This window comes from Elaeis guineensis, chromosome 15, assembly GCF_000442705.2.
Source record: "Elaeis guineensis isolate ETL-2024a chromosome 15, EG11, whole genome shotgun sequence".
NCBI classification, from domain to species: domain Eukaryota; kingdom Viridiplantae; phylum Streptophyta; class Magnoliopsida; order Arecales; family Arecaceae; genus Elaeis; species Elaeis guineensis.
Window position 1 is genome coordinate 59,265,759 of NC_026007.2, and position 67,969 is coordinate 59,333,727.

Genomic DNA, 67,969 nt, shown 5'->3' on the forward strand with positions numbered 1-67,969 from the left:
GAAATCTTGAAACATTGAAAATCTTTGAGACGTGGATCTTGATAAATAAGAAAATGAATGGTTTCGTTTCAGATAGATATTTGATGTACCGACTTTTTCTTATGAAATGATTTAAGAATGAATTTATATCAAGAATTAGAATATTTGTGGATGAGATTCAAGTAAGAAAGTATGAAGACTCAAGCAAGAAAAATTTCGAGGACGAAATTTCTTTTTAGGGGTGAAGAATGTGATAGCCCAACCAAGCCTAGCCCAGCCAGTCGATCAAAGCCCAAAAAAAAAAAAAAAACAGAAAAAAAAACAGAGCAACCGGGAAGAAGACACCCGGTAGGAGTCTTCTTCTCCGACGATTCCCGGGCAAATTAGGACTCCTAGGACCCCTCGGAGTCCTAGGGTCCTCTATAAGAAGATCCTCTCCCTCTTGAGACCGATCATTGGCTTCCTCCCTCTCTCTTTCTCTCCGATTTCCTCGAATTAGAGCCGCGGACACCGTTCGATTCTCGCCGTAATTTCTCGCCGGCGAGGTCTCCGGAGGCTGAGGTAAGTCTCCTTCTTCTTCCCTTCCTTCTTCCCCTTCCTCCCATGCTTCTGTGCGCGGCTGCCGGCGATGAGAGTCGCCGATTTCCGAACGGAAAAGAGATCCTGTTTTTGAGTTTTTTTTTCTTTGGATTTTCCGGCGCCGGCGATCGGAATTGATCGCCGGCCACGCCCCTCCGTAACCGGGGGAGTGGCCCCCGTCGGCCGCCGGCCTCCGCCGTGGCGGCCGTGGCCTGAACGGCCCGGCAAAACATGGGCCACGTCGGTCCTCTGTTCCGGCGTGGGAAGAACCAGGAAAAAAAAAAGAAGAAAAGAAGAAAAAGAAGAAAAAGAAAAAGAAGAAAAAGAAAAGAGAAAGAAGGAAAAAGAAAAGAAAAAAAGAAAAGGGAAAAAGAAAAAAAATTAAATTGATGAGAGAGAGAGTTTCTCTCTCTTCTCTCTCTTCACTTCAGTCTGAACCCTGACTTTCTCTCTCTAGAATTAGACTTTCTCTCTCTACTTTCTCTCTCTAGAATTCTCTCTCTAGATTTTTTCTCTCTCCTAAGATTTTTAGAATTTTGAGAAGAATGACGATGAATTTAAATGATCCTCGTGATGGATTTTTGATCCGTGATCGTCGGACGGTACACCGACATCCACTTTGATCAGATCAAGTATTTTTAGATTTTATTTCTCATGATCTTATTGAATTATCCACATGATAATCTTAGCATGATTTGATCTGATCGATCGAATTTGTTGAATCATATTGTCTGAAGAATTCAAGATGAGTTATCTCTCTCTAGAATTTTCTCTCTCTAAAATATTCTCTCTCTTGATTGATTCTCTCTCTAAAAAAAAGATTAGTGAATGAAAAATTTCTTTTAATAAGTCTGATCTGATTCTAATGAAGAATCCTGATCCATGATTGTCAGACAACGTACTGGCACCCACTCTAATCAGACCATGAATCTTTAGATTTGATCATCCATAATTCCGATCTAGCCATAACTTGATTTGATCACATTGATTTCACCAATCGAGATATTGGACCCATCGTAATGTTGGATTGTGTCACCTGATCAATTCGAATTGTACCTCATGAATTCTCTCTCCTCTGATTTTCTCTCTCCACTTGATTTTATGAAATCGATGAAGAAACCTTGGTCCTATCACTTCGAATCCGATTTGATCTGATAGTCAAACTTTGGATCATTTAGGTCCTAATTAGATTTTGATTAGATGAAATTAGATGATCGGACCCAATCTAAACTGTTGAAATATGGTATTCGTATTCTTTCTAATTATTGAAATTGATTCTGTATAGGATTGTGGATGTTTGATCATGGGATATCGCGATATGATCTACGAATAGAATTTTTGGAAGAAAATTTATAGAATTATGTGGATTTATTGGAATGCGTTCGAGGTAAGTAGTGTTTACTTTTACTGAATTTATCTGGTATATTATGAATTAAATAAATTTATGCATGCTTGTGATTGAAATTATTTATTGAAATAATTGTTGAAAAGTATTTATGACGAAAGTTGATTGTAGAAAAATTATTTATGATTGAAGTTATTTGTTGAGCAATTATTATGATGATATATGATCTCAAAGAATGTTATAATTGATTTGACTCGAATATCAATTAATTTTATTATTCTTGAAAATAATATATGAATTTAGAAGACAATATGAAATTGACAACCTGACTGTGTTGAGGACCCCGCCAATGGGGGCATATACGTTGGCAATTGACTGTCCTGAGAGTTTACATCGCCGGTAAGACCAGCGACATGTCGCCAGATAGACCAGCGACAAAATCGCCAGTTGGACCAGCGGTTCCAAAGGACTTGGCTGCCAGATGATTCGCAGCCCACCGCAAGCAGATACGCGGTATTATGACCCTGCCACAGGGATAATGTGGTCATAGTCATGGTTGGTAAGAAGAATTTAAGAAATTGATGAATTTAAGAAGAAAAGTATAATTAGAAATTATGATGAATTGACTTTTATATATGATTGACAGTATGATTATGAATTCATGAAATTATATATTGATTTGTTATGCATAGCATTATTTACCTGATTATTCAGTTAAAGGTATACACTGCTTACTGGGCTATTTAGCTCATGATAAATTTTATGTTTTTCTTACAGATCCAGAAAATTAGCATGATGCAGGATTTCGGTTGGGAGAGCGATTAGAGATGGAGTTAACTCATTGATTTAGGATTTTTCTCAGAATTGATTCAAGACCTTTAGTTTTGTTTTTAGTATTGACTTTGTCAGACAGTTACTTTCTTTTGAACACTTAGTTTTGATTTGTTATTTGAACCAAGGTTTGATTATTGAATAAAGAAAAATTTATTTAACTGTTTGTGAAGATATCATGATGAGATGCCTTGCATGCTTATGGGAAAAGTATTCTATAAGTATGCGGCGGTTGCCATGACCCTCGATTCAAATCTCGGTATTATGACCCTGCCATATTAATTGTCATGCCCCCGACCCGAGATTTGAATCGAGGGTCATGGCAACCGCCGCATACTTATAGAATACTTTTCCCATAAGCATGCAAGGCATCTCATCATGATATCTTCACAAACAGTTAAATAAATTTTTTTTTATTCAATAATCAAACCTTGGTTCAAATAACAAATCAAAACTAAGTGTTCAAAAGAAAGTAACTGTCTGACAAAGTCAATACTAAAAACAAAACTAAAGGTCTTGAATCAATTCTGAGAAAAATCCTAAATCAATGAGTTGACTCCATCTCTAATCGCTCTCCCAACCGAAATCCCGCATCATGCTAATTTTCTGGATCTGTAAGAAAAACTTAAAACTTATCATGAGCTAAATAGCCCAGTAAGCAGTGTATACCTTTAACTGAATAATCAGGCAAATAATGATATGCATAACAAATCAATATGTAATTTCATGAATTCATAATCATACTGTCAATCATATATAAAAGTCAATTCATCATAATTTCTAATTATATTTTTCTTCTTAAATTCATCAATTTCTTAAATTCTTCTTACCAACCATGACTATGACCACATTATCCCTGTGGCAGGGTCATAATACCGCGTATCTGCTTGCGGTGGGCTGCGAATCATCTGGCAGCCAAGTCCTTTGGAACCGCTGGTCTAACTGGCGGTTTTGTCGCTGGTCTATCTGGCGACATGTCGCTGGTCTTACTGGCGACGTAAACCCTCAGGACAGTCAATTGCCAACGTATATGCCCCCATTGGCGGGGTCCTCAACACAGTCAGGTTGTCAATTTCATATTGTCTTCCAAATTCATATATTATTTTCAAGAATAATAAAATTAATTGATATTCGAGTCAAATCAATTATAACATTCTTTGAGATCATATATCATCATAATAATTGCTCAACAAATAACTTCAATCATAAATAATTTTTCTACAATCAACTTTCATCATAAATACTTTTCAACAATTATTTCAATAAATAATTTCAATCACAAGCATGCATAAATTTATTTAATTCATAATATACCAGATAAATTCAGTAAAAGTAAACACTACTTACCTCGAACGCATTCCAATAAATCCACATAATTCTATAAATTTTCTTCCAAAAATTCTGTTCGTAGATCATATCGCGATATCCCATGATCAAATATCCACAATCCTATACAGAATCAATTTCAATAATTAGAAAGAATACTAATACCATATTTCAACAGTTTAGATTGGGTCCGATCATCTAATTTCATCTAATCAAAATCTAATTAGGACCTAAACGATCCAAAGTTTGACTATCAGATCAAATCGGATTCGAAGTGATAGGACCAAGGTTTCTTCATCGATTTCATAAAATCAAGTGGAGAGAGAAAATCAGAGGAGAGAGAATTCATGAGGTACAATTCGAATTGATCAGGTGACATAATCCAACATTACGATGGGTCCAATATCTCGATTGGTGAAATCAATGTGATCAAATCAAGTTATGGCTAGATCGAAATCATGGATGATCAAATCTAAAGATTCATGGTCTGATTAGAGTGGGTGCCAGTCGTTGTCTGACAATCATGGATCAGGGTTCTTCATTAGAATCAGATCAGACTTATTAAAAGAAATTTCTTCATTCACTAACTTTTTTTTTAAAAGAGAGAATCAATCAAGAGAGAGAATATTTTAGAGAGAGAAAATTTTAGAGAGAGAAAACTCATCTTGAATTCTTCAGACAATATGATTCAACAAATTCGATCGATCAGATCAAATCATGCTAAGATTATCATGTGGACAATTCAATAAGATCATGAGAAATAAAATCTAAAAATACTTGATCTGACAAAGTGGATGTCGGTGTACCATCCGACGATCACGGATCAAAAATCCATCACGAGGATCATTTAAATTCATCGTCATTCTTCTCAAAATTCTAGAAATCTTAAGAGAGAGAAATAATCTAGAGAGAGAATTTTAGAGAGAGAAAGTAGAGAGAGAAAGTCTAATTCTAGAGAGAGAAAGTCAGGGTTCAGATTGAAGTGAAAAGAGAGAAGAGAGAGAAACTCTCTCTCTCATCAATTTCAATTTTTTTTTCCTTTTCTTTTTCTTTTCTTTTTCCTTCTTTCTCTTTTCTTTTTCTTCTTTTTCTTTTTCTTCTTTTTCTTCTTTTCTTCTTTTTTTTTTTTTCCTGGTTCTTCCCACGCCGGAACAGAGGACCGGCGTGGCCCATGTTTTGCCGGGCCGTTCAGGCCACGGCCGCCGCGATGGAGGCCGGCGGCCGACGGGGGCCACTCCCCCGGTTACGGAGGGGCGTGGCCGGCGATCAATTCCAATCGCCGGCGCCGGAAAATCCAAAGAAAAAAAACTCAAAAACAGGGTCTCTTTCCCGTTCGGAAATCGGCGACTCTCGTCGCCGGCAGCCGCGCACAGAAGCATGGGGGGAAGGGGAAGAAGAAGGAGACTTACCTCAGCCTCCGGAGACCTCGCCGGCGAGCAATTACGGCGAGAATCGAACGGTGTCCGCGGCTCTAATTCGAGGAAATCGGAGAGAAAGAGAGAGGGAGGAAGCCAATGATCGGTCTCAAGAGGGAGAGGATCTTCTTATAGAGGACCCTAGGACTCCGAGGGGTCCTAGGAGTCCTAATTTGCCCGGGAATCGCTGGAGAAGAAGACTCCTACCGGGAGTCTTCTTCCTGGTTGCTCTGTTTTTTTTTCTGTTTTTTTTTTTTTTTGGACTTTGATCGACTGGCTGGGCTGAGCTTGGTTGGGCTATCACATTCTTCACCCCTAAAAAGAAATTTCGTCCTCGAAATTTTTCTTGCTTGAGTCTTCATAGTTTCTTATTTGAATCTCATCCACAAATATTTTAATTCTTGATATAAATTCATTCTTAAATCATTTCATAAGAAAAAAGTCAGTACATCAAATATCGATCTGAACGGAACCATCCATTTTCTTATTTATCAAGATCCACATCTCAAAGATTTTCAATGTTTCAAGATTTCAAAATTATGATCTTATTTCCTGTAAAAATTAATATTCAATATCTCATGACTCAAATAAAAATCAAATCTATCTCTTGTGAATAGAAAAATGTCAATGTCTCTATTCTTGCATAAGAGCTTCATTCATCATCATTCATTCATTTATTTATTTATTTCAAAATATTAGCCACCCTTAATTTTAACCCATCATAAGATAGGAAAAACATACTTCTTATGAATCATATGATGACATCCTAATCAATCAAAATTCAAAAATATTTTCTCTTATTCGTACTTTCAAAGGTTAAATATTTATTATTTCAATCTCATTCTCGAACTTTTGATATTTTATTTCTCGATGCAACTTCATCATTAAGTCATTTCATAAAGATTGAATCAATATCACCATTGTTGATTGAATCAATATCACTATTTCTAGTCATCGAAATTTTCTTACTCAAACCCTCAAACTCTTAATTAATCAATTTATTATCAAATTAAATTATAAATAACTCCAATCCATCTTTTATAGAATAATCATCAATATCAATAGATAACCTCAATCTTTTTCATTCAGTCTGAGAAATAATAATAATCAAAAGAGTTCTAACTTCAAATTTCATTATACCCTGGAGATAATTATTTGAGTATACTAATCTAAGATCAAAATCATCATTCGATAAATAATCTCAAATTCTTTCTAATAAATAGAGAATTATAAAATTTAATTCTAAGATAGAAAAAAATTATCTCTAAATATTCTAAATCTAAAATCAAAAATCAAAGGTCCACTCATCCTAGAATTAGGATGCTAATTATTTTTGTAGCATAGTAGGTGGAAGCTCTACTTTTGAAAATCATATTAGGGATATCCAAAAATAATTCAAAATTTTAAAATATTATTTTTTCTAATATCAATAATTTTTTTGTATTAAGCCATATCATCTATCATAATTCTTTAACTCAAAGGGTCAACATTCCTGACTTACTCAAAGTAGTTCAGATTACCATACTTCCGCTGCGCACTCTGATCTAACAATCAAAATTTCTTAGGTTCACCAAAAAAAAAGTTGGATCAAATTATTTTTTTATCCTCAAATTTTAAATTTCAATTGAAATCAAAGATTAACTTTTGATTCTCATTCATACCTTTACTGGTGTACAATAATCTTGATTAACCCTTGAGTCCAATATCATATTTAAACCATCATATAGATTTACTATAATCAATATGAATCAAATCTCAATTCTCAAATCAATTCAATTCGATAATTTTCAAACCAAAAATCTTTATAAGTCAAATTAATGAAAAAAAAATCCTTCGATGCTCCACCAAATTTGGACATAATCAAAATATATAACAATTTCAAATCATTATTTTTTTCTAAAATTTCTATCATCAGGATCTTCAATATCTATCAAATATCCTTTCATAACAATCATACAAGCTTCAAAAAAATCAAATCTCCATTTAATAGTAGATTCAATTAGGGACCTTGTTAACAAAAGCAAAGGAACTCCATATCAATTTCTAAATCCAAAATTTTTAAATTGTAAATTCACATGGATCCCTTAATCTGAAATAAATATAAATCAGATCTTTTATCTTAATCTGAAGATATCAATTTTTTATTAATAACCTCAACAATAATATCAGAAAATCTCTTGATCAACTTAGATACGAAGTCTTTAAATTAAAATTTCATACACATCATGTAGTCTCTAAGAGACATAATAAGATCCATTATTTAGATCTAAGGATGATGATTAAAGATTCCAGTACGATGAATATTCTACAACCTCATAATCGATTTCATCAATAAGAAATAGGTTTCTTTACAATATCCTCAAATATACATTCATCCTAATATGCCACTTTATATATAATCCACATATCAAATTCAATTTCGATAAATATTCCAATCAAGCATCATAAAAAAAAACTTACTTAGCCCATTCTGGAATAACATTTTATCGTCAAGTCTTTATCTTGCTAATAATAGTCAACTTCTCAACTAGAAGTAATATCATAGTATTATTCTCACATCGAATTTGAACTTACGATTCACTTGAATAATCAATGATCAAATTAATAACCATAATGCACAATAAAACTTTATGTCAATCCTTTTGTAATTACTTTCAATCAGAATCTAACTAATCATATAATGATCAATAGATCATCCATCATATTTCAAATTCTATATGTTATAATCTATTGTGATCCTTTCGTACATAATCTCAATGTTTAATCAAAATTTATAAATATTTCTCCCACTATAATTATCAAAGATCTACACTATAATGTCTCTGGTGTCTATCCACTTACACCCATTCTATATCTGATTCTATATTTCATAATTTATCCACTTATGCTCTGATACCATATTAATTGTCACGCCCCCGACCCGAGATTGTGAATCGAGGGTCATGGCAACCGCCGCATACTTATAGAATACTTTCCCCATAAACATGCAAGGCATCTCATCATGATATCTTCACAAATAGTTAAATAAATTTTTCTTTATTCAATAATCAAACCTTGGTTCAAATAACAAATCAAAACTAAGTGTTCAAAAGAAAGTAACTGTCTGACAAAGTCAATACTAAAAACAAAACTAAAGGTCTTGAATCAATTCTGAGAGAATCCTAAATCAATGAGTTAACTCCATCTCTAATCGCTCTCCCAACCGAAAACCCGCATCTTGCTAATTTTTCGGATCTGTAAGAAAAATATAAAACTTATCATGAGCTAAATAGCCCAGTAAGCAGTGTATACCTTTAACTGAATAATCAGGCAAATAATACTATGCATAACAAATCAATATGTAATTTCATGAAATCATATTCATACTGTCAATCATATATAAAAGTCAATTCATCATAATTTCCAATTATGCTTTTCTTCTTAAATTCATTAATTTCTTAAATTCTTCTTACCAACCATGACTATGACCACATTATCCCTGTGGCAGGGTCATAATACCGTGTATCTGCTTGCGGTGGGCTGCGAATCATCTGGCAGCCAAGTCCTTTGGAATCGCTGGTCTAACTGGCGGTTTTGTCGCTGGTCTATCTGGCGACATGTCGCTGGTCTTACTGGCGACGTAAACCCTCAGGACAGTCAATTGCCAACGTATATGCCCCCATTGGCGGGGTCCTCAACACAGTCAGGTTGTCAATTTCATATTGTCTTCCAAATTCATATATTATTTTCAAGAATAATAAAATTAATTGATATTCGAGTCAAATCAATTATAACATTCTTTGAGATCATATATCATCATAATAATTGCTCAACAAATAACTTCAATCATAAATAATTTTTCTACAATCAACTTTCATCATAAATACTTTTCAACAATTATTTCAATAAATAATTTCAATCACAAGCATGCATAAATTTATTTAATTCATAATATACCAGATAAATTCAGTAAAAGTAAACACTACTTACCTCGAACGCATTCCAATAAATCCACATAATTCTATAAATTTTCTTCCAAAAATTCTATTCGTAGATCATATCGCGATATCCCATGATCAAACATCCACAATCCTATACAGAATCAATTTCAATAATTAGAAAGAATACGAATACCATATTTCAACAGTTTAGATTGGATCCGATCATCTAATTTCATCTAATCAAAATCAAATTAGGACCTAAACGATCCAAAGTTTGACTATCAGATCAAATCGGATTCAAAGTGATAGGACCAAGGTTTCTTCATCGATTTCATAAAATCAAGTGGAGAGAGAAAATCAGAGGAGAGAGAATTCATGAGGTACAATTCGAATTGATCAGGTGACACAATCCAACATTACGATGGGTCCAATATCTCGATTGGTGAAATCAATGTGATCAAATCAAGTTATGGCTAGATCGGAATCATGGATGATCAAATCTAAAGATTCATGGTCTGATTAGAGTGGGTGCCAGTACGTTGTCTGACAATCATGGATCAGGGTTCTTCATTAGAATCAGATCAGACTTATTAAAAGAAATTTCTTCATTCACTAACCTTTTTTTTTAGAGAGAGAATCAATCAAGAGAGAGAATATTTTAGAGAGAGAAAATTCTAGAGAGAGAAAACTCATCTTGAATTCTTCAGACAATATGATTCAACAAATTCGATCGATCAGATCAAATCATGCTAAGATTATCATGTGGACAATTCAATAAGATCATGAGAAATAAAATCTAAAAATACTTGATCTGATCAAAGTGGATGTCGGTGTACCGTCCGACGATCACGGATCAAAAATCCATCACGAGGATCATTTAAATTCATCGTCATTCTTCTCAAAATTCTAGAAATCTTAGGAGAGAGAAAAAATCTAGAGAGAGAATTCTAGAGAGAGAAAGTAGAGAGAGAAAGTCTAATTCTAGAGAGAGAAAGTCAGGGTTCAGACTGAAGTGAAGAGAGAGAAGAGAGAGAAACTCTCTCTCTCATCAATTTAATTTTTTTTTTCTTTTTCCCTTTTCTTTTTTTCTTTTGTTTTTCCTTCTTTCTCTTTTCTTTTTCTTCTTTTTCTTCTTTTCTTCTTTTTTTTTTTTCCTGGTTCTTCCCACGCCGGAACAGAGGACCGGCGTGGCCCATGTTTTGCCGGGCCGTTCAGGCCACGGCCGCCGCGGCGGAGGCCTGCGGCCGACGGGGGCCACTCCCCCGGTTACGGAGGGGCGTGGCCGGCGATCAATTCCGATCGCCGGCGCCGGAAAATCCATTGAAAAATAAACTCAAAAACAGGGTCTCTTTCCCGTTCGGAAATCGGCGACTCTCGTCGCCGGCAGCCGCGCACAGAAGCATGGGAGGAAGGGGAAGAAGGAAGGGAAGAAGAAGGAGACTTACCTCAGCCTCCAGAGACCTCGCCGGCGAGCAATTACGGCGAGAATCGAACGGTGTCCGCGGCTCTAATTCGAGGAAATCGGAGAGAAAGAGAGAGGGAGGAAGCCAATGATCGGTCTCAAGAGGGAGAGGATCTTCTTATAGAGGACCCTAGGACTCCGAGGGGTCCTAGGAGTCCTAATTTGCCCGGGAATCGCCGGAGAAGAAGACTCCTACCGGGAGTCTTCTTCCCGGTTGCTCTGTTTTTTTTTCTGTTTTTTTTTTTTTTTTGGGCTTTGATCGACTGGCTGGGCTGGGCTTGGTTGGGCTATCACATAATATATCTCTCGGTGCAGTCATCTTTTTGAAGGATTTTGTGGTAAAGAGCGGTACGAAGATGAGTGCCTTGGAAGAGAGTGCATCGCAGTCGCGGCTCATGACAGGTCATGAGAATCAAACCGTCTCCAACAGACCAAATGTGCCTCTGATTGATAACAACGATGCTGGACAGATTATTGTTCCCGACGTATAATTTTTTAATGCCAGGAATTTCTACTACTCATTTTGTTTCTATAAAATTTCTGAAGAAAAATTCAGATATAGAACTATAGCTTCAGCAAAGTAGATTTTTTTTTTTTTTTTGAACTTATTACCTTGAAATATCTAGGTTAATCTAAGTATTTTTAATGCATACTTCTAGCGAACCAAACATGTATTGGCATCACAAGTTTCTTTCTCATTTCTGAACTCCTTTGAATTACTTCAGTACTATTAATCATGTATATCTTGGTAAATCTAAAGCATGAACATGTCTTTGACAAGCTTGTTATGTTCTAAATTAAGAAAGAAGCATGTTGCTTGTCCTAGCCAAGAAAGTCTAATTCCTTGGAATAAACTTTGTGAATTATGAACCTAAATCTAGGACTAAGAGTATCAACCATTTGGGTAATTATGTACTTTTCTCAGTAATCATGTTTTTTTGTTGGCTATATGTTTTTGGATTAATAACTATCATCACATTTTGCTAAGCTTGGGGTGGATAAATTTTCAATAGATTCATTTTCTACAAATTTTATTCATTGTAGCCATAGAGGGTTGACATTTACAGTCTTAGGGGTCATATTGCTTTCCCTACTGCAAATTTGGGTAATCATGAACTTTTCTTTCTAATCATCTTTTTCAATCATATGTGCTTTTGGATTAATAGCTATCATCACATTTCATTAAGATTGAGGTACGTGAATTTTTCATTAGATCATTTTCTACTAATTTACTAGTTTCTAGCCATAGAGAGTTGACATCTAGTCTTGGGTTTCTACCTAAGGTGAAAGTTCCACCTGGTTTGGATCAGTTCTAACTGGTTGCAACCCTATTTTGCTTTGGGTGGCATATGATCATGGTTCTTGGTCGATTACTCGATTTCAATATAGGAAAAGGGTTGACTTTGGATTTTGAGATTACAGACACCACTGAGTGCGGATTAAGAAAATTAATGAGGGAAATTATTAGATCTTCCTTTACAAGGTGATGTGATCTAAAATATTTATAAGTGAGGTACAACCCCAAGAAAATTGTTACATTTTCTTATCTATTTATATCATATCTGAATAGGATGTTAAAATTACTTTCTTGTACTTCTATTACCAGCACCTGTCTTTACCTTAGGGTGTAGGGTTAGATTTCCAGGATTCATGTCAAATAACTATATTAAAAGACTCATCCATTGTGTTTAGAACATGCTATTTTGATTATTAACTGGATAATTTGTGATGATATTGCAGAGAAAGAGTTGGCAGAACTTGTTTGTGTATTTTGGCCCAGGATTTCTTGTTTCCATTGCATAAATAGATCTTGGAAACTGTGAGATATGTCACTATTTTCCTTTTCTTTTTTATTCCAAATAATGAGTTAGCAATGCTGAGTTTGGTAGTTAGTTGACATTGATTATACATTTCATTTACAGTTGAGACGGATTTACAGTCAGGAGCACAATATAAGTATGAGGTGCATCACCTAATTTATCTTGCTGATATATCAACCATTCTGTTATTTTTTAATTGGTAACATTTTGCATAAAAGTCTCATTTTATATGTTAGAACAACATTTCTTTTTATATATGCTGAATTCTAAAGTTTATCTGCATAACTGGTGCAATAACTCTATTGTCATTTTTCATTTCCGGTTAGCTACTCTGGATCATGCTGGTGGCTTCCTGTGCTGCCCTTATTATTCAATCCCTTGCAACCAAGCTAAGGGTTGTCACAGGTCTGCATGTCCATCTACATAGGTGTTTCTCATGATCAACTGTCATTGCTTATTTGGTCTGTTACTAGCTCTTTTAATGATAATTATATGATCTGGATCAGGCACAACCTTTTTCTCCATTCAGCATTGGTTCTGTCTAGGAAAGTACCATGCTCAATTCAAGGAAATCAAAGTAAAATTTCTTTAGCCTCCTTTTATCATTTCACATTCTATTAAAAAGGAAACCATTGTCCTGCATGGTTCTAAACTTGGTATTCTGGACCTAAAATTTTGAGTCAACTTGCTTCCTCTTACCTCAAAATTTTTTTACAGTAAAATTTATGTGGTTCTTGCCAGACAATTTTTTTCCTGAGGAGATTGTAGCATTGATGTGTTCAACACAATATGATTGTTTTTATTTGTATGTCCACTTATGGAGTTCTAAACCATGCTATTTACCCTTTTTCTTAGGAGGCATGCAGGTTTATAATATTGAAAGTGCGTTTGCTCTTTCCATGGCTTTTCTTACCAATATATCTATTATTTCTGTAAGTGGTGCTGTTTGTAGCTCAGACAATCTGAGTCCTGAAGATCAGATCAGCTGCGAGGATCTAGATCTTAACAGAGCTTCATTTCTACTAAGAATACATTACAGACTATCACTAAATTGTGAATTGGTGTTGTTAGATTCCTGACTATCAATTGTTTGTCTTCAATAAATCACTTATTTATTATACACTTCAATCTTTATTATGTCAGAATCTGATTGTATCTGACATTGTTTAACTTAAATATGCATACTTGGCCACAGTAATGGATTTTATGGCTTCTTTGTTTTGATGTTTTCGAGATCATGTTTCTTGGAAAGATAAGAAAGTAATGGCTTTTGCCAGATTTAAGCTATCTGATACATATGAACCCTGAATTTCTATGGTACTTAGATCAAAGAGTTCCTTGACAAACCTGTTTTTGATCCTTCACAAAAACAAGAGCTACTTGTTTGATAAATGGGTCAAGATTTCCTATATGTTAAAATTTACAGTTCTTTGCTAACTCACAGGATGAACAGTTTTAACAGAATTTCTTGTGTGACCTACAAGAATATCTATGGCAATAAAGAGCTGTTCGGTGCTTATTTCTGTAGTTTGCATTTATTAACATCAATGCCTAGCTTTTATATATATATATATATATATATATAAAGCTGATTTCATATTTTTCTTTCAGAATGTCCTTGGAAAGTGGAGTTCAAAGCTATTTGCGATTGCTTCACTGGCTTCTGGCCAAAGTTCTACAATTACAGGAACCTATGCTGGACAGTATTTGATGCAGGTTTGTACCATCTTATAAATTTTCTAGTCTCCAGCATGTAATATTTTCCTTCAAATACTTTGATCTTAGTTGAATCAGAAGATATTCTCGAATTTCACTGATGGTAGATTTCAGATCTCTAAGAGTATTAGATGAATATTCAGTCATTTATGGCATGAGATTTTCTTTCTTTATGCATATGGGCAATATGATACATCGTGAAGTTAGTTTTCTAAATTATTATTATGATTTTCTTTCTTCTGCAATTTTATTTATCCTCAATAGCACTTCCAATGGTACTGTTTGGAGACATCCAAACAGTGTGAACTTTCTGATGTCGGTGGGGAGATAGTGAGTGGTCTTTTCCTTCTTTGTTTATTGGATAGGTAGGTATCCACAGAGTAATGCAATGTGGAAATTGTGATATAGGCATATGCAAGCGTTCAACTGAAATGCTAATTGTTAAATTCCAAATGAATTAGGGATCAGACCGGTGGCTTGGGGGTGTGGGGAGTGGAGGGGTTTTTCGTTGGGGGGGGGGGGGTGGTCTGGTTTGTGCGGGTCTGGGCTCAATGCAGGGAAGACATTTTCTTTTCTGTTCAATGAGAGAATCCGAGACATGTGAAATATTAAATCATCAATTTTCCTTGACTTTCCTGAATAATTGAGTCTCTGGTATAAAAATTTACAGTTTAGTTTGGTTTTATGATAGTTTAGGATGAATTTATGCTGTTTAAGATATGTTTCTTCCTGGATCAAAGATGCATAATAGTATTAGTTTTTTCCAGTGATTATGATAATGAGAATTTTATTTACAGGGATCAGACTATCCCATGAAAAGACTAATTGAATTTTAATGAAATTCACTGTTCTTTCTGAGAATTCTTTACTTGTGATGACTCCAGTCATTATTTATTGGTTGTAATATCCCACTAACTCTTGCTCAAGAGTTATTTGGTAAATCTGGATCCTCGCTCAAGCAGAGAGGTGACTTGCCTTTAGTTATCCATATACTTCATTCCCTCCTTCATCCTTTGTAGCTGATATTGGATGAAATTCTAGCGTTGACTTTTATCCTGCTATAATTTGATGTTCTACAAATTAAGTCAATTCATATAGTTTGCTTTCTTTTTAATTAACCTATATCATAATGATATATGAATTAAAATCTTGGAGCCGTTAATTTATTTGTTCTGTATCATATTCTCATTCTGGTTTTTGAAGTTTGTACAGCCAGTTCACCACACTGTGAAATATGAATATTAGAAACCTCAAGAAGGATTTTTTGGATTAGACCATTTACTTTCATAAGAGATTATTCTCCGCATCTCCATGATATCTTAGCTCTTTCTCCAAGCAACAAGTAGGCCTCTTATGATGCTTCATTTATATTGAACTCATAGAGGATACATCTTTTGTCACTTCTTGTTATAGCCCAAGCCCGATTTAAAAGACCCAAGCCCATTCAAAAAAAAAAAAAAAACAGTGAGAAACAGGGGATTGGGAAGAAGACTCCCGGTAGGAGTCTTCTTCTCCGATCAAATCTCGGAGATCGGAATCCTAGGACCTCTTGGAGTCCTAGGGTTCTCTATAAAAGGACCTTTCCCTTCCTTAGGAGCCGATCATCGGCCCTATTCCCCTCTCTTTCTCCCTGTTTTTCTCGATTGGAGCCGCGGACACTCATCTTGTTCTCGCCGTAATTGCTCACCGGTGGGGTCACCGAAGGCCGAGGTGAGTTTTCCTTTTCTTCCTCTCTTCTTTCCCCTTCCTCCCGTGCCTTTGTGCGTGGCTGCCGGTGACGGGAGTCGCCGATTCTTGGTCGGAAAAGAGACCCCTGTTTTGACCTCTTTTTCCTTGGATTTTTCGGCGCCGGCGATCGCAAATCGACCGCCGGCCATGCCTCTCCGTAACCGGGGGAGTGGCCCCCCTCTGTCGCCGGCCTCCGCCGTGGCGGCCGCGGCCTGAATGGCCCGGCAAAGGAGGGGACTGCCGGTCCCCTGTTCTGGCCTAGAAGGAGCCCGAGAAGAAAAAAAAATAGAAGAAAAAGAAGAAAAGAAAAGAAAAAGAAGAAAAAAAAGAAGAAAAAGAGAAAAGAAAAGAAAAGAAAAAGAAAAAAATATATATAAATAAATAAATAAATAAATAAATAAATAATAAAAAATGAGAGAGAGAGAGTTTCTCTCTCTTCTCTCTCTTCTTTCAGTCTGAATCCTTACTTTCTCTCTCTAGGAATTGAACTTTCTCTCTCTACTTTTTCTCTCTAGAATTTTCTCTCTCTAGATTATTTCTCTCTCTTGATGGATTTCTCTCTCCAAAGTTATTCTTCGAGGATTAGCATAGTGAAAGACTTCATTTTGATGATTTGATCGAGTTTAGGGAAGAGCCTGATTTTAAGTGAGGTTTTGATTTGAGATTTGTTTAGTTTTAATTTTGAATTAAAATTAATGTAAAAATATAATTTGGATAATAGGCATTGAAGAATCTCCTAAAAGTTAGTCGATCTATTCATTCAGTGCTCCGTGAAAAGTAAGTAATGAACCATCTTCTCGAGATATTTCATATTTATTCTGAAAATAAATAATTATTCTCTGAAATTATGCATGATTTATGAAATTATGTTTTGAAAGAAAAGTGCTTTTGAAATATTATGGTACGTCGATTATACACACGTTTAGTGAGAAATTATGATATATTATGATACAAAGTATTTTGATACAGACCGAATTTATGCTCTCAGCCTAACTATGTTTCAGTAGGCCCCGCCAATGGGGATTATATGTTGGTACTCAGTGGACCCTACCAGTGGGGGTTGTGCGCTGGTGTTTGTGGCCCTGCCAGTGGGGATTGTACGCTGGTATTCTGTGGACCCCGCCAATGGGGGTTAAACGTTGGTCATAGTTGAGGCTGTTGAGTTACGAGTATTTTGAATCGAACCGGATTTATGATTATATTATATGTGAATATTTGAAAATATTGAATTTGTATTAAATTAGCATGAAATATATTTTTATGTTTATTTACAATATTGTTCTTGAAAATTATATAATATCTGAAATATCTAGTTGAGATATTTGTTACTTACTGGGCTGTCTAGCTCATTACCTTTCTTTCTATTTTTCAGATTCAAATAATTAACTTTGAGCGTGGGAAGAAATATTGGGACAGAGCTTTTAGAGGTAAATTTAGCATTGTCAACTTTATTGAACTTAGATCTATTATTTTATTTTTAGTAAAATTTTATTGGATATAAGATATTTATTTTAATTACTTGAATTAAAGTTGAATAATAATTATTTGAATTTATTCCGCTTTGATGCATTGATATCGTGATGAGATGCCTTGCATGCTTATGGAGAGAGTTCTTCATAAGTATGCGGCGGTTGCCGTGACCTCCTGCTCGCGATCTCGGACCGGGGGCGTGACAATTAATATGGTATCAGAGCATAAGTGGATAAATTATGACACATAGAATTAGACATAGTATGAGTGTAAGTGGGTAAACATTAGAAATATTGGAACGTTAAAGTATGAGCATCATAATAAACCCATCCTAACAAATAGATAAATGAATCTAATAAAGTTTTACTACTACAAGGTTATCATGCCTCCCCGTAGAATGACAAGAACTACTCAAGGAATTGCAAGAGAGACATCACAACCACGGGATGGTAGCACTCCCCATCTGACCAGTGGCACCCCTCAGGAAGAGGGAGTCGTAGATCCTAATGGGAGTACTTCGAGAGCACGTCAGGAACCAGATATTGCTCAGTTAATGCAGACCCTAATCAGGATGGTACAAGCGCAACAACAAATACAGCAGCAAATGCTTGAACAACAGCAGGTACAACGAGATACACAACAACATCAGCATCCACCATCACAACATGGAGAGCAACCAGTACAATGGAACAATATTTTAGAATTTAAAAAGCTTGCTCCTCCAGCTTTCAAGGGGACTACTGAACCTTTGGAGGCTGATAACTGGATAATGAAGATGGAGAAGGCCTTCGCTGTCCAAGAGTGTCTTGATGAAGAAAAGATTCGATATGCAGCTTATTTACTACAAGGAGAAGCATACAACTGGTATCAGCGACTACAGCGCAAGTATGAACAAGACGGTGAAATACTTACCTGGGAAAGATTTCGGATTGCATTCTACGATCAGTATTTTCTTCGGAGTATAAGCATCCAGAAAGAGCAAAAGTTTATTTATTTGAAGCAAAAGGGTATGAGTGTGACTGAATATGAAGCAAAATTTACAGAGTTAGCAAAATTTGCTCCGAGATTAGTGGATGGTGAGCAAAAACGTGTTCACAAGTTTGAGATGAGACTGAGAACTGAGATTCGAAAATAAGTGGTTCCATATGAATTGACAACTTATGTAGATGTGGTAAACAAAGCACTGATAATTGAAAGAGAAGTCAATGAAGAACGCATGGAAAGGAAAAGAAAGCAAAGAAAGAGAGCAAAATCAAATGATACACAAGGGCAGAATAATAAAAACATCAAAAGTTCAGCTAAGGGAGCAATAGATAATAAGACTCAACGGATTGATGGTGAGCAGTGCTCCAGATGTGGCAAAAATTATGCAGACAAAGATTGCTATTGGAATACAGGTGCTTGTTTCAAATGTAGTCAGATGGATCATAAAATTGCTAGCTGCCCGCTAAATACAGAAAATCAAGTTGGCCAAAGAACTTATGAAGGACAACATAGGGGTGGTGGACAGATTCCTAAAAACCAGGGAAGAATTTATGCGCTTACTCAACAGAATGCACAGGCTTCCAATACAATGGTGACAGGTATGAAAAATTTCGAGAACGAAATTTTTTTTAGGGGTGAAGAATGTTATAGCCCAAGCCCAAGCCCGATTTAAAAGACCCAAGCCCATTCAAAAAAAAAAAATAGTGAGAAACAGGGGATCGGGAAGAAGACTCCCGGTAGGAGTCTTCTTCTCCAATCAAATCTCGAAGATCGGAATCCTAGGACCTCTCGGAGTCCTAGGGTTCTCTATAAAAGGACCTTTCCCTTCCTTAGGAGCCGATCATCGGCCCTCTTTCCCTCTCTTTCTCCCTGTTTTTCTCGATTGGAGCCGCGGACACTCATCTTGTTCTCGCCGTGATTGCTCACCGGTGGGGTCACTGGAGGCCGAGGTGAGTTTTCCTTTTCTTCCTCTCTTCTTTCCCCTTCCTCCCGTGCCTTTGTGCGCGGCTGCCGGCGATGGGAGTCGCCGATTCTTGGTCGGAAAAGAGACCCCTATTTTGGCCTCTTTTCCCTTGGATTTTCCGACGCCGGCGATCGCAAATCGACCGCCGACCATGCTTCTCCGTAATCGGGGGAGTGGCCCCCCTCTGCCGCCGGCCTCCGTCGTGGCGGCCGTGGCCTGAATGGCCCGGCAAAGGAGGGGACTGCCGGTCCCCTGTTCCGGCCTGGAAGGAGCCCGAGAAGAAAAAAAATGGAAGAAAAAGAAGAAAAGAAAAGAAAAAGAAGAAAAAAAAGAAGAAAAAGAGAAAAGAAAAGAAAAGAAAAAGAAGAAAAAGAGAAAAGAAAAGAAAAAGAAGAAAAAGAGAAAAGAAAAGAAAAGAAAAAGAAGAAAAAATAAATAAATAAATAAATAAATAAATAATAAAAAAAATGAGAGAGAGAGTTTCTCTCTCTTCTTTTAGTCTGAACCCTTACTTTCTCTCTCTAAAAATTGGACTTTCTCTCTCTAGAATTTTTTTCTCTGGATTGTTTCTCTCTCTTGATGGATTTCTCTCTCCAAAGTTATTCTTCGAGGATTAGCATAGTGAAAGGCTTCATTTTGATGATTTGATCGAGTTTAGGGAAGAGCCTGATTTTAAGTGAGGTTTTGATTTGAGATTTGTTTAGTTTTAATTTTGAATTAAAATTAATGTAAAAATATAATTTGGATAATAGGCATTGAAGAATCTCCTAGAAGTTAGTTGATCTATTCATTCAGTGCTCCGTGAAAAGTAAGTAATGAACCATCTTCTCGAGATATTTCATATTTATTCTGAAAATAAATAATTATTCTCTGAAATTATACATGATTTATGAAATTATGTTTTGAAAGAAAAGTACTTTTGAAATATTATGGTACGTCGATTATACACACGTTTAGTGAGAAATTATGATATATTATGATACAAAGTGTTTTGATACAGACCGGATTTATGCTCTCAGCCTAACTATGTTTCAGTGGGCCCCGCCAATGGAGATTATACGTTGGTACTCAGTGGACCCTGCCAGTGGGGGTTGTGCGCTGGTGTTTGTGGACCCTGCCAGTGGGGGTTGTACGCTGGTATTTTGTGGATCCTGCCAATGGGGGTTAAACGTTGGTCATAGTCGAGGCTGTTGAGTTACGAGTGTTTTGAATCGAATCGGATTTATGATTATATTATATGTGAATATTTAAAAATATTGGATTTGCAACATTGTTCTTGGAAATTATATAATATCTGAAATATCTAGTTGAGATATTTGTTACTTACTGGGCTGTCTAGCTCATTACCTTTCTTTCTATTTTTCAGATTCAGATAATTAACTTTGAGCGTGGGAAGAAATATTGGGACAGAACTTTTAGAGGCAAGATTTAGCATTGTCAACTTCATTGAACTTAGACCTATTGTTTTATTTTTAGTAAAATTTTATTGAATGTAAGATATTTATTTTAATTACTTGAATTAAAGTTGAATAATAATTATTTGAATTTATTCCGCTGTGATGCATTGATATCGTGATGAGATGCCTTGCATGCTTATGGAGAAAGTTCTTCATAAGTATGCGGCGGTTGCCGCGACTTCCTGCTCGCGATCTCGGGCCGGGGGCGTGACACTTCTTTTTCAATTTCTGAAGATCTATTACAGCACAGAAAGAAGAGGATATAGAACTTATTCATATTGGAAATTACTAGGAATTAATAAAACAGGCAAAATTACAATTCCTGAGATACAATGTTTTGACAACAAAAGATGGTGCAGTAAAGAGATATTTCATAATGATGCACTTTGATATCAAATTGTAACAAAACATTGGCCACAATGATGATCTTTTCTCATGCTTGGCTAGAAAAGACATGTTGCATGCACTACCTAGTTATAGAAGCCCTTTTCTAAGATCACTTGCAAACTGGTCCTCCCAAAACTCCTCGAATTTTCATAGGGTGACTGGAGCAATCTAATGGTGATACATTCCATATGATGGGAAGCTTTGTAAAGGCTTCTAACTAATATCAGATATTAGAATTTTTTTTCAGTTGTTTATCTCGAGGGTTGGATTTATATTCACTGCCATAAGTGAATTTATGCTTCAACTAAAGCAACAAAGCTTTAAGTTCTAACTTTATAAGCATTATAGTAGATTTGATAGGTTGCTCTTTGTTTTTCCCCCTAAAACTGATTGATTTTTATGTTTTTTCACATTTAATTTTCTTTCTTGATTGATTGCTAGATTAATCTTTCCTTGCAGGCCTTTCTTGATTTGTGGATCACACCATGGATATGGAATATGTTAACCCGGTCATTAGCAATTGTCCCAAGTCTAATTGTTGCGATAATTGGTGGCTCTTCTGCTGCTGGAAAGCTGATAATTATTGCCTCGGTATGTAGACCCCCAACATTTTTCATGATATGCTCCTACCTAATAGTCACTATGTTTTGATAAAAGAAAGATTTTAATGTTTTGAAACTTGTAAGATATATTCAATCATTGGTTTTTGTATGTATTGATCTTGGATTCAAGCATTCTGGCAACTTCAGTTATCAATCTAGTAAATCATTTATATTGGCTTTACTAAGAATAGATATTAAAAAAAAGGCATCCCAGTGCACAAGGCTTCTGCCACTGCAGGGTTTGGGGAAGGCCAGGTATATGCAGGTTTGACCCCAGTGCTGAAAAGCTGTTTCCATGTTTCAAACTTGTGACACCCAGGTCAGAGTAGAGCAACCTCACTGTCGCACCAAGACTTGCTCTCTTTTGCTGAGAAAAGGCATGACCTAGTATGTTTAATGAGTATGATGTATATAAAGAGCATATTTTAGTATTAGCAAGCTCTCAAGTGGTGATATCTGAAAATATTTTAAATTCCTAACAGATTTTCTCTTAATATGTGTTCCCTCATTGAGTGTTAATTTGTCTACTGTCTGTTTTATGTTCATGATCTCAATCCCTACTCCCTTTTGAATCTGCCTCATCACTTCATCACCAATCTAGCCTAATGATGTGATATCAAATATTTTTAGCAAAAGGATCTTCTAACTCACATTTTGTTGTTTATGCAAAATCCACATAGGTATTCAGATTTTGGGTATATGCAAAATTGGACCAGGCTTAGGTTAAACTAGAGAACTAGGATGTTGACTAAATGCTAATCATTATTTGCTTAATGCCTATTACTTTTCTTTTGGAAATATTCTGCTTCAGACTCAGATATTGTGTTTTACATTTAACTAGTCGACCAAGTTCATCCTTTATAATCATTTTGTCATGCCCTCCATTTGGAGGATAATTTTTTGAGTGGATTTTATGTAGACATGTCTTATTTGGGGTTAAAAACTATATAATGTGAGTGACTAAGGAGATGAATCTTATTAAAGCTGGAATACCTGAAACATGGAATGGGTTCGTCTAGTGGTGGCTTACTGCTTTAATTATCCTGCTGATATTGCTTATACATGCAGATGATTTTATCATTTGAACTTCCTTTTGCTCTTGTTCCACTCCTTAGGTTTACTAGCAGCAAGACCAAGATGGGCTCATATGGCAATTCAATTATAGTAAGTTCTTTATGACACAATTCTACAATATACATTTCTATTAATAATGCAAAAGCAAAAGAAACCTTGTGTGGAGAAATCGGCAACCCTTATTGCTTCTTATCTCAGTGTTCAGTGTTTAAGATGTACTCCTCAGAGGCCTTAACTTTGAATTTCCTGGATGCAAAACAACTACTGATTGTTTATTTAAAAATACTTCATCAATCCATAATGTGTTATTGACAGCGTTCTTGTATTGCTCTTTCATATTACTGCAGATCTCATATATCACTCGGATAATAAGCTCATTGATCATGGCCATTAATACCTACTATCTCAAGACTTGAGGGTTGAAAACTGTATCCATTGTGTTTGCTGGAACAGTTGGTTTTTCATGAATGCTGTTGTACATGGTCGCAATCCTTGGTCTTTCGGAAAAATAGGAATTCTACCCAACCATTGCTGCTTGGTGATGTTGAACTTGGACAAAGTCGCAACAACTCTGGCACTGAAATTAACAATTTAATGTCTGATTTACCTTGAGAGGACATTACAAGCATGCAACTCCCCCAAAGAAGATCTGCATTAGATCTTGACTAAGTAATCTCTCTCTCTCTCTCTCCCCCTCTCTGAGGCAGAGTGGTTTCCTAACCATAGTGGTACCCAAACAGAACAAGTTATAATGATATTACAATAAATTTCATATATTATTTACTTGGGTCAAGGAGTCCATTGCATTCTTTCTGATTTCATGTTTCATTCATAGTTGTGCTATTTTTCCCTCCCAACAGGTGAAACGTACTTGATCAATAAACGAGTTACAATGCTATCATGACAAATTTTATTTGCTTTGGCTGAATGAGTCCTCCATAGTATTCTTTCAGGCTTCGGATTATGTTCTACAGTTGTGCTAATTTTCCCTTGCGAGAGCTTGAAAATATGCATGACCTGGACAATAAACGTCCATAATCATCTCCAATAGAACTCTCTTAGTGGAAGTCAGGGAACTCTTGTAATCTCCATGAGATGGCCTGAATTTTTGTTTATATTTCCAGTTAATTTAGGAAGGTTGGAGATCTACTTCCCAGCCTCCTCCGGTACCTTGCATATTATTCTGTGTTTGGTTGTAAGGAAATCCACGGATATGTTAAAAAAAAAAAAGAATTATTCTACGAAAAAGAAAAGCTTCTCAGAAAATTAATCATAGATTATTAATTTTCCAAATTTTTTGACTTTCTAATGAAAGAGAAATTAGATTTTTCATGAAAAATAAGCTTTCCCAGCAACATGTACCTTATCTTCTTTTATTAGTTTATGAACAAGCACCCGCGCACGCAATGTGCATATTAGAAAAAAAAATAATATTCAAATTTAAGTTATTTTAATATAAATAATAAAACTAATATTAAAGTTATTGAATTTTTCAATTTAGAATCAAGTCACTAAGAATTGGAAGACGAATTTTTTATTTGAAATTCCTTTTTATTAAAATCTACTTCAACATTTTAAATTTTGATTGTCGTTCACATTAGTTTCTATATATATATATATATATATATATATATATATATATATATATATATATATATATATATATATATATATATATATATATAATCAATTTCTAGAATTTAATCCAATAAATCTCTTATTTGACTTATTTGTGGGATATTTTAAAATAATTTTAATTTTTATTTAAAAATAATTTTAATTTTAATTTTGACTTAATTTTCTAATTCCTTATTTGAATTCCTTATTGTGGAAATATACTTGCCAATAATTTCAAATAAGTTAGTAGAATTGATGGGAGAGATTTCCACAAAACACACAAGTTGCTAAATGTCCTTCTAACTTTCATAAGAACGGTAATTAAACTAGTGCAATTGTATATTCAATGACATAAGGTGAATTAGAAAGTTGCCCATGTTTCTCTTTCTACCTATAAATTTAACCTTAATTAGAAAAATTGACCCTAACTAAATGGAAAGGACTTCATAGGTCTAAATTCTCTTATACTTAAGAAAGTTGTAAAACTAACTCTCAACCAAACACCTATCACAACAATTTTTTGCTGAATTACCTGCCATAACAATTTTGGATATAGCTTGGCCTACCATGAGCAAGGACAATTACATTAAGTTGTCAAACTTAAGCTCATGCAAGTGGAAGTAACCCTCTTATCCATAATTGATAAAGGTTTGAACAAAAATGGCACCAGGCAAGGTTCAATGGAAGGAACCACATCCATCTTTGAGATACAAATTACAAACGAATGAGCCAAAACAAAACTCACTGCCTATCATCGAGGTGTGGACGAATTCATGATATTTTTTAGGCCTAGTTTGGCATTGCTTTTGGAGGGCTACAAAGCATTTCTTAGAAGGCCAAAAGCTCTTTTAGGTGATTTTGATGTTTTTAGTAAAAACTTTGAAACAACTTCTTGGCTTCTCCAAAAGTTAAAAAAAAATCTATGAAAGAATTTATAACCGATGTGAAAACTAATTATATCCTTCTTTCTGCATTACAACATAGTCTGCCACTCAAAAGAGAGTCTGTGTAGGGACAGGAGGTAGGTAGTCTCCTTTCTAGCGTGTCATTATTACGGCTAAAGACTTATGACTCGGCATGTGAGGTATTATTCACTCTGATTCATGGGCTTCACGATTTTATCCTTCAAAAAATACCTCACGTGGGAAAGATGGTCCCTTCCTATATAAGCCAAATTTTTTTTTTGACTCACAATCGATGTGGAAACTAATAATATCTTTCCTTCTACACCACAGTAATATATTTTCTAAAAAATAATTTATAAAACCGGCCCGGATGAATGCCATCCCGAGACCTCGATCTATGTGATGTCTTCTTCTTCACCCACTCACTCCCTTGAAAGAAACTCCATCATCTTTGCCTCCAAATCCCCATAGGTCTACCTTAAGATTGAGGCAACATCGCTGTCATCCACCTCTTGTCATTGCTGCACCAACTATCGCCATTGCATCCTCTTCTCTGCCATCCATGCTTCCTCTCCATTCATGGCCATAATTGTCGGATTATGAAAATGAGGGCCGGATCCTCGACTCCATCCGCCACACCACATTCGAAGGGGAAGGTGGGAAGGAGGGAGAGAGAGGGGAGAGAGAATAGGTGAGAAATTGGGGCAAAAGCCTCCCAACAAACTACCATCATTAACTTATGCTGAGTTTTTCTCGTACTTTACCTTCTTTCTTCTCGATACTAAGGGATGTATAGTTGGGAGGAGTGGGGGTCTAGAATCGAAATGAGAATGGATGACATCCATTCCAACCGTTTGATTGGAAGGAGTCCCATTTCGATTCCAATTTTGATTTCGATTCTGGGATGGAATAGCAATGGCCCAATTTATATAGAACTTAATCCCTACTCTCCTCTATGGATTCAAATTTTCATTCCAGTTTTAATTTCGATTCTGATTTCTATTAAGAATCAAGTACTTTGGGGGATTTGACCGTTCCAATTTTGATTCCAAGTCATTTTGATTTCTATTTCAATTCTGATTTCCATTACGAATCAAGAACTTCCTAAGTCGAATGTCTTCCTTAGTTCCTCAAGCCCAATCCAATCATATTCCAAATGCATTTCAATGTGGGGCGGTGAATGAATTGGTGGTAACAATTGTTTTGAGCATGAGCTTATATATTTTGCAATGGAAATTACCATTGCTTCAAATTGTCTTTGAACCAAAAATAGAGTTTTGGGGGTTCGGGTTGTATCTTTAGCACTAAAGAAGGATTCACCTCACTTCAACATTTGTGTATGCAGATGCATGAGATCTGGAGTGCTTTAACATCTGCATAGGGTACAATCCAACGGTTAACATTTGAAAGAAGACCAATCATTATCTCATACCAAGGATACAACCTGAGCCCAATATTTGAAGCATATAAATAGTAAATATTAATAAATTTATGTCCAATCATTCATCTACATTATACATCTCCATATCATTATACCTATACTCTTTCTAAGATTGATGATAGGAATTCAAGGTTCATACTTCTTAATGTACATCCACAGGAGCTCTGCACTGCTCTTTATCACAAGATCCCTTCTCTTTCTCCCAAACAAGGCTATGAAATAATACTATGCTCCATCAATTAAGAAATCATTTTTTTTTTCATTTTTCGATGCAAAATCTGGTATTTGACAAGAGGCCTGTGTTAGTAATTCGAATACTTTCTTTCCTCAAATGAAATTTTAATCTGCAGAGGGTGCAATCCAACAAACATCGTGAAAGAAAATGAATCATTATTCCGTGCCAAAGATATAACCTGAGCCCAATATTTGATGCATTATAAAAAGTAAATACTAATAATTTATCTCCAATCACTCAACTATGTTACATATCTCCATATCATTATATCTATGCTCTTTCTGAGATTGATGGTGGGCATTCAAAGTTTATACTTCTCAATGTGCATTTACAGGAGCCCTGCAGTATTCTTTATAACAAGATCCCTTCTCTTCCTCTCAAATAACGCCTAGCGGACAAAAGTATGGAATAACACTATGCTCGATCAACTAAGAATTTTTTTGTCATTTTTCAATGCAAAATCTAGTAGACGTAGGATTCTTTTCTTCTGAAAATAGTACATGTGAGCTTGGAAAGTGGTTGCTTTACTCTTTTAGGACTAGGAATAGCTTTGGTTGGGGATAAGATATTTCAATTTGATGTAAAGATGGCAATCATTGAACTAGATACCAGCCGAATCGAGTATAATTATCTATCAATTCGAATGCAACCTGCTTATTAAATAAATCAAAAATCTATATCCGAATATGACCATTTTATTAAGGGCCTATTTGGATTTATGATTTAGACCTATATAATTGAGAAAAATGAGCTGGGCTAGTATTCGGCAATACCCAAGAGCCTGCAGAGTGGGTCAACCCGAATCTCATAGGATAAAAAAAAATAAATTTGAGTTATGCCTATATTTAAAAATACCTCAGTGGATTATTTTTTTATCCTATAGAATTCAGACCAACCCACTACGCAGACTCTTGGATATTTCTGAATACAAACCTCACTCAAACTCATTTTTTCCAATTATACAGAGCTAAACCATGAATCGTATGGGGCCTTGGGCCCATAAATCCAAACATGCCCTAAATAGTTAATTTAACCCAACGTACCTTTGATTGAATCAACTTAAATAGCTTAAAAGGTTAAGTATTGCTACCCCTAATTTGATGGGTTGTGGACCAGAATTGGGACTGATCTGGTCCATAAAGTCTTCATTGCAAAAAATATACTTCAGTCAAACATAAAACATAATAGAATATTTTTAGTATTAAACTACATTTCCATTGATTACAATCGTTTTCCAACTGACGACAGATTATTTGAAGCATAAAACAGTAAATACTAATAAATTTATGTCCACTCATTCCACTATATTACACATCTTCACATCAATTACATCTAAACTCTTCATATCAATTTATGTCTATACCTCTAGATGTTCATTTATAAGAACCCTGCACTACTTTTTATTGCGAGATCCCTTCCGTTTCTCCCGAGCAACACCTAAAAGTGCTCCTTGGACTAGACTATGGAGTAACACTATGCTCTATGAACCAAGAAATCCTTCTTTCCCTGGAAGCTCGGGTACATTTTTTTGGGGGGCAATAGAGCTTGCGAGGCTTGTGGTTTTTGTGCTCTTTTTGTACTAGAAAGGCTTTATGGGGGAGAGGGTCTTGCATTTTGTTGGGCCATGGAGCAGAATCATGACTGATCTGCTAAAGTCTTCATTTCAATCGACGAACTTCATTCGGAAAGTATGGGTTCCAGAGTACGGAGCTGTCATTCTGAGCCAGGGACCCATTGATCTGGTCCACCTGGCCATATCCATGGGGATGCAATACTGGAGTTTTGGCCAAATTGTGGAGCATCGCCCAAATCAATCTATTTGCTGAACAAGCAAAATGATTCATCAGTGTAACTTTTTTGATAAATAGATTGATTTTAAGATGACATGATTAATTAGTTTGCCTGAATCCCCAACCTACTGTTGCCCACAAGGCAAAAAATAATAAAATCCAATCTAGATGCAATTTTTAGTTGATTAAGGATTTTAATAATAGTTGTTGCATGCCTGGTTTGGCATTGTGGTAGCTTTTATATGAGAACAAAATAATGATTATTAAAAAGACTGTTCTTTGGACCTTTAATGTGGGTTAAGCACAAATAAAACGTCTGATAATATTGTTATTTCATTTTGTCATTGTCCATGTAATGATATATTATTTTATGAACAACCAAAATATCATTGCAAAGAAGCCTATATAAAAATTTTTCAAGTTCAAGAGGTCATACCAATTTTATGCAGTCCATTAATTCACTTGGTTTAGTTCTTGACTTGTATATATATATATAATTTTTTTTGGGAAATAATCATGTTCTCCTTTGAGGTAGACCATGATAAAATTAGTATTATTTACTCTAATTTTTCCATAATACCTTTGGTACTCCACAATCTCTCCATTTTACCTATCAAGATAGAGGAGATGGTACGCAACCTTTAATAGCTTTTGTGTCATAGATTTACTTTCATAAATCTTTAGAGAAAAAGCAATGGATATATTGATAGCCAGTCGATTTCCTCATGAGCATGCCAAAGGAGACAACTTTTGAATTATAACCTAAACTTTCTTCGTGGGAAAAAGAAAAATTCTTTTGCTTGATTACTAGGATGGGATAGAATACAACAGAATGATTAAAAAAAAAAAAAAAGGATAAGGGCAAGATTGAATCCTGCTTACTGATACCCAAATCCTAATGGTTTTGCCAACTCTACAAAACAAATACTCTCTCACAATTTTTCTTTTTTTTCATATTAACTTGACAACACAGATTATTTTATTTCCTAATATAGAATTTTGATAGATAGATTGTAAAAATATCGAATTATGCTTGATAAGAAGATTAGAATCTTTTGATTTATAGTCAGAATCAGAATCAAAATCTGATCGAATAGATTAAAATAGAAATTAGAATGGTCATATCTTCTGGTTCGTGATCAGAAACGGATCCGAAATCGATATGAAATTTAAAAATTTAGAAAAAAATAAGGATTAATTTTGAATGAATCGAGATATCTATCTATTCCTCTTCCATCCAAAAATCATCATAAAAATAGAACTACAACTACGTTCGATCAAGCAGCTACTCCACATTCCTCTTGAAATCGGAATGAGAATAAAAAATCTCGACTAGGAGGTTGGAATGGAAAATATTTATTTTTATTTTTATTTTAGAGTCCACAGTCCTCCAACTAAACATGCTTTAAAGTGGACATGATGGCATTCCGGATTTAACTTTGGATCTCACTGATTGGCCCTCAGTTGTCATTGGTTTAGGTTTCGAAATCACATCCCTAGAGCAATCATATGATTAAGAATAGAATCTAGGTCAGGCTTGGCCCGAATGCACCCTCAATTGGCATGTCATTCTCGTCAAAGTTTACACGCACGCACACGATCATCAGTAAGGTGATTGGTCGCAACACTTCCAACGGTCAACAAAAGCATGATTCCATATTAGTAAATTGGTGGTGGGAAAAAATCTCTCCACCTTTTTCTTTTTTGAGTAAAAAAAAAAAAAAAAACTCTCCACCTAATGTTTGTGGAGATGACAATTTTCATAAGTGGGGGTTGTCATGTCTTTGCCAAAAAAAAAAAAAAAAAAAAAAAAGAAAAAGATGTCCAAATTGTACCAATGGCATATTGCAGTAGCACAACACTCCATCCAGTGGCTTGAAATTTTTCAAGAAAACAATTGATTTATTCTTTTAGCCTCCCTCTGTCGCTGTGCATCGAGGTGAATCAAACATAGCTACCATGGACTTGATGGACATGGCCTTACAAATGGGGGGACCCTCAGATCAGAAGCATGATTGCTGATAACAGTCAGAGCACAGCTTATTTTCTTATTTTAACAAGCATTTAGTGCTCATCTCATCTTTGCTTGGATTTAAACTAGCCTCATCAAGGTTCAAATGCTGATGATATTTTCAAACAATAACACCCCTCTAATATAAACAGTTGCGAAAAATTAAAAGGTTCAAGGAGATGGTCATAATGCTTATATCATGCTTAAATGGTCATCATGGTTATCTCATGCTCAAACAATTACCATTATATAAATCCCATCTTACCAATACCTATCTTCTTTTTGTCTTTTTTATGTTAACAGAGGCAAAGTCTAGATTGTTTTATTAATTAAACTAGTCAAAGATCCACGCGTTACAGGAGGTCAGATATATAAAAATAATTTTTTTCTACATCTGATCAGATTGAAAAAAAAAATTATATATAATAATAAATAATATTCATTCAAATTCTTAAGATTATTTCATATTCTCAACTACTTATATAAATAGATTTTAATTGTAAGAATATAATAATATTATATATTAATAACATAATTTAATATGAAGAGATATTTTTTTTCATATGGCACAACAAAATTCATTTGAAAAATTGAGTTGGCAACACTCTAATACTTCTTTACAATATATATATATATATATATATATATATATATATATATATATATATATATATATATATATATATATATATATATATATATATATGATAAATAAAAAAATAGAGCTTTCTCAGGTCTAGAAAGTTTGACGATACAATTGAAAACTAAGAGGCTCAAATTTTAGATTTAGTTCCTCTCAAAAAATAAATTAAACTTAACATGAAAGGATTTATTCGAAAGCTAATCTCCCACTTGATTTCCCATCTCAATATAATGCAAATATTCAGAATTAGACCATCCCAGACCCAACGGCAAAGCTTGGTGATGCAGGGGCTGCTATTTCTCCTGATTTGTGAGTATACATGTTCTTTCTCGGTGGTCTTACAACTTTTGTATTTAGACAATCTGTGCGTTGACAGTGTCTCTGTCTCTCGTGGTTGTATCTTTGCCTTTTTGGAGAGAAGTCATATTATGTTTTGTTTTTCTCCCTTGTTATCATTAGAGTTACTGACTTTTGTCCAATAGATCATTGATGAGTCCCAAGAAAAGGAAAATAAATACGGTAACATCTTTACCACCTCAGGATAACCTCACTTACAAGTATATTTTTAAATGCAAACATTCAAAAAATTGATAAAATTTTAGTTGCGAACATTAGACTTGCAAGTAGTAATAATTTTGATGAATGCGAACACATAGTGTTCGCACTCGATGTCTTGCTTGTGCAACGCCAAGACCTACATCAAAGTTAGGAGATGTTTTCCGAGTCATGTTTAGAAAAATTTGCATGCATGCATGTTGGTTAAAACATATCTTTCAATCATTTGTAAATAAGAAGGGCCCAATAAGCTCATTAAATATTGTTGCAAAGTTAGAACATGCGATACCATGCACATGGGACTCCTCTAGGTAATATGGAATGTCATGCTTGGGCACCTCTTAGACTTTGAAAAATATCAATCTTTAGACAAATATTGAGAGCATGTTAGGAGGATAATCTTTTCCTCACATAGATCAAACAAAAAGTAAAGAATAATCAAGGAAACAGATGGGGCCATGTCAAATAATTGAACACATAAAAAGTGTGCAGTCCAAACGAGGCCAGCACCAAAATCCAATGGTGGAGGACCATCGGACCACTGTTTGGCTCATGGTGGCGGTACATCACGAGGAAAAGGTCACAGAGCCAAGCAGGGCCCATCCCACACCAACCATAAAAAAGGGTTGGTTAAACCCTCTCTATCCTAGACAAACCCCACTCATGGGTTTAGGACCGTTTGCAAAAGGCCCCAAAACCAACAGGCTCACCTCCTAAAGACGCACCTAAGGCAGGAACATGATACACCATAGGGCCTTAAAAAATTATTAAAGTAGAAGAGGCAAAAGCAGATACAGACAACCACCACTCCCCATGCACATCTCCATCAGTAGCTCCCTTTTATTATCAATAGACTCCCAACCCAATCAAGGCTCCTCTCACTTGCTCCCACCTCATCCTCTGTCTGATATCATCTCAAAACTTCTTCCATCAAAAAATCTCTCTCAAAGCTTCTCTTCTTACTGCTTTTCTGCCCCTTTTTTTTTTCTTCCTTTTCTCTCTCTTCAGGCTCTAGCCATGGCTGCTCTAGTTCTCCTTGTGCTTCTGTTGGCCATCAGTGGTGGTTCAGGTAAGCTTTAGGCCTTTGGCATATGTTCTTTTCTTCCTTTTTTTTTTTTTTAATCTTCTGGTATAAAACCTTATAAATATGCTTAGGAGATGGTTAATTTCCTCTTTTCTATTGCCTGTTTCTATATATGTTTTTATGGGTTATGATTTACTGGATAGGCTAAGATTGTTGGCTTTAATCATGTCCAAGGCTCAAAGGCCGTCACCTTTCCCTCTTTTTCAACACCCTGTTTTCCTTTTCTTTTCTTGTGGTTCTGGTGCTTTTTCTAATCAGGAATCATGGTAAAGCTTAGCTTCATGCATCTATAATACATGTCCTCAGCCCCATGTATGCTTGGGAGTGGACTTGTTCCCCTCTTCCAAATTTTCCGTTCTCTTTGTTTTTATGTTTGATTGCCGGACTTAGAACCGAAGTGTCACTAATTATTTATAATAAATTGGTAAGTTCTTTTTAACCTTTTCCCCTTTTCCTACCCAAAAAAAAAAAAAAACTTTTTCCCTTTATCTTGGATTTTTTCCCCTTATTGGTTCCTCTTGCGTTCATTAATAATGATTTGACTGATGGAGTGAAAGCTTTTCTTCATTAAACATGATTTGTTATATGGTGTGAAAGTTTTTTTTTCCCCCTTTCTTGCTCTCTCTTTTACATGAATGGAAAGTGCTCTAATGATGCTCTAGCAGTCAAAAAAATGACTTAAAACTACAAAATCACCATTTCTTAGCCTTGTACCTTTTCTTTTTCCTTCTATTTTTTTTTTGTGGAGATGAGCTGGTTTCTCTGATGATCATTGACATCTGGTATGATAGATGAACTGAAAAGCTGTTGTCTCTTGTTTTTTCTTTCATTTGTTTGGAAGATGCTGCTTGGTGTGTTTGCAAGTCTGATCAGAGCAGCACTGATTTACAAAAGACCTTAGACTATGCTTGTGGAGCTGGGGCAGACTGCAACCCTATACTACAGAATGGGGCATGCTACAATCCCAACACAGTGCTGGCCCATTGCTCTTATGCTGCCAATAGCTACTACCAGAGAAAGGGCCAGGCTGATGGGACCTGTGACTTCTCTGGCACTGCCACTCTCACCAATTCAGACCCTGGTAAGCCTGTTTCCAAAAAAAAAAAAAAAAAAGAAAAAAGAAAAAGAAAATCTCAACTTCATCCCTTGGGACTAAGGGAAAAATTTTAGTACAGAGCAACTCACTTGTTCTCTCTTTTTTTTAACTTCTTTTGCAGGAGGAAATGGGTGCACCTATCCTGCAACTCCCAGGTTTTTCCCCCCACTTTGTTTGTTCTAACATCAAAATCTGACATCTTTTTATTTTATTTTTTTCCCCACCCCAAATAAGTCCTTTTAATTAGCATGTTTTCTTCCTGTGAGGATTATCTGGAAAGCCTCAAGCATATTCCTTTCTAATCACAAGGGAATAAAGTCAATTTTTCTTTCCCTCCCTCCCCTCTTCTGCATCTTATTTTTGCATGATGTTTTGAAGCCTTCAATTAAGGCTGAGGTAATCTCATTCTCCATTATTATGAAATAAATAATAGCCCAATTGTTAAACGGCCAAGTTATTACCTTGCATTCTGTGGGTACTTATCTATAACCAGTCTCATTTGTTTGCAAGTATTTAGATCTAAACCTAGTTCTCTTCCACTCCTTTTGTTTGCTCCAGTGCTGCAGGAACCTCAAGTACCTCAAACAGCACAAACACCTCAAGCTCACCAACCTCATCTGGTACCACCTCAACAGGTACTGGAGGAGTGCTGGGACTTGGTCCCACTGGCACAACCAGTGTAGATGGCACTAATGGTGGCTTGCTTCCAAAGGCTAAAATGGATTCACTCCTCTCAACCATCCTCCTCTCTTTTCTTGCTCTCTTGAGGATCTGATTCAAGTTTATACTGATGCTGTTTTTGTTGGGTGGTGGATTGGGGGATCCATCCAGAGACATTCCCCCACTAGGTTTGTTGTTTAGTGGCATGAAAGGTGATGATTCCTTTTGGTGTAGATTGGTAGGATGGAAGTCTCTTTCTTTCAAGGACCTTTGTCCCTTTTTTTTTTTTTTGACCTTTTTGTAAATCCAGGGAGGTAGTAATTTTATTAATTGAATGAGGATATGGGTACCCTCCCATTTCAGGCTGCTGTTGTTGGCATTGGTTTCATTTAATTTTCAGACATACCTGTTTCTGAGTTGCTATGCATTATGCATTATGAAGCTATGCTTCACAATGAAGCCCAAGGATATTATTATGTTCTGAACCAAGAATAAGAATATTTTAGGCATCTCAGGTCACTTTTAGGCGTGGCCACAAGAAAGAGAATCAAAAGTGGACAATATTATTATAAATTAAAGAACTAATAGGCATAGGTAGTGCTAAGCAGCCAACATATTTAAAAAGCTAAATTATCAAAGCCTTTTATCTATGGAGTGGCCAGAAAGAAAGAGAAGCGCAAGATAAAGGAACCCATCAAAAGGATCAATAAACAAGTTATAATTTCCATACCTTGCACAAGACTTTTGGTAGATCATTTTAAATGTCTCACCTTAAAGTTTGGTACAAAGACAAATCTTTAGAAGTATCCTCAAATTTTGGCTTGTTTGGTAGGGAATTGAAATCATTGTTTGGTAGGCCATGAGAAAAATATTCTTTGGGTAGTTGGATGGGTCAAAGAAAAACGCTTGGGAAAGAGGATTTAATATGTAATAAGTAGTCAGTGAGATGTTGATGTAGATCTTCTCTTGTGGATTAAACTTCCTCCACCTTTTTCTATATGCTTAACTTGTAAGATTTGATAAAGGCGAGATTGGTGGATGCATATACTTATTGATTCATCAACCAATTAGGTAACTTTTGGGACTATACTTTGCTATTATATCTTTTTATTTATGCTAATTGATTAATAGAAATCCTGCCTCTTTGTTACATTTGTTTCTCTATTAAAATTTCAGACATAATTAGGCTTTTTTTTTTTTTTTGATGAAGAGTTTGATTTAGAGGGGTGAGGCATAGTGTGACAAGATGACACCATCACTCAGGAAGTAATGCATAGATAGCAGTCAACATGTTGTGATGCACATGACTTGTTAAAAAAAAGTAGTACACGATCAATGGTTGTAATTCCATCAAAATATTTTCTTGGATTTGATATATATATATATATATATATATATATATATATATATCCTTCTAAATATTAAAATTTATATGAATACTCTTTGCAAATTAAGATTATATGTATACCCCCATAAAACACATTTGATATGTATAACCCTCTTTTCTTCTTTTTTTTAAATATATATACCAACAACATCTAACACTATTGAGATATTGGTAATTTAAAATTAAAATAACTATAATACCATTAATGAATAAACATGTAAAAAAAAAATATTTATAAGAATATATATACAAATAACAAATTTTCAAAAATATTCATCTAATTTTATATATTTAGGAGGATATATATAAAAAAAATTCTTGAATTTTTTGCTTGAATACCATTCTAAATATTAGGATTTGCACGAATAATCTTTCAAAATTGATATTTGTATGTAAATATTAATTTTAAAAAAATATTCACGTAATTTTTAATTATTTAGAAAGATATGTATGCAAAAAAAATAAATCCTAATTTTTATTGTGATACATCATATTTAAGTATAACACTAAGTCTACTCCTGTTCAAATTACATATATAAAGTTCTCTATAATTATCATTGTAATTTGTAAGGGTGTTCTCTCTATTTTTTTTTTTTTAAAGTGCATTGTGATAATTGAATGTCCAAGGCTCCACATGCAGATATCCGGCCATTCTGCACCCTTATGTTTATATACAGTAGATATATACCAGAAATAGGTCTGGTGGCTTCACCTTTGTTCAACTGACTCCAGATACTTCACTTTGACTTGAATTTGATGCGAATCCTTCAAAGCAAAAGGGTTTGGACAAGGGCTCAAGGGCCAACTCCGAGGGTTCAAGTCCTTCAGTTCCAATCAGAGTCATTTGCGTCACTTGACAGTAGAAATCAATCAATGAGGTTTCGAATTAGCTTCCTGGTGCCCAGAATAGCAGCGACCACTTCAATCCACATACCTAATATGACATGCTGTGCCAATCAAATAAGACTACTTTTTAAGTTTCTTAACCCATGAAAGGTGAGATCTCAGGGGACCACTTTCACTCTTGTGATGAAGGCTAAACCTTCGTGCAAAGACAGTGGAACCATTCCGAACCGTCTGATTTGGGGTACACCGAGCCATACCTGTGGTGGATTGGGATAATTCTTGCCTTTAAAACTTGAGAAATGGAGATTTAAAGGTCATTGCGTTGCCAAGTAAAGGCTTTCGAAGCCCATTCAAATCAGTTCTGTACCCATTAGATGCTTGAGAATATGATATTAAAGTTACTTCCCTTGCCAACTAAAATAGGCCTGAAATGGCCTCAATATGAACTGGCACATGAGAACTAGAGAATGGATCGGCAGATCGTTGTTGCTTGGGGATTCTGTTGCTGAGTTTCAGAAAGACAATAAGCCAGCTTTTCGGCTAGGCTGTTAGATGAGAAAACAATCTTACTGAATTAGACTTGTAAGGAATGATGTATCTACCAGAAGAAATGAAACTGATAATATCTTTTACCAAAATGAATAAGATTCCATTTTTGCTCATAGTGACAAGATTCAAGACAGAGACTAAAAGATTATTTCCAGAATCTACAATGCTTTTTAGAAAACTATAATGGGGAAAAAAAGGGCTCTTTTCAAGGTATAAAATGGACAGGGGAAGATAATTGTGCTGACTTTGATATCATTGGCAAGTGGTAATCAGTAGGACGTAAACATTAATTAAGGAAACAGAAAATTCATGCAAACTACCAATGACATAAGATGGTATAGCTCAAACCAAGTTAATGAAACCTTTGGAGTTTGAGTTCAATATTAGATCCTGCTCAGAAAAATAACTCGACATTGTTGTCAACAGATGGGTGTGGACAAAGAGGAAAGGCATCAGCTTAACATGGAATCATTAAAGCAAAGGTGTGGTGCAAGCTTTCATCTCATCTGAATGTAGCAGGAGCCTTCGAGGTATCCTATGTGTTGGTAGGAGATGTTTGCTCAAGTCATCATGGCAGTGTTGATATGTTAGAATGCTATTTTATAGCTAAAAGGGAGAAATCCCAATGGCTTTCAGAAGATGGGGATGGATTTCAAGTATGTAATATCACAGAATTAGTAATGCAGGTCTGGACAGGCATAAATTCAGAGAACATTTGGCATCAACCGACACAAAGGCAGGACACAAAAATAGTTTGGTAGATTTAGGTACAGTTCATGATTGCATCACAACATGATAGATCAGATGATATAGATCATATGTACTAGAAGCCTGTTTCTTACAGGGACTTGATAATGGGTGTTGAAGGAATCTCATGGATGGTGCGATTGTAACCACCGGCAGAAACAACCAAAAGTTTAGGTCATAGAGACTCCATTAAAAATGGTAGTGTACAATGTCTTTTCCAGGAAATATGCAAGCAATATAACCAATTCACGATATCATAATGGTATGTGACAAATTCTTCAAGCATGGTAAAATATTAATGACTAGTCCACATCATGGGTGAGAGCAAACATTTTCACAACATGAAGCCAAAGTTTTTCTAACTGTGATCACCTTGAAGAAACTCCAGAATGGACTCAGCCACGGACTTGGGCTTCTCCACATGAGGAATATGACCACATTCTGGAATCTGATGTAAGACTGAATTCTGTAGATCTTTTTGCAATCTCTGCATGTATAAGTCATCAAAACACGGACATATCAGCATAATGTCTTCAAATACATAAAAATCCTACGTGGATGACTCAGCATCTCAACAAACTGATGCACAACAGACATAAAAACATATATAGCAGTGCCCAACAGGCAGGTCATAAAATCTTCATGGACAATCACTAACACGTTCAGAATTTATGCAGAGTCATGATTAATAGCTCTATTTTAAATGCACGTCAGAGTTGAACAAAACCATGGATATTGATGCAATGCTGCCAAAATATGGACATGTTTCTTTCATGGCTTATTATTTTTGATCGGGAAGCGTCTGCTGATACTAATAAAGAAATAAAAAAAATTTATATTTCTGCATGATGGTGTAAGCTTGAGGAATTTTGAATTAAGACAACTCCGTGTGATATTGTGACTTCAAGGAATAATTGCAAATCAATCTTTTAAATGACTCAAGTAGTAACACTACCACAAGATATAACTTGTTTGTAACAGCATTTACATTGGAGACTGAATGATTTTCAATTGCAAGCCCACTTCTGGGGAAAGAGAAATGGTGGGATGGAAAACTAGCAGTAACTTCCAACCATAAAAACCACCATTTCAAATTTTAGACCTTCACAGAAGCAAACCAGCTACCAAGAATACAAAAGATTGAAGCCCAGCTAGATGAACATACCAGTGCATTTGTGCTTCTAATAATTCGATCATCCTCACCCCATATAATTAGACTCTTTTGTTTTATCTGTAAAAAGCAACAATCAATGGTCTGGACTATGGAGAGTACATACATACATACATAAATATATATGAAATGAACATACATATATATATATATATGCAGTGACCGGACTTTTCCACCAACAAATATATTACTCTCTCAAGCAAATCTGCCATTCTCATGCATTGCACATACATTTTCATCTTCTCCAATATATCAGACACCTATAGGCTTTAACTAAGCGTAATGCTGCATAGACCACAAGCCTGATTAGTCATTATTAAGAATGACCAAGGCTTCTACTACTTCTCAACTTGACAGTGTTCAAATGAATCTGGCCTTAAATATCAATTTTCTTCTCCAAGGGTTCAGTATGTGAAGAGTATATGATGGTAGATAGTTCTTATTGAGAATGTAGTGGTGATATTTTGAAACAATTGCATTCTGTACAATGATAAAGGATGAAATAGAAGATCTGACAAAAGCATAGAACCAAGTTTTGAACTTCAACCTCCCTCCCATGTTCGATTAGCAATGTTGAACAAATATCAAACATAAAGAGAAATATAAGCTGGTTGCTTTTCATTAGCAAGTCTACGCACATGTTCAAAGGCATGCATATAGTTCTTACTAAAGGAGAAGTCTTCTTTTTTTGTGCAAATTTTTCTCATTAATCATAATGGTTCTGTCTATTTTCCATTATTTTGCAGTTGTAACCTGTAAATATTGCACTTTTTTATGTATTCCTCGTTCAATGAATGATGCAACATTATGAACATTGGAAGTTCATCAATAGCACAACCAAGCACCTTAACTCACTCATGGAAGTTTGCTAAAAAAATAGCGAACTAAGGCAAACATCATTAATAGTTTTCTTAATGTACTAGCACTAGCACCACTTTGAAGTTGGAACTGAAAAGGTGCTAGAAAATTTTCTGTAAAGTTCAGCATAAGATATTACTTAAATCAGCATACCTGTTTTATTTGACTACTGACATTGTAGCCGCCGCTAACCATAAAATCAACTGTTGTATCTTCCCACCAGGGTAATAAGCAGTGTAAGCGGCCCACCTGTAACTTAAAAAGTTAGTGTTCATGTTACATTTTGTATCATAACCTTACTAGACATGGACCAACAGTTTCCAGATGCACTAGCACATTTTGCACAGCGTAGCTTACTATTAACTGAGACGCTTTAATGCAGGAAAAAGGCAATGCACTAGCACAGTTTGCACAGAGTAAGCAGGTATTAACTGAGACGTTGATTATGTTGACACTTGAAAGAATGTACAGCCAACATACGATTTTGCATTGCCTTTTTATGAAACTCTAAGTTTTGGAAAAAAATATTTTATAATTTCCTAGCTTTATACTTATTCTAGATTTTTTTACAACTGAAAAATTTTCCGGGAGCAAACAAAAACTACCATAATAGGCTAGACCAGACACAGATTGGATATATCTATATCCATATCCAAAATTATTCGGCTGATATGAATGTGGATATGGACATTAAATGAGTACTAAAATTCTATCCATATTTGTTCTAAAAGGACACAGAGACAAACTGGATATTAACCAATTATATTTTGAATGGGTACGGATATAAACCAGATATTATTTTGATACATATTGAATTCTTGAGCAAGTTCAATCATGGCAACTAACATTAATCACGAAAGATGAAAAATATAAAAAAATTGCAATTTAATTATTTCACTACAATTTCAGCAAGTACATACATAAGAACATTAATTAGATTAGAAAAATCTAGACATGAAAATCCTTTCAAAGAAGGGGAATAAGATAAAGATTTTTTTTTTCTTTTTCAATACTGAATTATCTGGCTATAGAATCCAAATATGGGGAAAAAACTAAATAACCAGAATCCATAAACGAATTTGAAAAAAAAAAATAAATCACTCTTGATATCTGAATGCATATCTAAATCTGGTCAGATAAACCAATTTTTATATCCAAATCTGACCCAGTCCAGATGAATTTGGATTGGGTGGGGTTTTATCCAACCCACTTTCAGCCTATACCATAACCAATGCTATAAACATAAGCAATAAATCACTGTCATCCGTATTTTAAAGTAGTCATATATATCTTTTAGTCATGGTTTCCAATTTAAAAGTCACATCCACCTTCATAGCAAGCCTCACTTTAAGTTTTTCTACATTCTTCTGAGTTTTTGAGCATGTTACACGGGCATTGGTGCACATTTAATCATTGGACAACATAATTAGATGTTTGATGTCATATCTTCATAGAGGTAGCGCTCACATATAAAATACATCACTGCACCACAAAATGATTTAGGCCGGTCAGAGACATAGAGAGATAGTAGATGTAATAAACATCCTTGTGCTGAAGTTTTCTGCAATAGGCTCTCTGCCATTAATTCCTCCATAGACTGGAGATTAGTCCCTTCAATGGAGCTGTCTGCTTTGGAACTTCTCAATAAATATGCCTATTGAGATCAATATCAAGACTAACTTTTTTCATGGTAAGACCCATCAGATATACTTGCATTGTTTTCTTGAAATGCAAAGGCTTATTGGAAGCTTGATTCCAAGTGGTGCTGAAACAAGACTAAACTTATAGAAAGACAAAGCATAGAAACATAAAAAACATTCACAATGGGTCAGATGCAGATGCAAGCATTATTTGCATGTATGCATTCTATACAAGGTAAACAACTGCATAATGCTTACATTAGTCCAGTCGAGTGCCGAGCCCAATGAAACCTTATTAAAGGCCAATGTATTTGCATAAAACCTTAACGGAATGCTCTTTAACACGAACACCTGCAAGGCAAAAAGGGTCACTACATGTAATTTATCTGTAAAATTCCATATTTTATGGGATGTCTTTTGAGAAAATTTTATTGGAACTTGACCCACAATAACATAGATCCTGAACCCAGATGACAGAAAATATGCAAATCAGCTGGCTTTAAACATGGCACATTAAACAAACAATAAATACTGATTATTTTCATAACCTCGCAAAGCCATCAATTGAGCACCACAGATCTAAAATCACATGGATCTACAGAAATACTGCCTACAACATCTCACCCCAGCATATGCAAGCGCTCTAGGTAACTTAGTCATGGTTCCTGTGCCTTCAGCATATATGCTTGCATCAATTAAAACTAGCTTAGAAACCTGTAAAAGATAGAGGAACAAAAAAATTGAGGAAGTGACATAATGGTTAGAATGAAAATTTTTCAATACCTGCTTGCTTTAAAATTTTGAAGCAGCAAATCAAAAGATATATAACACAGTCAACAACAACAACAACAAAAAAAAATACAGATTTGCAATACAGAGGCTTCCATTAACACAATATTTTGGTGCAAACTAGCAAACAGTCTTTACTAGTTTTTTCTTTGGAAAAAAGAAGGATGCTGCAAGGCCAATGTCAGAATCTATACTTCTTCTGGATGGTTGGCTGCAAAGTCAATGGCAACAGCAGCACCAAGACTTGGTCCGACTAATACCATGGGCCTCTGAATATACAATCTCCAAAGCTACAATACAAAATATAGAGCTAGATCAGTATCTTCATTTTATGAAAGATGTAATTTACATAAAAAAGAAAAAAAGAAGCCATGACGATAAATTAACATATCAAGTCTGTGATGTATATGAAAAGCCATATTTGATCATTTTCCATGACTCTGAATACTGTTGAAAATCCAAAGTATTTGTCGGTCATAACAGATAACAGAAGCATGGCTTTCATCTCAGTTGAGATTTCAGTTTCTATCGCATTGATCGCCTCTTGAAACAACATATAGACTACCTTGGCCCTTATCATCTGGGCCAATATAATTGATATATTCCAGCATACCAACCAATACAAATATAAACATGTCAGTTAGTACTCTTCAAACATCTTTTTTCAGCTTCTGCAAAAAATAAGTTCTTTTTCTAACTAATAAATCTTAAAGTCAATGTCAAAAAATATTTGTTTATCTTGGATATCATATTGTCCAAGATTTTGACACCTGAGTCCTAAAATATTAGCCATGATTTGGAAGATATAATCTGAGATCTCAGTTCATCTTGGTCTCAGTCATCCTCGAGATGAAAAATATCTCAGCATTTTAAAACCTTGAACAGAAGAATACAGCAATCATGAATCAGTATGTAAATGAGCAGTGGACCTAGCTCTATCTGCACTCATGTTTTTCTTTCTTTTTTAAAACATCTAGAGAACAATCATTTCAATGCTGTCGGCATACTATGCTGCTAAATCCAGTGCCACTTTACACATAGGAAAGCATATGCCCTTCACAAAATTGCAAACTGCATAACTCGATCACCAGTAAATGGATAACATCAATGTGTTTTTGGTGTCTAAGCTCATAATGGACCAGCAAACACAACAGATAACACAAGTTATATAAAAATTTAGTGATATTAGAAGAACATAAATACCTGGAATAGGTGTTCACGCTTGGCAGCCACATTGGATGGTGGAAACATTTCTGACTCATGGTGAAAAACATTATTGATGATTATAGCTCAGGTGAGGTGTGCATAAAAAGACATAGAAAGAGGTAAGCCAAATACATACTTTTCTACCCATACATCTGTTATTGGCATGAACTTATTATGATAATCAATTGAAAAACATACCTAAATCAGAGAAACCCCACCCAAGAATGTCAACAGCCCAAGTCTCCAATCCAGCATCATCAAGCAATGGTAATGTATATCTCCATTCTAAACAAGAACTGTTCATAAGATCACCACATGTTTACCATTCAATAATGAAGCATTAAAAGTATAAATGCTTGAGTCCATGAATAACTATGGAAGTTCCATATAGCAGGTAATTCAACCACCAATGGTTCAAACTTCAGCAAGGTAAGTCCCAATTCATGGACTGGATGCTCCGAGCCAATTACTTAATTCAGTTAAACTTACAAAGCTGTTGATTTAAGTAATGCTTATATCCGATTATAAGAATCATCCTACCTAAGCAAATCTTTGGACAGTCCTTCAAAGAGAATACACATGAAGTAAAAAAGCAAACTAATTTTCTCCTTATGAGGTTCAAAAACTTGCAAGACTGTGTTTTAGGTTTGGCAATTCCAGTCCAATTTTGGAGTTTTAGTTAAAAGGAATGTGGAAATTCTAAAGAAATAAAAAATGAGAGAAAAGTAAACGAAACACTGTTGTGAAGTATTTTTGCTATGGAATGTGGGGTTATTTACTAAACAATTGAAATATGCATTGATGGATAAAATAAAATATAAGCTTTCTTGATAAATTGTACTAACTACATAACTAATTTATTATTTATTTATTTATTGAACTTCAGTTGTTCAAAAATTCTCATATTTGGCAATGCCTAGTGTATTGACATCTTTTATTCATTATTTTGAGTAGAACTTACAGACATCCTCAGTTTGGGCACTTGCGTCTCATAATTTTCAAGGTTATGAGTCACTTAACTAAATGCATGCTGATTTAAAGTATTTTATATTAATTTATTAAAGAAACATGCTGTTATTGTTCTGAGGTGTTTCATATCCAGTTGTTTCACATGGAGTTCTTTGATGTGTTGGGATTTGGATAGGGGGTTCTCCTCCAGCCATGATCCATTGAGGAGCCAAATAGCACAAGCCAAGCCAAAGGCCTGTTCATGGTTTGGGGTGGAACCCTGGCCCAGATTTTTGGATTTTCCAACTATGAAGCGAGCTGGCCATTTTGATCAATTTTGCAGTTTCAATAGGTTCCAAATGAAATTAACAAAACCTGAAAGGGGATAGAGAGATATTCAGCAAATTTACAAAATAAATCATAAAACTAAATAATAGAAAATTAGAAAATAAAAACTAAAATAAGCAAGTCTAGAGGAGAACTAAAGATTATACATGTTAATAAATTTAGTCCAAATATCTAATAACACAATGAGAATATCATCATAATATACTTTTTGCATCAGAACTAAAGAACAATAATGTACTATTCTTTTTATTAGTTAAAACACTATATTGCATTTTTGAATAAAATCGATGCACTGAAATCTCATAAAATTTAATACACCAGCTGTCATAGGGGTGACCACAATTCTGAAACATTTATGCAAATAGTTGGTAAACTTAGAATATCCAATAATTGGGAAAACCATCTTCCTAGATATCTCAATAGTCGACACATAGGAAAGAAAAGATTAAGGCGACAAACTATTCAATCGATGTAACAACTTATTTGTCAAATATTATCCAATATCCACGTGTTGACCTCTGTTTAATAGTACTGGACTTCAATAAAACAAGTACTTCTAAATAATATAATCAGCAGCGTAAATTCTTCCCCCAAAACATAAAAGTTCTTACTGTAGCTGGTTTACCTGTCAAAACCATGGAGAAGGACAATTGGCTCCTTTCCCCTCTTTTGAGATGGCTTCACGCAGCTACTCATAATGGGACTATTCGTGAAGCTGACCTGAAAGACCACAACATTAGTTCTAAAAATAGCAAGCAAACATTTTCTGCTAAAGAAAGCATATAAAGTTTCTTGGCATAATATTTGAGCAAATTTTACGCATTAATGCCTCACAAAGTTTGCATGATAAGAGAGGAAACAACATTATAGTATCAAAGTAGTAATTTGGGCAAATCATATACCTAAAAAAAAAAAAGGTACAAAATTGAGAAAATATTACGTATGGATACATACCAAATTTGAGGAAATATACGTAGGCATCAAAAAGTTGCAATTTTGATAGATTTTTCATCCAAAAAATCGAAAAAAAAAAAGGAATTCAGCTAAAATCTTGCAAGAAAAGGACATATGACCAGAATCCGGAGGCATTGGGTACTCAAAATCGCACCTTTACTGGCAGCCTCTCGATCCTCTTGGCCAGTTCCCGGGCGGCAGGGTCTCTGATCCTCTCCACCTCCTTGGGGAGGAACGAAGGGAACCCATTCTCCGAAACCCTAACCCTAATCCTAGGCCCCAGAACCCAGCCGCTGGTCGCCACGGTAGCGAGGACCGGCATCGTCGGGACCCGCCGTTCGGTACAACGGATAGGGAGGAGAGAGCGAACCCGCGAGAGTAGCGTGAGAGCGGGAGAGGGGTCTGTTAAGTTAACAGCTCGCTCGCAGCGAGCAAATCATGCGCGACAAGCATAGAAATCTTTATGCGAACCGGTACAAATTTTATATATCGCATCAAATTAGTTGCATCATGGTACAACAGCTAGCTAGTTTAGGATGACTGGAGTAAATTAAGTTTGCACAACATGAAGGTACTGGTCTTGGCTACATTGCGACCTAAATGCATTGGCAGGGGTGGTGTATGAAATGATTCCTTTTAAAAAAAATGAAAGAGAATCTAAAATTTTATTATGAAGGGCAAAAGTGCAGATATCATCTTTACAATTCTGCAGTCTCTAAACAGAGTTGAGAGAAGCTTAGAAACGTTTAGTACATTCCATCATGGTCCTCAAAGCATCTAAAATTATGTTGGAGTGGACTCTAAAATTGTAAATAATTAGATTTCCATGCACCTTATATCATTTTGGCAGGCCTGATCTAAGGGCGCTGGTCTCTATGCTAATATTATTTGAAGTAGTATATGTCCATAAAGAAGCCAATAATGCAGATGATTGAGTTGTTTCATATATTGTGTATCATGCTGAATTGATGCTTTAGAACTTTAGGATATTGGTGCCTCCTCGGCTTTGTAATATTTTGTGCTTAGATTCTAATGCCTGTATATATATTGAAGCCGTATAATCTTGCAGTCTTGCCAACCATAAAAGCACAATGTTACACATGTATATATTATTAAGAAACAAGAGAGAAAAAAGTTTGAATATCTTAAAAGGAATATTCTCAAAAACAACAATATGGTTTCAAAATTTTAACTCAAGACAAATAGATGAATCAGATGAAGGCAAACTTCCTCGAAGTCTAAGAGATTCAAAAAATATTCAAAGTAATGTGGGATCAACTCTTCACTAAAACAGCAGAAATGGAAAATCAGCATTGAAAAACTGATCAACTCTCTCTCTTTCTTTCTCTCTCTTTTGAGGATAAAAACTGATCAACATTTTTCTTTTCTTTCTTTTGAGGATAAAAACTGATCAGCTTGAAGAAAATTGTGCTCTCAATATCGTTACAATGGTGAGAGAAAACTCAGCCCACATATAGTGAGGGAGGAGGCGTGGGGCTAACCATCATTGTGACATGGGGCTTTCACCATTGCTATGTACCCTAACACCCCAAGAGAACCAAAGTAGAGACAAATACCCAGAGAGAGAGAGCTAGTTATCATATGTAATGGGAGAATACCATCATCATCATTGCATGAACTCTATTTTAATATAATACAGACAAGAGAAAAAGACAAAAGGAAGACGAAAAGAGAAAAAATGTGAAGAAAATAAATCTCTCCTCTTGCAGAGAGTATCTAAATTCTTTTCTCTCCATATCTCTCTATTTTTGCAGAGAAGAAAAGTTTACAGCGGTATGGAACTAGGCTTGGCTTTCTGCCTCAGGTTAGCTTAGCTCGAATTAGCTTAAAATACTATGTAAATAATTTATGTAATTATGAATTGTTTAACTTAGTATCATCCATATAAATGATTATTTTGTAATTATTTGTTACAATAGATTAGGTAGAATAGAATGTATTCTAACTATAAGATTGAAATAAAATCAAAATTATTACTCTAAAATATATAAATTGAAGTCTTAAATCACTATAAGTTCTCACTATATTTCTTAAGCAAATTATTAGTGAACAGCTCAAGCTCACTTTGATACCAACTCAGCTAGCTCAAGTTCAGTTCAATTGTTAAACGAGCCAAGCTTCAGCTAGATCCAACTTATCTCATGTTTTTCCCTGCACTACAGAAATTTAGTTTCCATTGTGACCAATGCAATGACCAGGAGATTTTAAGATTCCTCTTGCATGTCATATGCTTTGTGGACTCCTGAAAAATTATCATGTAGCCATGCAAATCCTTGGTGGAAACTCGGTTTTTGCTTTGAACCTAATCTGCATGCCCATCAGGGACATCTTGGGAACAAAATTGGTAGGGTTACAGGACTAAGGGCTAAAAGATGCTGCCATGGAAGGAGAAAGGAGTAACATAGAAAGAAAAAGAGATGGGAGGGGAGTGAGGAGGAGAATGGGGAGGGTAGGGAGAAGAGGAGAAGAAAGATAAGGATTTTGATTTAAGCTATCAATTAGGCTTAGTTCAACCAAAATATGAAAAAATATTAAACCTAAGCTGTCCATAAGTAGTCAAAGAAGTATGGATCCATCCCCATCTTAATACTGCTAGATCAAGCATTGCAAATTGGTCTAGCTAGTTCATAATTTTGGAACATCTCAAATGCAATCTATATTTGAATGAGGCTAAAAAATTGAATTCAAGCTGATGCTATTTCTATTTGGATCAAGCTAGAGGCTTGGAATTTATTTTATTGATTAATCAAATTTTCAAGGTTAGATTGGTCAAGAATTAGTTGAACACAAATCATAAAAATACACATATAAACATATTAATTATAATACATACACATTAGAAACTAGTATGCACAGCACACGTGCAAAGAACAAAGATAAATGTAGCTATATGTGAAAAATACTGAAGTTGCAAAGACTAAGATTTGGAGGGTGCTCATGTAAAAGCCAGCTTCAAGACTTTTCCTATTACATAGTATAGATGATCAAGAAAATTATAATTGAATAAATATATAGATATTATCAACAAGCCACTAAGCATAGAATTTCATTGGCAATCATCGATAAAATATAATCACTAACACAAATTAATGATTAATCATATAAAAAATTATTATTAGAAGTCAAATATTTTACTAGGTTCAAGAATGGGTACAAAAATATAACGTATTAGTTTCGAATTGATTTGATTTGGTTTGACTCAAGTTTGGCTCAAGATATTTGGTGACCGGAAACAATGAATGTAATGTTGAGTCATATTTTCTATTGTTGCTCCTCTTTGATCGGGGCGATGTGGCTGCGGGCAGTGCAAAAGCAGACCGCTAGACTGGAGTGAGGGGACGCCGAATGCGGAGTCTCCTAGTACCTATAGGGAAAGACCGCATGCTGGAGAGACCAGTGGGAGGATTCTCCGATAGGGGATCCTTCGATGCTTCAGTCAGTTGCAGTTGGAGAGAAAAAACAGTAAGGGGTGGATGGCAAGAGCTAGAGTGTGAGAAGAATCCTCTGTGATGTTGGCTTTGGCCCTTTTTATGAGGGGAGGCATATCAGGTAGCAGGTTGTTGCTCGTCAAAGAAGTGACCATCAGAGGGCCAAAGGTAGTGAGAGTCAGCCGGTCCTGATAGAACCAATCTTTCACTAGTGGAAAAAGACCGCTGCACCAGCGGCTATCAGGTTGGGATGCTCCACACGCTAGAGACCCTCTAGAGTTTTGATGGATTTCATAGAGGACTGGGGTGGAGATTGAGTGGAGTATGGTGGTTGTCTAACGATGTAGATATCACCTATCATGCTTCGACCTGATGACCCAAATCGGGCATGCGATAGATGGCTGCACATCCTTAGGGTTTAAACCCTTTGAACATGCAAGGCCTAACTTTCAGCAAAACATACAAAGATCTTAATTCAACTTAAGCAGTGGTAAAAGTAAATTTTTTAATATATTTATTTAATAAAAAATAAAGTCTCCATGACTGATAACAAACCAAATAAAAAAATTCATCAAAATTCAAAATAATATTTAAAATAAAATTATTTGAATATAGCTAAGCAAATAACTGCCTAAGTCCTATGCTCTTCATTGATTGGTCCCCAGCTCCATAAGACCTTCTGGATCGAAAAAAAAATAGAAAAGGGTGTGAGCTTTACGGGCTCAGTAAGTTAGTAATATCTCTGAGGGATCAAGTATAACTAATTTTTTTCAAAAATATAATAATATAACAATAATGTGTAACAAGATAATTTATCTTTAAAATATACCATACAAATTAATAAATATCCAAAAATCTTCTCTCAATCTTTGGTAACTACGACCACGATTAGCCCTGTGATAAGACTCGAGAGAGAGACTAACCTCTAAATAATAACACATAATGCATCACCGTATGCCAGCGATCAGCCTCCACTGGCTAGGTTCGAAAAAAATTAGCTCTGATTCACATGGCTACGATTAATTTTGTGACAAGATAAAAAGATTAGTTTTGAAATATACACACGATGTATTAGCATGTATTAGCGATCAATCCCAACTGACTAGGTCCGAAAGAACCAGCTCTACTAGTGATCAGCCCCAACTGACTCGATCTGAAAGAAATATATTTTTGACATATAACCAACGATCAATTTCGTTGACTAGATCCGAATCATAATCAAACTAGAAAGTCTTTCTCATAATTTCACCACAATCAATTTCTCATAAACAATCATACTTAACTTCATAATAGTATCAACTCAAAGTTTTACATTCAAAAGAGACATAAAATAATTTTTATTTAAAATTTCATACATAGATTGAACATATATAAGTTTCTTCCCAGAGATCATGTAATATTAAAATCAAAAAATCATCTTCTTTCAAATTCATAATCATGCAGAGGTGATGCCACTCTTGCTCCAATTTTGTAAATTACTTTTCATAAATAAATATATAATTGCAAACTTCAATAATTTTTAAATATTTTATATACAAAAATTTAATTTTTTTAGCACATAAATATGTATAAAAATAAATTCAGAGATAAGAGAAAACTTATCACTGATCAGATCCAAAAATTTTATAATCTTTTAGTTTGATCCTTAGATTTGGTGTTCTTCTGATGACGAAGGCTTTAGCACAAATGAATAATAGATTTAATTAGCCTTCAATTTGGTGAAAAAAATTGAGATGAATAGTAAGAGTTTCTAAATCTGACCCAATCTAGATCTAGATTTAGATCAATTTTTTGGGTCAGACCTTTACGGTTGATCTAGAGTCTAATCAGATTGGATCCAATAGATATATTAAAAATTTTAAATCCATCTCTCTCTCCCTCCCTCCCTCTTCTTTTCTCTGTTTCTCTTTTTCTCTCGTTTCTCACTTTCTTTCTTGGCTGAACCTAAAGCCTTTCAATTTTTAGGGTGATCGGAGGATGGGGTCGGCTACTAGGTAGCTGGATCAGCCAACGACAGTGGTGTGATGATGCCCAGGGGCAAGTCCGATCGGCGACGACTGGGCATCTAAGAAGGAAGGAGGAAAAAGGGCACAACCTATCATGCTAGGGTGATGACTCCTAGGCCAGAAAGGAAGGGGAAGAAGAGGACTTATCAGAGATGGTGGTGGTGATTCTTGTTGAGAATTGTGTCCTAAAATCAATCATGTGATGATTGAGTTCATCCTTGTATATGAATTATTAATTATTGAACAATAGTTATTCTGATATTTTTCATCACAAAATGACATCTTTCTTGAACTCTTGTACTATTATGAAGTCCCTAGAACTATGTTAGTGTACCATAAAGAGAGGATTTATCGTAAAGTTCTTAAACAAGTTCATGACCAAATGATACATCATTACGGGATGATGACGTTTATCGAGTGAAGGTCATTGTGTGCCATATAGGTTGGTTGTCCTCTTAACCAAAGAGTGTGGTGAAACTGGTATGGCATACAGGTGAGATATAAGGGTACATCATCGTTGAACAAGTGACTCACCTGCTGTGCGTTCTGCTGTCAAGAGCTGCTCGTGAAATACATGGATATAAATATCCTTCAGACCTGAGATCACCATAGTGACTTGCAAATAACTCACTGTGCTTTGATGCCAAACTACTTAAATTTTTAATGCAGTGACGAAAGACTACTGGGAACAGTCAAGTACTTGCGAAGTCTGTGTATGGATCAAAATGAAACTGATCCCTCTGGATTATTGAAGTTGATATATCGCTGTATTTCAATTTAGTAAAGCCTTGGCCAGCGTAATCTATGAGATGAATTTAAAATGTTGAAATATAATATGGATGAAGTAATCTCGGTTGACAGTTAACTTGAGACTATCCTAGAGCATCCAGGGTCAAAAAGATGAATTATGCGGTAACCATAAGTATGGGTTTTGAAATATTTTTTTACGATAATTTGATCTATCTAGACGTCGAGAATCATTGCTAGATGGTATCTCGATTAGTACAGAAATTGGTTCTTGTGTTACTGACTTAGTGTTTAAATCTATGGAGTCATGCACACAAGTCAGACAAATAGAAAATAATTGACCTATGTTTATATATCCAATCTGGAAGTACTTGACTTGATTGAACATATAAGCTAACTTGATTGAGAATTGAGTTATGGGTCAAATGGGATTGAAGAGTTGACTATGTCTAGCTAGCACTACACATGAGGTTCAGGTTCAATCTCAGGGATGAACAATTTCTATCTATAATCTATGAAACATATGAAAGATTGAATTTAAGTACTAATTAATTTTAGATTAGATCTGAATTAATTAGACTTAAATAGATTCAAAATTCAAGTTAGATTTGGTACAAAAATCTTAAAGAGTTTAAGATTGACAGTCTTTCGAAATTATTTCAAACCGACTTCGAATCAAATTCGAATCAGACCTATTTTGGATAAAATATAAGTATTCTTACTTGCACTGAAAATATCCACTCATGAAGCATGATCAAAAATTGATTTGATGCTTATTTGGGGCATCCCAAGTGGGTGTAGGAGTGGATGCAAAGTGGATGTCATAAGTGATGGCAATTATATCATATATAGGAGTCATTCTTTTATGGGTATTGGACCAATTCAAATTAGATTTGAATAAAGAGTCCTCCTCTCATTGGATCATGAGAATCATCTATAAATAGAAAGGGTCTCTACCTATGGATGAAAGAAGAGAATATAATAGCAAACTAATCAAATTGAGAGAAGAGAAAAAGAGAGAGAGACAGGCGTGTGAAGAGAGAGGTCATTCATCTTCTACATCTCTCCCTTTATTGTTGCCTCCTCTCCTTGGGCATGGATTCTTCTTGGGCATCCTACTTGCTGGTGTGAGGTGTCACATCATCACATCTCATTTCTCGATTAATTGAGTTGTGAAGTCAATTGGATTAGACTTCATCCTACTTTTCTGCGGCATCTGACGTACATGCGAAATAGAGGGTCTACATATCCAGGCCTCCATGAAGGTTTATATCAGATAATTTGAGATTTCATCCTTGGTTCTGCTATGATTCAGGTAAGGATTTGATCAATAAATAAGTAGAATATTAGAAAAAAATTTTAGATGCAATCTGGATATTCTGGAGGAAAACTATTTCCTTTCCTTCAACTGATATCAGAGCAGATCTGAAATATATGCATGTAAAATAAAATTTTTTATGATTATTTACATGAGATATAATTAAAATTTTTATGTGACATTAAATCTCATTTAGATCTATTTATATAAAATTTTTTATCTGATTTTGATTGGTTTAGAGGTGCCTAATCAATGGTTGATTGAGGTTGTTATAAATTTATTATAACAGAATTCTACTGTTGCTGAATTTTTGATGAAAAATAATATAAATTAAAAATTTATTTTAAATCTATTTTAATAAAATTTTAATTTTATTATTTTTTTTATGAAGTAAAAATTATTTCAGATTTAAATTGAATCCGTTTCAATAGATATTTAGATCTGAATCCTATCATAATTCAGCACTGTGCGAAAATAGATTTTATCAGAAATTAATTTCTTATGCATTCATATTTGCATCTAATTATTTTTTTATTTGATATAAAATCTAAAATTAATATTTTATAATTAATATAAAATAAATTTTAGATTTGATATGATGTATATGATACATCAAATCTAATTGGATGAGATTAAGAACATAATTGATGAGATCAAAGATATGTTCAAGATATAAAATAGTTTTATCGATAATTGCATGTTGATGTAATTATATATAAAATTAGATTTCAGATCTTAGTAGCCTAGTACTCGGATTGATGAGATCATCAGACCGTCTGATCATAAGAGATTGAAGAAATTAATCTCTCTTTTGCCTATTCGATGGATTCTCTTATGACATATAGGGGTGTCGTTGTGATCCAGTTTTATGAAGAAAAAAAGTGAACAGATTTTTATGTATTATTTTGATCATAAATATATGTAGATTAGATCTAAAATAATTTATGATATATCATAATAGGATAAAATTGAGATATAAAATTATTTTAGATCTGAATTACATATTAAATATGATGTAATTGGTATTGATCTAAAAGTTATCATGATACATGAGATGTATGAATGAAGTTTAGATCATACCTATGTATGTTTAATTGTTAAACATATTATGAAAATTTATTTTCATGTGTTGAAACATATGGTATGCTTCATTTGAAATCTTTGTAGAATAGTTCTACAAATTGAAACACACGTTTCACACACTTAATTTTGAATTAAGTTTGAATGATCTAGAATTGAGAATTAAAGATCATTAGGATACCATATAATATGATGAGCAAAGGGTTAGCATGAATCAGGTTCTTTTAATGGGTTAGACTTAGGGTTAGGAACATATATGGACCAAGTAGAGAAATTAATTAAATATAATCAAGTGTTGAATTAGATTAGGTCAGTATTTCTCTAAATCAATTTCAATAGTTAAAGTTTGATCAAGTCTATGTGTTTGACCCTAATAAATAGACCATGATCATGGCTTTGTGGTTGAGTCCGAATCTTCTGGTGTGCTAAATTGAAACTAATTAACCAGTTGGTGTCTAAGGCAAGTTTGGTAGATTTGATCAAGTAATTTTTAATTAAGAGCTATTCACCTAGATGCGTCTATGGTGAGTTAAGGGCAGATCCCTCTTGCTGATCTCACTTACCTGACCAACATGGTAGATTATGTTTTGATTAAGTCACTAGTCGATTGGTGCAGACCCATGCCATTAAGGTGAATCAGTGTGACTGATTTAGATGTCTTTAGATCAGTTTGTGTTTAATCTTTTACATGACTTGGTGAAGTCAGTGGAAGGATTTACAGCTTGCAGATCGACTTCTTCTCTTATTCTCAGGTCAATGAAATCAAATCTTCTAAATTATTAAGTTCATAAAGTGATAAAGTTATAAGATAACTTGATCATTGCCTCCCATTAAGGTGTGTGATAATGAGTCCAATATTCCAAATAGGCATTGGAGGCGCCACACGTCTGGTGTCTATTACGTATTGAAATTATCATTCATCATATGACCATCATGATGTACCTTCAGATTAATGCTCAGGTTGGCCGAGCCACATTCGGGCCTGGACATTCGTTTGTTAGATGCACTTGATGTGCCATGTTAATGGTTGGACCTAACCAGAATTTTCAGTGGAGGCGCCACATGCCTGCTGAAGGGATGTCGGGGCAAAACCCAATGCTAGAAATTATTTGGAGAAACAATTGGTTATGAACCTACCCATGGATGCACTAGGGTTAGCCAAGCCACACTCGAGTTTGAATGCAGTCCGTGTGGATTCTAGTACCCACTAAGGAATTAATGTAATTCTTCCAGTTGGAGGTCGAGGCTACCAATTCGCAAAAAAACAGTGGGAGGACCTTTAGACTAAAGTCCATATCTTCAGGATTAAAAAAATAATTTATATACCAATAGGCTAATATTTTCTTCTTTCATTTATGGCCAACACACTATCCCTCCGTTCGCTGTTGGACAGTGACAAGCTCACCGGACCCAACTTCGATAGCTGGTATCGAAAGTTGAAGATCGTGTTGGAGTATGAGAGAATTTTGTATGTCTTTACGGATCATGCACCTGAAGAACCTGCAGCCAATGCTCCTCATGCTGTGAGAGATACTTACATGAAGTGGCTCAATGATCGCACGACTGTACGTTGCGTGATAAGGACAGTTATGAACGATGAATTTAGTCGTAAGTTCGAGGATGCACAGCTTGAGAAGATGATTCAAATGTTGAATGAGTCCTTCGGCACCCCCGAGGATGCAGAGAGATATAAAACCTTCTGCGTAGTGTTTAATGTCCGTATGCAAGAGAAAGCTTCAATCACTGATCATATATTATACATGATTGAGCAAATTGAATGCCTTAGCAAACTTGACTTTTCATTGCATAAACAGTTAGGCAAGGATGCTTTCCTCAATTCGCTACCAAAATCCTACCTACTCTTTCTCAGTCATTATAGAATGACGAAGCCTGCAGTAAACTACCATAGTTTGCTAGAGTTACTGCAGACTTTTGAGAAGGATCACCAGCTCTAAAAGGAGCCAGTGAATTTAGTGGGAGGTTCATCTGTAGGGCTTCGATCCTTTAGGAGAGGAAAGAAAAAAAAAATACAAAAATCTCATACCGTCGATCTCAAGTAGAGCAAACCGTCAAAAGTTGACAAGAGCCAGGCAGAGTGCTTCTTCTGTAAGAAGCTGGATCATTGAAAAAAGAATTATCTTGCTTATATAGCCACCCTTGACCCAAACATGCTTAAGAACAAGAGAAAGAGACAATTGATTGCTTCACAAGGTATTTATATGATAACACTTTGTAATTTCTCTGTTTGTGATATTACTACCTGGATATTGGATATCAGAAGTCCTATTAATATATGTAATTCGTTGCAGGGACTGCAGGTAAGTAGAAAATTTTGAGAGGACGAGCGGTTCCTTAACGTTGGAGATGGAAGCCTTGTTCCAGTTCTGGTCTTAAAAACTTTGCAGCTTGTCTTTGAGTCCAGTAGTGTCATGTTAGATGATTGTCATTATTGTCCCTCCTTTATGATGAATGTCATCTCAGTAGGCCTTTTGGACAAACTTGGTTACAAGTTTATAATAAAGGATGATTTTTGTGATATCATTATGAATGATACTACAATTATGCGTGGATAATTAAAACATGATATATACATAATATCATGGCCTGTTAGTGTAATGTACACACCTAGTAAACGCTCCAAAATAGATAATGTCAGTGAATCCTACCTTTGGCATTATAGGCTTGGTCATGTGAACAAGAATAGGATTGACAGGTTGATCAAGGAATGTATCCTTGAGATAAATGATTGTGAATCATTTCCTACCTGTGAATCTTGTTTACTTGGTAAGATAATTAAGTCACCTTTTAAAGAAAAAGGTGAAAGAGCCAGTGATGTCCTAGGTTTAATACATACTAATGTATGTGGGCCTATGAACATAAGTGCCAGAGGAGGATACTACTACTTCATTTTGTTTACAGACGATCTATCGAGGTATGGGTATGTCTATCTTATGAAGCATAAGTCAGAATCATTTGAAATATTCAAACAATTCCGTGCTGAAGTAGAGAAACAAACTGAAAAGAGTATTAAGATCCTTCGGTCAGATCGAGGAGATGAATACTTCACCAGTGAGTTTCTGACATATCTGAAAGAGAATGAGATTCTCTCACAATGGATCCCTCCTGGAATACCACAACATAATGGTGTGTTCAAGAGGAAGAATCGAACCTTGTTAGACATGGTCCGATCCATGATAAACTTTTTCAATCTGCCAATATCTTTTTGGAGATATGCTCTAGAGATCGCCTACTATATTTTGAATAAGGTGCCCAGCAAGTCTGTTGATAAAACTCCATATGAGATATGGACTGGACGTAAGTCGGTGCTCTCACATCTTAGGGTCTGAGGGTGTTCAGCTTATGTCAAGCGTTTAAAGACAGATAAGCTTGGACTAAAGTTCGATAGATGCTTGTTTGTAGAATACCCAAAGAAAACTAAAGGGTACTACTTCTACCTCGCTGCAGAACAAAAGGTGTTTGTCAGCAGCCAGGCAGTCTTTTTGGAAAAAAAGTTTCTTGGTAAAGGAGCTAATGCCTGTAAAATTGAACTTGATGAAATTCATGAGGTGGAAGGACTGACACATATAGAATTGGATTCGATTGGTGAATCAAATCTGGAGCCATTAGAGGCACCATTAAGGAGATCCGGTAGAGTACCGCATTAGCCGGACAGATACTATGATTTTCTGATTCAGGACGGTGATCTTATTAAACTTGATGAGAATGATGAGGATCCGATCACCTATATAGAGGCCATGCAAAGGCCCGACTTCAAAAAATGACTTGAGGCCATGAAGTTCGAGATGAAATCCATGGAGATCAATAGTGTTTGACACTAGTTGATCCACCCAAAGGGATAAAACCCATAGGGTGTAAATAGATTTTCAAGTGAAAAAGAGGAGCGGATAGAAAGGTAAAGACCTATAAAGCCCGTCTAGTTGCTAAGGGTTACCGTCAGCATTATGGTATTGACTATGACGAGACGTTCTCTCCTGTGGCAATGTTCAAGTCCATCCGAATTATATTTGCTGTTGCTGTACACTTAGATTATGAGATCTGACAGATGGATGTCAAAACTGCTTTTCTTAATGGAGAGCGGAAAGAAGAGGTGTATATGATACAACCTGAAGGGTTCACATCTACAGATGAATCAAAAGTGTGCAAGCTGAAAAGGTCAATTTATAGACTTAAACAGGCATCGAGGAGTTGGAACATGTATTTTGATAAAGTAATCAAAATATATGGCTTTGTTAGGAATGGAGAAGAGCCTTGCGTCTACAAATGGACTTTCGATTCTGTGGTCATTTTTCTTGTGCTGTATGTGGATGACATACTATTACTAAAAAATAATATCCTGACTTTGCAGAGTGTGAAGGTATAGTTATCATCACAGTTCTTCATGAAGGACTTGGAAGAAGCATCCTACATCCTAGGGATGAAGATCTATAGGGATAGATTTAGAAGGTTGCTTGGATTGTCCCAATCCACGTACATTGACATCTTATTGAAGTGGTTCAATATGGATAATTTCAAAAAAAATTATCTTCCGATAGGCCATGGAATTACTCTTTCTAAGAAGGATTATCCGATAACTCCCGAGGAGAGAGAGCACATGAGTAGAATACCATATGCTTCGACAGTGGGATCTATCATGTACGCTATGATATGTACAAGACCAGATATAGCTTATTCACTAGGGATAGTGAGTAGGTACCAATCAGATCCGGATGAAAAGCATTGAAAGATTGCAAAAGCAATTCTTAAGTATTTGAGAAATACTAAAGACTAATGGCTTATCTATAGAGATTCTGATCTGAAATTTATGGAATATACTGATTTCAATTTTCAATCAGATTGTGATGACAGCAGAAGCATGTCAGGCTACGTATGTACCTTGAATGGAGGAGCTATTTGCTAGAAAAATTTCAAGCAACATACTGTGGTCGATTCTGTATGTGAAGCGGAATACATTGCTGCATCAGATGCTGCAAAGGAGGCGATATGGTTGTGAAAGTTTATTATCGAGCTGAAAGTTATACTTTTCATTGATGGTCCTGTCCTACTGTATTGTGACAACTCTAGTACCATAGCTCAGGCGAAAGAACCTAAGTCGCACCATCGCACTAAACATGTTCTGCGCCGCTATCACCTAGTGCAAGAGATCGTGATCCGAAGTGAGTCGAGCTTCAGAAGATCGATGAAAAGGAGAACCTAGCCGACCCCTTCACTAAAGCTCTTGGGATCAAAGAGTTCGATGACTTCAAATGGAAGATGGATATAAAATATTACCCCGATTGACTTTAGTCCAGGTGAGAGTTGTCGGGAATTATGTTCTAAAATCAATTATGTGACGATTGAGTTCATCCTTGTATATGAATTATTGATTATTGAATAATAATTATTCTGATATTTTTCATCACAAAGTGACATCTTTTTTGAACTCTTGTACTGTGATGAAGTCCCTAGAACTATGCTAGTGTACGATAAAGAGAAGATTTATCGTATAGTTCTTAAACAAGTTCGCAATCAAATGATACATCATTACGAGATGATGACGTTTATTGAGTGAAGGTTATTGTGTGCCATATGGGTTGGTTGTCCTCTTAACTAAGGAGTGTGGTGACACTGGTATGGCATACAGGTGAGATGTAAGGGTACATCATCGTTGAACAAGTGACTCATCTACTGAGCGTTCTGCTGTCAAGAGCTGCTCGTAAAATATATGGATATAAATATCCTTCAAACCTGAGATCACCATAGTGATTTGCAAACAACTCACTATGCTTTGGTGCCGAACTACTTGAATTTTTAATGCAGTGATGAAAGACTACTGAGTACAGTCAAGTACTTGCGAAGTCTGTGTGTGGATCAAGATGGGATTGATCCCTCCGAATTATTGGAGTTGATGTATCATTGTATTTTAATTTAGTAAAGTCTTGATCAGAGTAATCCATGAGATGGATTTGAAAGGTTAAAATACAATATAGATGAAGCAATCTCGGTTGACAGTTAATCTGAGACCATCCTAGAGCATCCAGGATCAAAACGATGAATTATATGGTAACCATGAATATGGATCTTGAAATATTTCTTTGCAATAACTCGACCTATCTGGACGTCGGGAACCATAGCTAGATGGTCTCTCGATTAGTGCAGAAATTGATTCCTGTGCTACCGGTTTAGTGTTTGAACCTATGGAGTCACGCACACCAGTCAAACAAAGTAGGAAAGAATTGATCTATGTTTATATATCCAATCTGGAAGTACTTGACTTGATTGAACATATAAGCTAGCTTGATTGAGAATTGAGTTATGGGTCAAATGAGATTGAAGAGTTAACTATGTCTAGCTAGCACTACACATGAGGTTTAGGTTCAATCCTGGAGATGAATAATTTCTATCTATGATCCATAAAATATATGAAAGATTAAATTTAAGTACTAATTAATTTTAGATTAGATCTAAATTAATTAGACTTAAATAGGTCTAAAATTTAAGTTAGACTTGATACAAAAGTCTTAAAAAGTTTAGGATTGACAGTCTTTCAAACTTATTTCGAACCGACTTTGAATCGGATTCGAATCGGACCTATTTTGGATGAGATATGAGTATTCCTACTTGCACTAAAAATATTCACTCATGAGGTACAATCAAAAATTAGTTTGGCGCTTATTTGGGGTATCCCAAGTGGGTGTGGGAGTGGGTGCAAAGTGGATGTCATAAGTGATGGCAATTATATCTCATATAAGAGTTCTTTCATGAGTATTAGATCAATTCAAATCAGATTTGAATAAAGAGTCCTCTCATTGGATCATGAGAATCATCTATAAATAGAGAGGGTCTCTACCTATGGATGAAAGAAGAGAATAGAATAGCAAACTAATCAAATTGAGAGAAGAGAAAGAGAGAGAGAGACAGACGTGTGAAGAGAGAGGTCCTTCATCTTCTACATCTCTCCCTTTGTTGCCGCCTCCTCTCCTTGGACATGGATCTTTCTTGGACATCCTATCTGCTGGTGTGAAGTATCACATCATCACATCTCATCTCTCGATTAATTGAGTTGCGAAGTCAATTGGATTGGAGTTTATCCTATTTTTCTGTGGCATCTGATGTGCATGCGAAGTAGAGAATCTACATATCCAAGCCTTTGCGAAGGTTTATATCAGATAATTTAAGATTTGATCTCTAGTTTCACCACGATTCAGGTAAGGATTTGATCAATAAATAAGTAGAATGTTAGAAAAAATTTTTAGATGCAACCTGAGCATTCTGGAGGAAAACTGTTCCCTTCCCTTCAGAATAGGTAGGGTGATGTCCTAGGCCAGAAAGGAAGGGGAAGAAGAGGGCTTATCAAAGATGGTGGTGGTGGTTCTCACACCTGAAGTCCCTCAGAACAGGTATGTTAGGGTTTTAGGAAAAAGAGTTAGGGTTCTAGGGAGGTGGAGGTGCTCGGCACGACAACGCGATGGCCGTCGGAGATGGGGAAGAGAAAGGGAGAGATGATGGAGGTTTTGATGATGGATCTGATTAAGAGATGGAGGGATTTTATAGAAAATAGATGGGGCCATGCGACATCATTCGAACCGTGCGGTCGCTGTGGCCAGGCCATTTTGCTATATGCTTGCCACGTCATCGAGGTGTCATCACATCATCGAGTGGACAAAATACGTTCCAACACTTACCCTCCACTTTTTAGTTCAAAGGATTCATTCTGGAATGTAGTTCATTGGTCAGACCTTGAGAGGACATGCCAAGTGTGGCTCCCTGTCATGAGGATGGCCTTTTGGTTAGTGCTTGTGATCGTTGGATGCTCTTGGGCCCAACAACTATCCACCACTCATAGTGGTGCCTTCGAGGTGGAATTAGGGTTGAACTATCTTTTCGATCGTGATCTTGAGGGCGGCTGTGGAACTCATCATGATTGGGTCTTCATCGACGCCAAGCTAGCTTCTTTCGCCTCGGATCTCATCGAGGCAACCTCGGATCCCGTCGAAGATTTTCAGGCGACATCGGGGTTGTCAGGTGATGCCTCGTATCTTGAGACATTGTCTTTTGAAGATCTTTCGATGTGGGCTGCTGTTGCTTTTGTTGGGATCTATCTGGTCTAAAGATTTTCGATGGGTGAAACCGAGCTTTCCTTAGGATAAGTTCGAAGAGTCTTGATGGTTGGCGCCATCACGATCAATGTCGGCCCATGGGTTCGCTCATTGGGAATCCAGCGCCAGCCTGTGGAGCGCTTTGAAACTTCATCCGCCATAATAGCAAACAGGATTTTCTGAGGGAATAAGCTGGGGATTTATCCTGGATCAATCCTAGGTTACCATGCGATGGATGGAAGTGGGTCTTGAAGCATTCCGTTGGCTGCTCCTTGATAATGAAAGGGCATAGTTAATGTCTGTTGCTGTTGGCATTTTGGAGTTGGATGTGTGGTGCGATCTAATTGCTGGTTGGTTGGGCGTGCGCCGCTTGAAATCTGTATAAATAGGTGGCCTCCCTCGCAGTAGATGTATCCATCGAAGAGCTTCCATCGATCTCTCTTGGGCAACTTACAGTTATGGAGCCATCGCCATGATTAGTGAAGGAAGTGGCGAAGAAGAAAGCTAAGTATTTGAGGAAGAGGTCCTTGCCTAAGAGGACGAAAGCCGCTTCACCAGAGCTGCCTCCAAGAATAGGTTAGGTGCCGCCTCCTCCGAGAGTCCCAAGCAAGGGGTCCTCCACTCTATGGGGAGCGGCCCATCAGGGCACCACCATCGATGCTTTTGCTGAGGTGTGACTCTGCTGCATCGCAGAATACAAGACCTCAAAGGCCTTCAAAAGGGAGCTCCTCGATACTTCGGCTATCAGATTCATCTATGGCTTTAAGAATTACAAAGCCCGTATCAACTACATGATGCCGTAACTGGACTTGCACCGTCTCCATCCAAAGAATAGTGATGAGGAGATCGGGATATTTTTCTCAAATGAGAATCAGACCCTCCTCTTTGTTTCCTTTATTTCTGCCTTCTTTTTCTTTTCTCTTTTTTTTTTTTTTTTTTTTTTTGCATAGTACCTTTCTGGTGCCTTTTTTTAAACATTAAAATGAATGAAAAGAAAAAACTTTTGCACATACCTCTCCTGTGGATAAGTTCTTCTTTATAGCGGTAGTCTTCTCTGAAGTTTCTGAAACTAAATCGTTGCAAAATTGTTAGGTTGCTATCTTCGGGATACGCCTGATCTCCATCATCGAGTAGAATTATAGATCAATTAAGTCTCCCTAGAAAATCGTTGCTTGTCGTTAAGCTGCCATGGAGACTTTCACTCACTGGAAGTCTCAGCTAGGGGATCGAATAGCTTCATGTCTTCAGTAACAAGCCGATCCGCATCCGAATTTGCAAGTGTTCGATCGGGATGTCTTTGATGGTTCGATCAGTCAATCCATTCGATGGTGTTCGAGCGGATACCTGAACACTCTTCATGCTGTTCGAAATAGTATCGAACACTTTTTCCTCTCGCTTTCTCTTAGGGATTCACATTGGAACTGAGCCTTCTACTAGGGATCGAGTGCTTACGAACTATACTCTCCAGGCATTTGGTGCCAGGTGTTTGTCCGCAGGCAATGACACATTGAAAGGGATGGCTAGTGTCCAGATCTCTGACAGCACGACTATCGAGACCTCTTTCCTGATGACGTGTGTCTTGTGTTAATGGGATAGTTGGAGGAGTTAGAGGGCTGCTCTTCCATAAGTGGAGTCTTCCATTGCTTGTAGTCGAGATCATCTGATTGTTTTTCCAAGATGTCACCTTTGTGGTTGCTGGAGCACCACCGCTGCTTGTTTGCTATGAGTGTAGCCTCCTTGTGCCTCCGTGTGACTAGAGTCCACCTCGAAGGAGTGTGCTAGAGAGGAGTACATCTAACAACATCCTGCATTGGCCTGAGACGTGTTGAAAATTTTTGCTGCTCTGTTCGTCAACCTACGGTGACCACTATCAGGATCTCTTTAGGATGTCGCCCCATGAGATGGTCCTAGGTCTTCCGGGAGTTGCCGGGCATTCTCCGATGGCCATGTCACCCTCGAGTCCTTTCGGAAAGTTTGTCATGAAGACGAACAGAATCTGACAGTTCATGAGGCTGATGTCGTCGAGTCCTACGATCTTTGTGGCATCGATCTGATGAAGGACATCGATTCGATGGTAGTAGGGCTCGATCTTGTCTCTCTTATGTTGTAATAGGCTTTGTTTGATCGAAATCATCTTGTAATGAAATTTTTTCATTTAATGGAATGTTCACTTTGCTATCCACGTCTCTTGCATTTGATACAGTGTTGTTGCAAACCTTTTTGCTCTGGAAGATCTTTCGAACTCATCTGAGCCCGCCCCCACTCCTTGCCTAATTTGCTTATAGTGGGCAGTCGCATAGGACTTCTAGTGATCTTCGACTTCATCCCAATGACCTAGTTTTAGCTTGAGTTCATCGTTTATGCACATTCGGGAGTGGGTTCTTTTGGTTGGGGGCATCAGCTTCAGCACTGGCATGACAACGTTTAATTGCTCACTACCAACACGAAGCTTTCTGGCTCCAAACTCATACTCCAATGACTTGTAATGGTTGTTTGTCTTCGACCCATTCATCAGTGTGGTCGGTCATCGAGGTCGGTTGCACCGTTTGTCCCATCATTGTTGAAGATGTTCACTCTCAACGAACGGGATCCTTCGCATCTCCCCTTTCTGCCCTCCCACCGCTTAGGATTTTTGGGTCCTCCTAGCTCGCGAGCATCCTCATCTTTGATACGTGAAATTTTGACTTCGAATTCCTTGAGGATTTGGACGCATGATGCTGGAAGAAACCTGGTCGTCGGAACTATGTGGAGGATTCTTTCTCTTCTTTTGTTTGGAGGTGATCTTCTCTTCATTCTTTCGGAGCTCTATGATCATGGTTGTGGGGCTATTTTTGTCACCGTTCTTCCTCCCTTCCTCTTTCTGATGATTTGTTTTGCCTCCCTTGGCCCGAGCATACTTTCGAGCTTAGGTTAAGAGGTCAGCTTGATCTTTCGAAAAGTTTTTATTGGGAGAGAAAACTAGGTGCTCATCTTCAAGTTCACATCGCTCTATCATCATGATGATAGACATGTCAGGGTGTGGGACCTCGATCGTGGCAGTATTAAAATGCATCACGTGTCTGCTTGATGGCTCACCTTCTCTCTATCACATGGAGAGGGGGCCACCAGTAATCCTTGGTTGCGATCTCCAACTGTCAAAACACATAATGGCTATGGCATCACCGAGGGCTTCAGTGACTCCCATCATGCCAAACAGGTCGGTCGTGTCATAGTCGATGACTTGAATTGTCTGGCCTCCCCAGTGAGTCCCAAAAGTCTCGAAAAGTCATTTCTGAAAAAATGTTCTCACAGAATCCCAAGGACATTAGGGTTTAATTGCCACGCACCTTAGAAATGATGGTTTCATAGGGGAGCATGATTCAGATCCCTAGTTGGCAATCGAGACAATCTTCATGGGTTCTCCCTTGTTGACATATGTCACTAGTCAATAGGAGTTATTGGGGAGTGTTCGATCCTAGCCACCTTTATAGAGGGGATACTTTGCCGCCTTGGGACATAGATCTACCTTTGATTTTCCATGGTGCGGTGGGGCAGTTCCTTCCACTGTTGGCGAGTAGCAGTCATCTCCTTCTCGATCGGGGGAGTCAGTTCTACTAGTTGGTTACCACCAGTCATTCAGAAAAGGGTGCTGTCATGTAGGCTTCGATTTGGCTTGGGAGATATTAAAAATTCTCCATTATGCTGGAGGAGGACTCAAGCCTATGGCTATCGGAAGCTGCTTCTACATGGCACCCAGAGGGGAGGTCTTCGACCTTTCTATAGGGCTGCTCTTTTCTCCTCGCTAAGATGGTTTCAATGATAGTCTCTAATGGGGCATCTATGAAGTACATGCTCCTAAGAAGGATGGCCACCTGGCTACCAAAGAGTCTTCTGAGGAGGTTGCAACCTTCATCGGTGGGAGGGTCCTCACACAGAGACCCTTAGGGGCCTATTGGCACAGCTCAAACCAATCGGCATAGCTTTCTAGTGAAGTTGTCGGCATCGTTCCTCTTTGTGATTTTTCTTTTGTTGTTAATTTTGTAAAAGAAATTTGTGTCTTCCCTTGACTCTCGCATGGTCGTCGTTGTCGTGCCCTATCCAGTATCCGAAAAATCCTCAACTTGCTTATCTACGGGTGGCTTACTCATATGTAGGCCTAGGATGACATCGTTTCATGTTGGCGATAACTAGGATCAGAGACTTCATTGTCCATGATGCTCTCTTAACTCACCTACAATCGAGCAAAGGCATTGCATCGAAGCTGGGGATGATCCTCACAATCAATGATGCCCTCGCTTCAGTCGCCTATGGGTGAGTAGGGGCATCAGATCGAAGTCAGAGATAATTTTTGCAGTCAACAATGCTCTCACTTCACTCGTCTAGGGGCAAGTAGGGGTATCAGACCAAAGTTGGAGACGATCGTCGCAGTCTAAGGGCAAGTAGGGGTATCAGACCGAAGTTGGAGACGATCTTCACAGTCTAAGATGCTCTCGCTTCACTCACCTATAGACGAGTAGGAACATCAAATTGAAGTCGGAGACGATCTTCATGATTTATGATACTCTTGCTTCACTCGCCTATGGGTGAGTAGGGACATCGGACTGAAGTCAGAGACGATCTTCATGGTCTACAATGCTCTCGCTTCACTCGCCTATGGGTGAGTAGGGGCATTGGACCAAAGTTGGAGATGATCTCCACAATCTACGATACTCTCACTTCACTTATCTATGGATGATTAGGGGCATCGGATCGAAG

General features: G+C 36.2%; 3 protein-coding genes and 1 long non-coding RNA gene across 7 annotated transcripts; 3 read left to right on the forward strand and 1 right to left on the reverse strand.

Moving 5' to 3' along the window:
- Nucleotides 1–12,595: 12,595 nt before the first annotated feature.
- LOC105058072 (metal transporter Nramp1-like) lies at nucleotides 12,596–23,135 on the forward strand. Of its 2 annotated transcripts, none has more exons than XM_073249669.1 (7): nucleotides 12,596–12,676; nucleotides 12,780–12,876; nucleotides 13,004–13,082; nucleotides 13,184–13,254; nucleotides 14,289–14,393; nucleotides 21,843–21,974; nucleotides 23,101–23,135. In XM_073249669.1, the coding sequence occupies exons 3-7, from the start codon at nucleotides 13,016–13,018 to the stop codon at nucleotides 23,107–23,109; spliced, it is 384 nt and encodes a 127-aa protein (XP_073105770.1). In that variant the 5' UTR covers nucleotides 12,596–12,676; nucleotides 12,780–12,876; nucleotides 13,004–13,015; the 3' UTR covers nucleotides 23,110–23,135. The 2 variants fall into 2 exon arrangements, with proteins under 2 accessions (XP_073105770.1, XP_073105769.1); XM_073249668.1 differs by having other exon boundaries at nucleotides 12,780–12,820.
- Nucleotides 23,136–23,309: 174 nt separating this feature from the next.
- Nucleotides 23,310–24,237, forward strand: LOC140854156 (uncharacterized). Its single transcript, XR_012137296.1, has 2 exons — nucleotides 23,310–23,728; nucleotides 23,920–24,237. It is a non-coding gene; the product is annotated as an uncharacterized lncRNA (long non-coding RNA).
- Nucleotides 24,238–33,099: 8,862 nt separating this feature from the next.
- Nucleotides 33,100–35,461, forward strand: LOC105058073 (PLASMODESMATA CALLOSE-BINDING PROTEIN 1). The gene is made up of 4 exons (XM_010940856.3): nucleotides 33,100–33,325; nucleotides 34,182–34,421; nucleotides 34,558–34,591; nucleotides 34,995–35,461. The coding sequence occupies exons 1-4, from the start codon at nucleotides 33,274–33,276 to the stop codon at nucleotides 35,209–35,211; spliced, it is 543 nt and encodes a 180-aa protein (XP_010939158.1). The 5' UTR covers nucleotides 33,100–33,273; the 3' UTR covers nucleotides 35,212–35,461.
- Nucleotides 35,462–38,794: 3,333 nt separating this feature from the next.
- Nucleotides 38,795–46,938, reverse strand: LOC105058074 (alpha/beta hydrolase domain-containing protein VTE7). 3 transcript variants are annotated; one of them, XM_010940859.3, is made up of 10 exons: nucleotides 46,694–46,938; nucleotides 46,211–46,305; nucleotides 44,488–44,585; nucleotides 44,287–44,336; nucleotides 43,278–43,373; nucleotides 42,919–43,008; nucleotides 42,553–42,645; nucleotides 40,808–40,903; nucleotides 39,791–39,856; nucleotides 38,795–39,112 (listed from the first exon to the last, which is right to left on the reverse strand). In XM_010940859.3, the coding sequence occupies exons 1-10, from the start codon at nucleotides 46,859–46,861 to the stop codon at nucleotides 38,984–38,986; spliced, it is 981 nt and encodes a 326-aa protein (XP_010939161.1). In that variant the 5' UTR covers nucleotides 46,862–46,938; the 3' UTR covers nucleotides 38,795–38,983. The 3 variants fall into 3 exon arrangements, with proteins under 3 accessions (XP_010939161.1, XP_010939160.1, XP_010939162.1); XM_010940858.3 differs by having other exon boundaries at nucleotides 44,287–44,372; XM_010940860.4 differs by lacking the exon at nucleotides 39,791–39,856 and having other exon boundaries at nucleotides 44,287–44,372.
- Nucleotides 46,939–67,969: the final 21,031 nt, after the last annotated feature.

Excerpts from the sequence above, each read along its gene's own strand:
- LOC105058072 (XM_073249669.1), top strand. The coding sequence starts at position 13,016 with ATGCTGGTGGCTTCCTGTGCTGCCCTTATTATTCAATCCCTTGCAACC. Across the intron at positions 13,083-13,183 it reads CAAGCTAAGGGTTGTCACAG|GCACAACCTTTTTCTCCATT; the intron begins GTCTGCATGTCC and ends GATCTGGATCAG. Across the intron at positions 14,394-21,842 it reads CTGGACAGTATTTGATGCAG|GCCTTTCTTGATTTGTGGAT; the intron begins GTTTGTACCATC and ends CTTTCCTTGCAG.
- LOC105058073 (XM_010940856.3), top strand. The coding sequence starts at position 33,274 with ATGGCTGCTCTAGTTCTCCTTGTGCTTCTGTTGGCCATCAGTGGTGGT. Across the intron at positions 34,422-34,557 it reads TCTCACCAATTCAGACCCTG|GAGGAAATGGGTGCACCTAT; the intron begins GTAAGCCTGTTT and ends CTTCTTTTGCAG. Across the intron at positions 34,592-34,994 it reads ACCTATCCTGCAACTCCCAG|TGCTGCAGGAACCTCAAGTA; the intron begins GTTTTTCCCCCC and ends TGTTTGCTCCAG.
- LOC105058074 (XM_010940858.3), bottom strand. The coding sequence starts at position 46,861 with ATGCCGGTCCTCGCTACCGTGGCGACCAGCGGCTGGGTTCTGGGGCCT. Across the intron at positions 44,586-46,210 it reads CTTCTCCATGGTTTTGACAG|TTCTTGTTTAGAATGGAGAT; the intron begins GTAAACCAGCTA and ends TCTTATGAACAG. Across the intron at positions 43,374-44,286 it reads AGCGTGAACACCTATTCCAG|CTTTGGAGATTGTATATTCA; the intron begins GTATTTATGTTC and ends TTTGTATTGTAG.